The sequence below is a fragment of the Lagenorhynchus albirostris genome, chromosome 11, assembly GCF_949774975.1.
Source record: "Lagenorhynchus albirostris chromosome 11, mLagAlb1.1, whole genome shotgun sequence".
NCBI classification, from domain to species: Eukaryota; Metazoa; Chordata; class Mammalia; order Artiodactyla; family Delphinidae; genus Lagenorhynchus; species Lagenorhynchus albirostris.
In genome coordinates, this window is record NC_083105.1 from 29,406,511 (window position 1) to 29,478,599 (window position 72,089).

The window sequence follows — 72,089 nt, forward strand, 5'->3', positions numbered from 1 at the left end:
CCTCAAATGAGGTACAGATTCAACCAAATAGACACCAAATTCTCCCAAATCTATTGTTATTTTTTTGGTGTTTGTTTCTTGAGTGATGAACCTATGATTTGATCAGAATCAATAGCACAAATGGAAATATTTTCTTGGGTTATGAGAATAAAAAATTGCCACTTTCTCATTTGATTTTAACCTAAAAATATATAAGATATGGAGCAGATGTAGCCAACACCTTCATGTGGAAGACCACCAATTATGACATCAACCAAAAGGAAGTTCTCTGGAAAGAGAGGAACTTGTACTTTTCAGTTACTTGGGTCAATTACCTTTTTCCTTTTCCTTTTTATAATAGATTTATTTATTTATTTATTTTTGGCTGTGTTCTGTCTTCATTGCTGCTCGCAGGCTTTCTCTAGTTGAGGCGAGCAGGGGCTGCTCTGTGCTGTGGTGCGTGGGCTTCTCATTGCTGTGGCTTCTGTTGCAGAGCACAGCTCTAGATGCACAGGCTTCAGTAGTTGCGGCACGCAGGCTTAGTTGCTCCGTGGCATGTGGGATCTTCCCAGACCAGCACTTGAACCATGTTCCCTGCACTGGCAGGAGGATTCTTAACCACTGTGCCACCATGGAAGTCCCCAATTACCTTTTTTCTAAGTCAGTTTGATTTGGAGTTGTCTATACTTCTATCCAGCAGTCCTAAGTGGTATGGAACTCTCTCAGATTCTCATCAAAAGTCTGTACTATATATCTTCGTATGTAGAGACAGCAGACTGGAGATGTAATGCTGGGAAACTTAAACATAAGGCGGTGGTTCATTGTTGTGGTTAAGAACTTGGGCTTTGCTGCCAGATGGCTTCAGCTCTGATTTTGGCTCTGCCTCTTACTAGCTGAAGTCACTTAATCTCCCTGGACCTTGGTTACCTCTCCGATAAGTGAGGATGATAAAAAAATGCCAGGCTCACAGTGAGCATTCAAAATGGTAGTTATTATTAAAGTTACTTTTGTTTTTGTTGTAATTTTAGAGTGGAAACAGACGAAGTCACCCAAAGACTAGAACCTGAGGTACTCCAACATTTATAGGCCCGGTAGAGAAAGAGATGGCTGAGAAAGGAATTGAGAAGGTATAGCCAATGAGGTATGGAAACCAAGGTGGGCTGCCAGGACGGCAGTAAAGGCAAAGCCAGGAAATTACCCATACAGAACCCCAAACTGCAGTACAATGAAGAGTGAATGGGAACAGAGCAAGAAGAAATAGCAAATGCATACCATATTTTTTGAGAATTTTTTCTGTAAAAGGGGTCATAAAATGGGATAGTGGGAGGAGGAAAATGTGGAGTCTAAGAGCCATTATTTTTTAAAGATAAGACATAATATCTGAAGTTATCATTGAAGAATTTATAGGATGACTCAAGTCTGTAGATACATTTTTAGACTCTGGAGTGTTTTAAAATAATTTGATTTTGAATTTTATTTTAGAAATGGCATGTGTTCTCACAGCTACTACTGTACCCATTGTATTTTGTATTTTCATTCAGTTCACTTGTGTTACGTAGAATGCCTGACTGACTGTGCACAGACCATGTATGTACATAGAATTGACCTAGTAGGGAGGGGAGATACTGAGGGGGAGGAGATAATTAAAGAAGTGTAGGCCTTGAGAAGAGGAAAGGGAATTAGATCCTGGGCATCATTTGGGGAATTTACTTCTAAATTCTTGCACTGTCACAGAAGGGAAAACAAAGAAGACACATACAAGTGCAGGTGGATTTTATAGTGGAAAGTTAATTGAACACTTCTCTGATGACTTCTACCATCACTCTGTGGATGTTCCGTGAGGAGAAAAGGAATATAAGACTTTAAGGACAAGGAAAATCTTCTAATGTAGTCATCTTAGAGTGTTGGAAAGGGAATCAACATCAGAAACACAGCAGATCTGCTGGCTAGGGTTGATGCTTATCTTTGAGAATTTAAAGTAACACCAATTGTTGTACATGATTTTTACTAGGAATATACAGCTGCTCAGATGCAGGAGAGAAGAGAGTTGGGTGTTGTGTTCAACTGAAATTTAAGTCTTCATAAATGAGTATGATAAAAGGAAAAAAAGAAGGAAAGCAGAAAGTGCTTGAAAGGGAGTAATTATGATAATGGTCCATCAAAACTAAAGTTAAGGAAGGATTTGAAGATAGGAGATTTAATAAATAGTGAAAAAGAGATGGAGTCTGTGGAATGAAGTTCTCATGAGGTGAAAGGAAAAATGATTAACAATACCCCAGTAGTAGGGTTATATAATGCCCGGTGGTAATAAGCTGGAGGGTATGACAATAATAGTGGGTAACTTTACTACACATGAGGAGATAAGGCAACTCCTAGGCCACCACGGTACATGGATTATACACATGGAAGCACGTCACCGGACATGATGACCAGGCATCGGTAGAGAGTATGAGTGAGGCAGGAGCAAAAGTCATTGACAAGGAGAGGCTCGACTAGGAGGTCCAGCAGCTGGGGACGGGGAAGGGGTTGTAGATAATTAAACCAGATGTCATGAGTTTCAGAATGGATGGAGTTTTTTGAAAGAGTAAAAAGAAGAAATTGTTTGGAAGAGAAAATGTAGAGCAAGGAACAGTAATGTGTCCTTTGAGTTATGTGAGTGAAGAAGAAAACACAGCCACTACTTTAAAGGACTGCAGTGCAAAACCTTTGTCAGGAGATAGCCAGATACTTTTAAGATTAAGAAAAGCAAAGGGAGGGCTTCCCTGGTGGCGCAGTGGTTGAGAGTCCGCCTGCCGATGCAGGGGACACGGGTTCGTGCCCCGGTCCGGGAAGATCCCACATGCCACGGAGCGGCTGGGCCCGTGAGCCATGGCCGCTGAGCCTGCACGTCCGGAGCCTGTGCTCCGCAACGGAAGAGGCCACAGCAGTGAGAGGCCCACGAGGACAAAGGAGAGTTTTTGGGTTGCGGATCAGGCTTGAAAGTTTCTGGAAGAGGAGACTGGGTAAGATTAGGGAATACAAGCAGCACATTGTATATGAGTTTATGGTGATGCTGGAAGACCTGGAGCTTTGGAATTCTGCTGATAATTAGGTATCTGAGGCAACAAGGGAATTCTTCATAGTGGGGTAGCTAATCATTTCAGGCAACGGTTTTATTCCTTATAATCAGTGCAGTGGGATATCTATACCGTCCTGCAGGTCTTACTGATGTGGCCTTTGGGGGCTGGGGACAAGGGCAGAGAGCAGTGGACTGTCCTCAGAGCGACTGCTCACCACTGTTACAGAACAGAGAGAATGCAATCATTAACAGAAGACCATTCTGTTTAAAACGAATTCTGTCTCAGCAAGTAGGATGGTATTTAATTAATTTTGTAGAGAGTTGTAGCCGAAAGGATTTGTAAAATGTTTGGGGACTTAAAGGGATAAAGGCATAAGGCCTCTGTTACTAGGTAATACAACTTGTCATAATAACTGATCTCCCAAGGGTGTCTGATAACAAAGTTCAGGCTCTATTAAGAAAATTATCATGAAACTAGAAGATATTTACCAGGGATATGAAAGGCTAGAACTGGTAATTAATCCTCCCTCACTGTTCAATGGAGATTAGAGCCTCATGAGGTGGTTACAAATTTGAGCTCCCACAGTTCAAAACAGATTTTGAAATATTGGAGAGAGTCCAAATAAGAATAAGATAAATTATTTTTTAAATTGTCCATTTAAAAAAAATTTTTATGGGAGTATAGTTGATTTATAAAGTTGTGTTAGTTTCAGGTGTACAACAAAGTGAATCAGTTATACCTACACATATATCCAAACTTTTTTTTTTTTTAGATTCTTTTCCCATATAGGCCATTGCAGAGTAATGAGTAGCGTTCCCTGTGCTATACAGCAAGTTCCTATCAGTTATCTATTTTATATATAGTAGTGTGTATATGTCGGTCCCGATCTCTCAATTTATCCCTCCCCTTCCCCCTTAACCCCTGCTAACCGTAAGTTTGTTTTCTACATCTGTGACTCTACTTCTGTTTTGTAAATAAGTTTATTTGTACCCTTTTTGCTTTTTTAGATTCCACATATATGCGATATCATATGATATTTGTCTTTCTGTGTCTGACTTACTTCACTCAGTATGACAATCTCCATTTTTATAAGGAAAGAGAATTTGGAAGAAGAGAATACTGACAAATGATCATTTCTGCTTTCAATTCTATATTAAGACTTGTACTTGTCTTAATATAATGTTAATTCTGTATAAAGTATTACTTCTATATATAAGACATATATATGTATATATAAGACTATATATTTCCGGAAATAGTCTTACAAAGTCAGCCAGAGCCTTCCAGAAAGCAAGGAACTAGGTAGATCCCACCTCACCGTCACCTGACAATGTGTGCAGAGTACTAGACTAAAGAATGCAGGAAGAGGAAGAAATATTAGATATTTTCATGGATATTTTATTCATCTATTTTTATTCTAAAGCATTTGAAAGATCTGAAACACTAGTGACAGGTAAGCAGCTTTCGAATCTAAGTAACTGAGAGATATCTGCCTTTTGACGTTCACCGATATCCCTTAGATGGGCCTAGTAACATCTGGGAACTTGTCCCAATCGATTTTCTCTTTGTGTCACATGTGACACTGGATAATTTAACCTCTGTAAAGAGTGATGATCACTCTGATTGAGAATGTGTTAAAAGAATTAACAACATATAAAATCATCTAACACACAGTGTGGACATTGCTGCTTAACAGAGCCAGTGTAGGAATTCAGATTCAGGCCTCTTTCCAGAAATGCTTCGGAAAGCAGCCTCTACATGATGTGGTAAGACTGCCAGCATGCAGGACTGCCAGGAGGAAATCGCTGCCTCCAAGATGGCCTCTCTACTGCTTGAGAGGTCTTGGTAGATTTCATACTTTACCTTGTATCACTGCTTCCATTACAAGTAAAGCTGGTCCCAAGAAAAATAACTCACACTGAGAACAAATTATTTGGAAGCAGGTATAGATGATGAGAGTAATGACTGAGAGTGCCCTGAATAGACGGACAAAGCAGTCTGAGGGAGGAAAGATGGGAGGGAAGAAGAAAGGGGAAGAGAGTTCTGAAGACATGCCATCTCCTCCGTCAGTTTGTCCAGGACCAAACCTGTTTCTGAAGTCTAGTACATAAAGCTATTCACCTCTGGTCATGAGGAAAGATTCCTGATGCACAGGTGAGAGCTAGATTTACATAACACATACCAGAATACAAAATGCAAGTTTTATCTTTCTCTAGAACTTCTGCAGTGTGAGTGGAAATGAAGAACGGAGATTTAATACAAATATATTTTCTCTCCATACCTATAATAAATCTGAGTTTCACAAACCATGTCAGGTACCAAAAGCCTAAAACAAATCTTGTACTCTGGGAGAAAATTTTTTTTAATGTAATTTGATTTGTTTGGCTCTGATAGATAAAAGAGAAGAAAAGGAGCCTTCTTTTCAAAACACTCAGATCATATTTATGCATTATTTCTGGGCATCATTTTTCATAAATATTCATGCAAGAGGTTCATGGTTTGATTGCTCTCGAAGCTTTCCAAGCAATCAAAATATTTTTTTGGTTCTGTTTTGTTTTTTGCTTTTACTTACCCAACATTATACAGGTAAGGTTTTTGCAACATTTACTAAACTTCAGTTAACATTAGTGAAAATTGAAGAAAACAATTCAAGATATGCAAGGTTTGGGAAAATTACTTCTTATTAGAACATTTCTGAAATATCCATCTACAGTATCACTGTTTACATTAATGTCTTAATTGGTGAATTGGTTATAGATGAGATATGTTAAAACCAACTTTTTCCATTTAAAATTTTTAAGGTGACATATTTGCAATTATACCTCCTTTAACATAACTTCAAAAGCTTCATATACTCTGTAGTTTGAATTCTACTGCTTAATTTGAGTGATTATAAAATAATTTGGAGTTTTTAGAGACTGAGAAGCATTTCCCAAGGTTAGCTTTTCCAAACAGAAAATTGAGTATTATAAATTCCACCTCCCACAGACCAGAATTCACAACTATTGGTCAGGGGCAAACACCACTGGCTCTGCGTCCTCAGTCACTGTGTGCCATTTCACCAAGTAGGAGCCAAAGGTAAGTTTTTACACTTGCTTTCTTCTCAGGTTATACACTTTTTTCCCTACTATAATAACCTTTAAAAAAATAATTCAACTTGCTTTAATATTTTGTGGTGAACTTTGATTCAATCAGCTGGGTTTACTTTTGCTCTTTTTATATTTATATTATTCTTGGAAAATCCAAAATTCTGAATTAGCTTAGGAATTCATAACATACAGAAAAATAGTTGATCTTAAGAGCCAGGAGAATAAAATTAGATGCCAATAAAATTATAGTAGTTTCCAATATATTCCTTAAGTCAGGTGCCCTGACATGGAACACGTTCTTTGCCAGTATTGACAGGCACTATTGATTGTTATTGATTGAAATATTATGCAAAAGAAGAAAATGATAAGATTTCAGGTGTTTAAAATATACTGATTATATTACAATTTTCCATTTACAATGTGTTTTTAAGCTATATATTTTAAATTTTTATATAAGTATAAGCTATTAAAATGTCATTAAATGGTATAGAGCAGACAATATGTTTAAAGTTTCAACAAAGACATTACATTAAATACCAATGTAAGTATTCGAAGGAAGGAACATGCTTTTTTAAACTATACATGGATATGTGTTCTTCATATTTCTAAGGTTCACAGACTGCCTTATTGATGATAGCTTTAGGGGATATGTCAAATGCAAGTAAACTCTAATATGCAGATATATATAATCAAACATAGAGTATGAAGTGAGAAAAAGAATAAGCAAGTGCATAATTTTTTTGAACAATGAATGTTGCCAGAACTGCACAAGGAAATCTATATATTTTTTAGGTTAGTGGTGGCCACTGTTAATGCTTCCCATCTGAATATGGGAGAATGGTTTCTGAAAGATTTGCAAATCACACTGTTTTATTAAGTAGGACTTTGTTGATAATTGCATAAAACTGTTCCAAATCTGAGATCCTGCAAAGACCTCTGCAAAGGCAAGTAAAATAGAGGCTTAGTTTATCCAGTATGAATAAAAAACTTATTTGAAGAAAGCATAGGAAAGGATAAAAAGGAGCTCCTTGTACTACTTCCTATTCTCAGAGGAATTTCATATCCTTCTGCCTAAACCTGCTTCATAAAGACTTTCTTTCAAGTAACTGAAGGTCAATTTGTCTGCCAGTGCATTCAAGTTTGAAAGTAGTATTTATCATGAATTCCTTTTTGTATGTGTGCATAGGTACAAACACCACATGTACTGTTCTTAAAGTAAACCCAAGAAGTGTATCCAAAATACAAAACCTTTAAAATTAGATATGCTTGATCAAAATTTTACAAATACTTTGCTTCCTCAAAGAATGATCACTAGGTAACACTTTTCATAGGCCTAATTTAAATGTTTAAATTAAACATAAGAGTTTTTTTCTAAACTAAAATGTATGCAAAGGAGTACATACAGAATTAAAATAATTTAAATTATAAGATCTTGACTGAATCTCCCCAAAGCATGATGTTACCATGGAAACTAAGAATAGCATTTATTAAAGAATTACAAAACAAAAGTTTGCTCTAATCCCATGTGTGTGCAAATCCTCCTCTAAGGAAATCTTGCTAACTGGTGACTTTCAGACATGTATTCCTATTGATTCTGAGTTTAAACTTTAGATAGCCACTAAGGATTGAAATAAAACACTAAGGACTAAAAAGGAAAAGGACTAAGGAAAAAAATAATTTTCTTGTCTGCTCCATTTAGTTAAGACAAGCTTTGAAAATATTGCATGAAACATTAATTTTATGTGTGTAAATATTAAATTATGTATGCATTAAAGACACCCAGAGGCAACAAAGAAGTAAAAGAAAGAAAAAACAAACCTTCATTATTTTGTCTGGAAAAAGCCCTAGACTTAAATGTACAAGAAACAGTCCTAGCTGTATTACTAGCCAACTCTGTCTTGGTTTCCTCATTTGTAAAGTGGTGTGACAGTTATAGTGATTAGCATCATCATCCTCATCATCCCTACATCCCAGAGTTGATGAAAGAATCTTAATGCTTAGTAAGTGGTAAAACTCTTAGATAATGTGAAGGCCTTTGTGAATAAGTATACCACAGTCTTTCTGCATACCATTTTCTCCATGTTTCTCTATAAAATAAAATCAATTTCACCATAATTCCAATATCTACTGTAAAAATGTGGATAGGTTTGTGAATTCATTTGAGCATCTGGCATCAATAGTCCTCGGAAGCCACACAATTTCATGTGCTATGTTTATAAATTATCCATGGAAAGAAAGCTACCAGCTTGAGTTTCTCAGTATTGACAGTGATTTATCATTTCTATTTAGTGAAAACTATTCATAAGTTATTATCAATTAAATATGTATGTGTTTTAATATTTTATGATTAGGAAAGTTTGAAAAATGAAAACATTAGCAAGACTCGTTCTGGGACTTGTCATCTTGGATGCTGCTGTGACCGCCCCAACTCTAGAATCCATCAACTATGACTCAGAAACCTATGATGCCACCTTAGAAGACCTGGATAATCTATACAACTATGAAAACATACCAATGGGTCAAGCTGAGGTAACTGATTCCTCCCACTCCTGAGACTTTTTAAAGCATTGTATGAGGAATTATTAGGGTCTCTTCTCTTTAAATAGATTTTTGTTTACTTATAAGTGGAGATGTTCCATCAATAATTTCATATTAACTTTTTCTCCAGAACATGTTCAATGTGATGGAAGTTAACATTGGGAAACTCTTTTGCTTTCTTTATACTTCACTTTGTTTTCTTTATATTTCCTCATAAAATTGAAAAATAAAAGTTTCTATCAAGTTAGAACAGAGAAAATTAGGGGAAGAGGCAATCAATGAGGAAAAGGTGAATTCAAATAGTACACATAAAATGATAAGGAAGTTTGGGAAGTTTGAAGTAAAGAAAAAAGACATGAGATTAAAATGTAATAGAAGAAAACTAAAAGAATGCAGAAAAAGGACAATGATTTGAAACTTTACTGTATCCCAAGCGCAAATACGCTTCCCTAAATGACTGATTACCCTCAGCAGTAATGTAGGCATTGGCAAGGTTACAGACCATTACCTAAATCTGATATGACATGTTCCTAATTAAATGGTAGGCTTTTTACATAACTAAAGGATACAGACTAATTTTTCTGAATCAGAAAACAAGCAGATCTTGAAATGCTGGAGTCTAATGAATGTACAACATTGACAAAAACTAATTAAGTACAAATAAACCGAAAGGGAAATTACATCACCTTTACAAGATCAGAACATATTTGGGGCAGTCATTCAAGTGTAAATTTTCTTAGAATAACTACTTTTGACAACTAGGGAAATGAAATATTTAGACAAAAGCATGTATTTAAATTGCATGGGACTTAGATACATCTTTATTAAAATAGTAAACATTCTCACTATTGTTTATGTTGCCTTCTGAAATACAAGAATTAGATTTTCACAGTACAGTAGTTTTTATGTATTCTCCCCCTGCACTATTCTTTTCCTGTCTTTCTCTCTTTTGCCATCTGTCTCTCTCTCTCTGTCTATCTTTCTCTTCCCCACTTTTTAGTAAAGTTTCAGGCTTGACAGCAGGCCACTTTTCTTCTGAACATTTAGTTATGACTCTGTCTTTAAGTCTTTATCAACATTCAGTGCTTGATTCACTTCACTGTGTGGCTTCTATTATGTGAAGGGGATTTTCTGTTGAGAATTTATAGTCATTAATACCAATCTTGCTATATGTGATCTCTGTATCTCTAATCTAATGCATCAATGTAGAGTATAAGAAGAAAGTTTTTCAGTGCTTAACTCATCTGCCCTGTTCCTTTTTCCATTTTGCAGAAATACTAAAAAAAAAAAAACTCAGTGCATATCTGCAGTTATCTACCAAATTAAATATTTTAATTTAAACTTATTTGTCATTCTTCCAAAAAATATTTCATTGGATTGGTGAGTACCATAGTGAATTCTTTATTTTAAGTAGGGCTGGGGAATTTGGATTCAAGGGTTTATTTATTCACTTCAGAAGACCAAATGCATAATAGAGGGACTACCATTTGAGACCAAGCCTACCCTAGGCAAAACTGTGAAGGAAGTGAATTTTATCTGCAGACTGCTTTTAAGCTATTCCTTGCTGTCAGGATCCTTTCTGTTGCCCAGGAGGCCCTAGACATTCTCATGAGAGTCTGAAGTTCTTCCTGCCATCAAGGAAAATTAAGCTAATATATATATACATATTAGCTTAATTATATATATAATATATATAATTATATATATTATATATTAGCTTAATTTTATTTATATATATATGTATATATGTGTGTGTGTGTGTGTGTGTGTGTGTGTGTATATATATATATATATATATATAAAAAAAAGATGATTTATTATACAACCTTTCCTCAGTATTTGCTTATTCTGGAATAACCACCTTCCTGTATGGTACTGAATATGTGGCATTGTATCCTTACACACCCTAGCCCTTACTTCATGCAAACATTTCTAATTTTCTTACTGGCTAAGCCAGACTCAGAAACCCTAACAACTGAGGGTTCCAGAAAGCCACTGATAATCCCTTGTAGTTGACTGAAATATACAAGTCAGCCCTGATTTAACAATCCTTTGTGGTGAAGTCATCATCAGCAAACTGGTTTTAGGTAGATGATAGATATGGATACAGATATAGATATAGATATATACATGTGCTATAATAAAACTATAACACATTTGAAAATATCAAATATACATAATTTTTTAAAGATGTTTACAAAGTTGTTCCGACAGCAAAAATCAATCAACCAACGTACTCACCCACCACCTATTGGAAAAAAATCCCAAAACAAACAAAATCAATATGATAAAGAAAATAAGATGACCTAAGGAAAAAAATTCAGAAATTTAACTCAGATCTCAACAACTTATTACTATAAATTCCTTACAAACAAACAACTAGCATATAATTCCCTATGGGAAAATATGAAATAAAGCCAATACTTCCAGTCATGTGAATGGATTCTAGAATTTGGTTAACATGGCATGAATTTCTTGAATGCAGTCTTGTAAGTTCAGATTCTGGAAGGTCAAATAAACTTATTTATCACGTCTTTATAAATTAAAGGCAGTGGTTGCACATGTTCTTGATCTTATGTGACACTTTTTGAGTGAACACTGATAACACACCCATATAAGGTCCAGCTGATGAAAAAGTTCATAGTAAATGATAGACATAGGGAATGATGGGATCAGATTCTTCAGTTTTTTGTCCTTGATGCCAAGAGTATGGTTCTGCATAATTTAGCCTAGAATTTATTTCAACTGTACAAAAGACAACTTTATATTCTAAAGTTGTAAATTTATAGGATAACTGCTTCTAAATGCCAATTTCTTTCTTTTAAAGTCGAAGACTTGGCATCTTATGCCAATAGAGTAGACCCTTTGGTCTAAACTTGGAATGATTAATACTTAAGGCCTTTGATATATGTGGTAGGTAGAATTCTAAGATGTGCCCTAAGTGGCCCATCCCCTGATGTGTCCATGATCTTTGTAATTGTTACCATCATGAATATATTGGGATATCACTCCTGTAATAGGTTATGTTATATGGCACAGTTGAAATTTAAAAAGGGAGATTATCTTGGTCTGCCTGACCTAAAGTCATGAGCCCCTTAAATCAGTGTCTTGAGGTTAGGGACAAAATTTGAAGCATGAGAGAAATTCAATGCAAGGGAAACTGTTTCTGGCTTTAAAGATATCAATAGATGGGTCTATGTTCATAACAAGAATGCAGGAATTCTCTAGATGCTGAGGAGTAGCTGACAGTCAGCAAGCATATAAGGATACAAGAAACTCAGTCCTAAAGATACAAGAAACTTCAAGTACTTCAAGTACTACATGAGGTTACAGCCCTGGCCATCACTTTATTTTGGCCTTGTGAGACCCTAAGCAGAGAACCCAGTCAAGCCATCCTTGGACTTCTGATCCACAGAAACTATCCGTTTAAAAATGGGTATAGTTTTAAACTGCGAAGTTTATAGCAATTTGCAATGCAGCAACAGAAAACTACTACAATGTAATGATTTAAACTTTTTTTTCTGAAAGCCAAATTTGAATTACTATAAGGCTGCAAGGCTTCCATTTATGAGTCCAACAATTTATCTAGTCAGTGAACCAAACCACGCCTGATTCCCAGGGTTAGAATCTCAATAGAGCTTTATTGATTTCTATTGGTGGTAGTATATTCATTATCTCCTCAGTGGCTGGAAAAGGGTAATTGAAAGTATTTCTGTTTTGAAAATTATATGCAGCAATAGTATTTCAGACTCATGACTTATGTGATTTCTGATGATCTAGAATATCCAGGATCCACTGGATACTATGTTAGAAAAAGATTTTAGGCCCAACAATTCCATCATAATGTTCTATATTAGCCAGTGGATAACTTTGCTGGCATAACATAAAGTTGTTGCAATTTTTACTGAGCTTTCATTTTACTTTAATGATATGGATAGGAACTGGTCATAAGCCATAAGACCAAAATGCAGACATTTTGCTTACTGATGAATACTAGCTAACCCTGAGCACTTCTTATGTGTCAGTAGTGTTCTAGGAATATCACATGTATTATCTCATTTATTCCTCCCCAAAAAACAATGAAGTGTCATTATTATTCCCATTGAATATAGATGAGGAAGGATATTGAGACAAAGAGCAGTTAAGTAACTTGACTAAGATTACAGTTATTCATAATGTATAATCATAGTGATGTTCTCATATCAGAAAATAATTTCCAACAGACTAATGAAAGATTATATTATCCTCCCTCCATTTTTTACCACTTTCTAATTGTCCTTTTAACTTGAACTGCTTTTGGTTGAGCTGAATGCCAGGTACATTCTATACTGCACTCTTAGAAAGAAAAGCATTCTTCTATGGGTGAATAATGTGAACTAGAAGTAACATTTATAGACAACTGACTGTTATCTAATTACTGTAAGAAAAAAATGGCTTAGACTAACTACTTAGTCTATACTTGAAAGAATAATTGTGAATATGTATTTGCCAACATATATCTAAGTTATGAGTAATAACCTGAATATATGCATATATACACATATATATACATATATAGACATATATATACATATATAGATATATTTGGGAGTCTAGGATCCAGGGAAACATTTCCCTATTTTCCTTAAAGGGTTCACCAAAAAACTAAATAGTTCAAAATTCTGTATTCTTTGAGTGGCTTAAGTTGAGACTGCGTTTTTGACCAAGGCAGGTATTTGTTTCCATTTTCATGCTATAGTTTTTGGGTTATTGATTTTCCATTCCTCTTAGGTCTAAAAAAACATTGGTCCTGACCATGAGTAATTTATTTTGCCCAGAAAAGTACTCAGTGACTATATTAATATTTATGGAAGTTCTGCTGAAAGATATGAACTTCCATTCCTCCAGGAAATTCTCCTTGGCTCCAATCAGATAATTAGACTTCTCCTCACCTATATCACATTATTTAGTCTTACATAATTACCTCTACTTAAGTGAGCCTGCACTGTTCCTGCATCTTCAATAAATACCAGGAATGTTATACCCTGTGGTCCCATGAAGCACTTGATTGTATTTGCTGTAGGGTGGCGTGAGGGCATTTTCAACGCCACACAATGCTCTTTCATGAGAATGTGGAGGAACAGGTTGCAAGTTTTAAGGAATTTGTTTATTTTCTGGGCCATACACCTTGTAACTAAGTGTGCTTATCATTTTGCTTAGAAAAATGGCTCTTAATTGTTGCCTCATTCTTCCCTGGTGTCATATTATTTCCCACACCTTTATTTTCCTATCATCCTAATCTCCTCATGGAGATTTTTTTTGAAGTATTACCATACATGCTTTAAAAACTGTTGGTGGGAATGTAAATTGATACAGCCACTGTGGAGAACAGTATGGAGGTTCCTTAAAAAACTACAAATAGAACTACCATATGACCTAGCAATCCCACTACTGGGCATATACCCTGAGAAAACCATAATTCAAAAAGAGTCATGTACCAAAATGTTCATTGCAGCTCTATTTACAATAGCCCAGAGATGGAAACAACCCAAGTGTCCATCATCGGATGAATGGATAAAGAAGATGTGACACATATATACAATGGAATATTACTCAGCCATAAAAAGAAACGAAATTGAACTATTTGTAATGAGGTGGATAGACCTAGAGTCTGTCATACAGAGTGAAGTAAGTCAGAAAGAGAGAGACAAATACCGTATGCTAACACATATATATGGAATTTAAGAAAAAAAAAAAAAGAAGAGCCTAGGGGTAAGACAGGAATAAAGACCCAGACCTACTAGAGAATGGACTTGAGGATATGGGGAGGGGGAAGGGTAAGCTGTGACAAAGCAAGAGAGAGGCATGGACATATATACACTACCAAACATAAGGTAGATAGCTAGTGGGAAGCAGCCGCATAGCACAGGGAGATCAGCTTGGTGCTTTGTGACTGCCTGGAGGTGTGGGATAGGGAGGGTGGGAGGGAGGGAGACGCAAGAGGGAAGAGATATGGGAACATATGTATATATATAACTGATTCATTTTGTTGTAAAGCAGAAACTAACACACCATTGTAAAGCAATTATACTCCAATAAAGATGTTAAAAAAAAATGCCTTATATACTTTCTGGAATGAGATAAGGTATGCATTCATAAGTAAATAACAACTAATTTAAAAAAACCACATCAGTAACAATTGGCCAATAGGAAATTTCTTGAATGAGGAATGCTTTTCTTGCTACTACTCTCCATTGATCTTAAAATGAAGGCCATTTTTTCTCTTTCACAGAAAGAACAAGTGGCTAGATTGTTTAAAATTAACCCTATAAAGAAAACTCCCATTGATATAAACACATTCAGCTTCAAAAATAGCATTTATGGATGAAGAAGCTATAAGCTCATCAAAGGGATGAAAATTAAATTTAGTGAAGTTATAGGACTGGGAGAGAACTCAGTGAAGGCAGTTGTATCAAGTAACAATGGAGCAATGATTTCTTTTCTCTTGTCATAACAGGGTGTTATGCAACACATGTTATTATTCTTTTAGAATACATATTGATGGTCTGTAACACCTGAAATTACTTAAGTAGAATCAAACTAATTTAGGGCTACTTATAGAAATCAACATCCACTTTAGATAATGATATATAAGAAGGATCTTAAAATTAGGTTATCTAAGTATAATAAATTGGTATAGAACTTTGCTAATGCTAGAGGATAGTTTGTCTCAAAACTCATCTTTATATTTTCTGAGCAAAAAGTAATTAAATTACAGATATTTCTACAATTTATGTCCTCTGGTGAAAAAGGCTTGCAATACTTTTATTTTTATATTTGGAATTATGTCTCACTTTGGCCAATTTAAAGAATATGAGTTAAAGTTTCAAATATATGGTTGGCATATAAAATACCTCTTACTGGAAGAAGTAACTTGTTAAAGTGTCAGTCAGCCTGAAGTAAATATTCTTTTCAGGATACGGCAAAAAATAAAAGTTAACCTTTCTCTTTACCCTCCCTTTTCACTGAAGATGCTCTGGAGGATGAGAGGAAAGAATTTTGCTGATGATCTTTTAATACCGTTGTCTGACTGACTTTCCATAAGCTTCTTTCAAAAGCAGCATTAAACCATTTGATTCTTATGGTAAGCTATTTGAAAACCTTAAAAAAATGAAGCAACCAAAATGTACAATCATGCAGGCTCACAGGAAAAGAAAATTATTCATAGTATTTGCCAGTGATTTGTTTGTGTTTGTATCTGTATTATACATTATTTATGAGACCACAAATATAAGTTAATTATCATAACTGTCCCTTGAAATAAGACTTGTTATTACTATTATCATTATTATTAAAAACAACTAAGGATCAGAATGTTGCCCAAGGTTATTCAACTAGTAAGTTTCAGAGTAAAATTTAAACCAGGTTCTTTTAACGTCAAACTAGAGAGACCCTGGCACTAAAACCTCCATTATTTTCCTGTTCCTTCTCTTTCATCTTTACTTCTTTTAGCTGTGTCCAATATTGAGGTTTATTTTCTCTGAAATTAAGTAATTTGATTATTAGGAATCAGAAAAAAATTTTCAAGTGATTGCAATTAACACACTATCTAAGCATCTCTCTTAGCTGTCAAAGTATTTAAGGGAGAGACAGGACAGATGATCCTTCTGAACTGAAAGCAGCTTTGTCAAAAATATGGGGACTGAGCAATCTTTGCCAAACACATTTCTTCCTCATTCATTTTCAAGATAAAGTAGAAAATAAGATACAGCTTTCACTGCCAATGTTCATGGTCACATTCTTTTAGATAATTAACATGAATCATTTAAATCAGTTTGAGTACCAGACTTATGAATAGAGCAGAATTTCACTGCACTTAGCATACCTACACGCCAGCATGTGGAACCCACAAGAATATTCTTTAGTAACTCAGGCCGAATGGCCCAGGGCCTTTTAACATGTTCAGAAACCAATTTCTGATATAATGATAACAACATAGAACACTTTCAAGACTGAGTAGCAAGTGGTGGGATAATTTGGGAGAAAGATAAATTTAAAATTGTTTTGTTTTACAAATATCTTACTTAGTGTTAGAGTAAAAATCCAAATAGCATTCTGGATTTCGAAGACTAACAAAAAGGGAGATGGGCCTATAATTTAAATATTATGTGCTGAGGAACTGAGCTTATTGGTTAGGTATAGACTGGCAGGGTGGCGACCCTAAACTAAGCAAATAAACAGATGAGGACTTTTGCTTCTCACTCTGGCTTTGCCTGGGCACTTAAATCATTACCACACACACTACAAAGAATGGTGGGAGAAACCACTAGCTTTGAGTGTTGCTCATGTGCACACCCCATTCATCCTTGAGAGCCAGTTTTTCACAATATTGAGTGACATGGGCCATGGAGTCAGTCTTCTCATGTGTGAGTCCCAAGTCCGTCACACCAACTGTGTGGCCTTGGACAGTCATACAACTTCCTATTTATAAGATAACTCGTGAGAATTAAATTAAAAACTTAACGGTTTAACTTAGAACCTGGCACATAGCAAATATTCAATAAATGTTACTTTTACCATGGAATCAGTCATTGAATCAACAGCCACGGAAGCTTATGCACTGGTGATCAGAGAAGCCGTCAGGGAAGGGATGGGATTTGCGCTATTATGAAGACTAACTCTACTGGGCATGGGTTCACCTTGCATCCACTTCCCAATCTCTTGCTGAGAGCCAGGAACAGAAGCAGGTAAATCAGACCAAGTCCTTCCCTGTCCCTCAGTATCCCTCAGTCTAGTTATCTTATAAACACACAATTTCAACACAATAAAGGAAGTGAAAAAATAAGAATAAACAAGATCAGTAGTTATTGGGACATAAGGTTTCTATGAGTTCAGTCACAAAATATATACATATGCTGAGAAATTATGTCTCCAAACCTGCCATTATTTTACTTATATGTTTATCTACCACCTTTTTTGAACAGTATGTAAGTCTACTTACATGAATAAAAGCTATAATACAGAAATAGATATATAAATATATATAATAAATATAAATATAGATAAAAGATTAAATATAAGCTACATACAATATTATCTCATAAAATGGTTTATAATATATATATAATATAGAGTATATTATATTCTCCATATCACATCTTATATTGTATATTATTAATTATGTGTTATATTACATTATAGTATAAAAATATAAATTAGGAGAGTGAGGCAAAGAAAAAATAATAGTTGAGAAAATAATATGAAGCCAGGGGCCAAGTACATATTTGAAAATGCATACCATTTTGTATTATGATACATATAGAGACTTATAATATTGAAGTTTTCTGGGCAATAGTGTTAGGTTTTAAGAAACCTCATATGTGCTTCTGCTATGCCCTACCTAACTTTAGAATCAACTGAGGGACAGAAATGGGACTCAGACAAATAACATTCAAAATATCCCTTTTATTACTGATAAAGGCTAGGTTGTAATATATGACTTAGGTGTGAAGCAACTATGGGCTTCTTAATACAAAACTTCAGAAATAGACTAGGTCATCAGTCACAGGCCATGCTGGCCAACCACAGGCCTCAGAATACAGTAAACCTTCGTGCATGCACAGAGGGGCAAACCAGAACTTATGCTCCTGACAGGCAGGCGACTCCCCTAAAGAAGAAGATGAACCACTCAGGCCAAGCTCCTTCTCTCACTCGCCAATTACCCTCATCTTTCTTCCTCTCATAGGAGGAGTGAGTAAAGGGGCCACAGAGGATACACCCACTCCCCAACACGGTGGCCTCTCAAGCCATCAGCCTTGCCCGTTAGGTTCAGTTTAGCTTTCCATGTCGAGAGAGAAAAGCAGCCCATTTCTTAGGACAGTCACTGCTACCTTCATGAGGCCTGCCCTCATGCCAGCTGGCACTCTTAGATGTCCTCTGGAAGTCTGTAGATTTTGACCCCAGAAAACTCTGAAGTGGATCCAAGAACATCAGTGAATTTATCTCAAAGGCTTCTCTGCACCTAAGATTGAAATTTCACTCTCAGTTCTACGTTCTACCTCAAATTATATCAAGCCACATTATCTAATATCAGAGTTTATGAGAGTTTCTGCAATGAAATGAAATGCTAAGTAAATACACTCCAATAAGACAATTCCAGAAACAGGACACAGATTAGCATATAGCTCTCCTACCTCTATAAAGTTTTTGAGGAAAAATTAAAAACTGCACGTTAATGTCTCTTACATATTAAAGTCTAAACTTGTTTAAATCCAAAGATATTGCTGTACGAAGTCAGAATTATTTGCCTTGTGATTTAAAAGTCCAAAGAATATGCAGTCCCAAACTCCCCTTTCTCAATTTCTTTTGCTTCATCCCAGCTAGATGAATTCTTTTTGCTTGGGTCAAGCCGGCTTCTTTCAGTAACTACAACCTGAGTAGCCTCTACTAGATTCAGATGTAGTTCTTCAGAGGCACATAAATTGCTATTTGTTCATTACCAAGTCTCCCATGGCCTTGATATTTAAAGGGAATGAAGCATTAATTGCACATACAATATTATCACATTATTGACCTTAACCCCCATCAAATTTTTAAAAACCAGATAATCCTGAGTCCCTAAAATAGTTATTCTAGGCAAGAGTATATTCCCCAAACCAGTACATACTGTCCAGAGACCAAGAAGAGAGTTGATGGTACCTGAGAAGTTGGAACATGGAAGAAATCTTGGTTTGACCTCATCCAGATGTTGGTCAGCATATGTTCATTGTCTCTAGTCTGCATAGTTAGAGCTCAAGTACAATTGGGAGAAATCTCCCACCAGGAGTTAAATTATGGCACTGTTTTACCATTATTAGAGCAGCTGTTCTCAAAGCGTCAGCATCTCCTGGGAGCTGGTCAGGAATGCTAATTCTCAGGTCCCACTCCAAACCTAACGAATCAGAAACTCGAGAGGGGGGCCCAGTGATCAATGATCTAACAAACTCTCCATGTCATTCTGATGCACCTACGGTATGAGCAGCACAACATCCCCAAACACAAGCTCTTCTCTCAGAGTATTATTGGAGATATTCCTGTTTCTTAGCACAGTTTTTATACATCCTGTTATCCAGCACAGGTGATTGACGGCAGGCCCAATTACCAGGTCCATTTTAGGCTTCTCTTTTTTTCTGCATACTGCCTTTGAATTCCCACTTTCCTGCTAAGCCCTGGTATTCTGGTACCTGGTGTTGCATTGAGTATGTGTTCTGTCAAGTGACAGATTCTGTTGTAAGCAAGGATTTTCAGCCAGGGGTTTCTCTAGTCTGGAAGCTGTGTGCCCCAGGGCAGGGGCTTTTACTCTTGCTTCAGGCTGTGGAATTCAAGAAATCCGCCTCCCAGAGAGTTTCCACTTCTTCCCCATGTTTTTGTTTTGTTTTGTTTTGTTTTTCAGCTGGAGAATCAACCTCAGCAGATTCCTGAACTGAAACTGCTGTTGATGTTTCTGATGCCTGTGGTCCTTGGGAGGCTAGTAAAAAACAATCCTTCTACCATATTCTCATCAAGACCTTCCTTACTCAACATTTCAAAGTTCCAGGACTTAATTAGCATTTCTGTCTCCCATGTCCTATTCTGCGGAATTAATTTCCCCTCTAGTGTAGTGGTTCTTGACCTCGGCCATATGTTTGAATCATCTCTAGAGTTTTAAAACATTTCAATGCCTAGACCACACCCTAGACTATTAAAATCAGAATCTCTGGGGATAGGACCCAGGTGGGGTATTTGATGTCCCTCAGCTATTCTTTTAGTGTGTCAGGTACTATTTTTTTAACCAGTTTAATATGCTTTTCAATTTGGTCCCTTTACTTCTCTAGTACTGTGTGCTAAATGAGAGCCTTTTTCTCTTTTCTCTCTGGTCCAGATTTTTGTTTTACTGACATAGTCCTCCAGATTTTGTCTTGTGGCATCTTCCACAGAGACATTAAAAAATCAGTAAATTACAAATCTGCCAAAAGTAAATAACATTGTTCAAAAAATCTTTGGAAATCTTCACATTTCTGAGTTGGATAATCCTATCCTGGACATGTTCTCCTACCATACTAATTTCTAACCCCAGATGGGACCTGACCTCTTATTGCCCTACATAGCCTTTTTCTTAAATGCCTAATTTTCATTAGACCCTCCCTAATTCCACAAATTTCTCATTCTAACACTCCTAGGCCAAGTTATGGTAAACCTTGTCTTGAGTTTGCTAGGAACAGAGAGGCTTCCACTGTTAAGGTACATGCACACACACGCACTGAAATAATTCAAGAATTACTACTTGGCAATGTTGTCATCCATCAGGTTGTACAATTATTGGCTTGTGATGTCAGTGTACTCCACATAAGATGCAGATTGGCGGGCCCCAAAGGATAATCACAGTGACAGCATATCAATATCTTTGTTAACATTCAATACGGGCTTTAAAGAGGTAAATGGTATATATGCAAATATATTAAACACTCCATTTCTTAATTCATATAAGGAGAAAAGCAAATAAAATATATCTAAAAGATATTGAGGATTGATCAACTCTTTTTTAAGTGTGTTTTCTCTCGAGTTATGATATCAAAACTCTGATCAAAGACATAAACATGAAAGAAATCAAATACAGAACATTTAAGATAAAAATCCTTCACAATAACTATATTGAATCTGTAACATATATAGAATGGAAATTGAAGGGGATCCGTACATTTTTGTACTGAGATTAAAAAGGAAGATCAGGGCTTCCCTGGTGGCGCAGTGGTTGAGAGTCGGCCTGCCGATGCAGGGGACACGGGTTTGTGCCCCGGTCCGGGAGGATCTCACATGCTGCGGAGCGGCTAGGCCCGTGAGCCATGGCCGTTGAGCCTGCGCTCCACAACGGGAGAGGCCACAACAGTGAGAGGCCCACGTACAGCAAAAAAAAAAAAAAAAAGGAAGATCACAGAGTGAAATATTGCCAAAGCCAATTAACTGTTATTCAGCAGCCTTCTCCTATTGGCAGGAGGATATCTATCATGTTAGACTGCAGAAACTTAACGATAGTCAGCAAATCTAAGGATTTCGAACCCTTGAAAGACAGCCCTTCCTTTACATTATGCTATTATAGAGCTGATATACCCAGGTTCTGCTCCTACAAACTTCTGATTATAATCAGGCCCCCAAGTGAAGCTACAGAGACTACAGAGAACATATTGGTGGCAATAACAGGGTTCAGGTTAGCATCCTGGTTTAGTACAGTCTTTGGAATTTGTTTAAAGTAATTCTTCCCCTGAGAGATAAAGTCAGGTTTCTAAATTTGTAAAATTTTTCAAGCCTTTACCACTGAGACTGTACATGAGGAAAAAAAATAATGTAATAACTATCTATTTTGAAGGCAATTGGCTACTAGCTGCTCCTCCCTGGGACATCCTCCAAAATGCACGTTTTCTTATTCAAAATGTCTATAATTACGTCTGATAAATACATCATCAACATCATCATCAATGAATAGCAGTTGTATGCAGAGAAGTTCTACATATTAAAAGGCACAGCTTGTTACAGTTTGTGCCTCAATAAAGTCTGTGTTAGAAGGAACAATTTGCTTTGTGTTAGGATGGGAAAGATTGAAACTTAAAAAAAATACTAAATTACTTCACCATAAAATAAAGAGCTAGCATTTGAAAGGTTCTAAATATCTTGGTTTTCAGTCCAACTTCTTTGTTTTCAATTACTGTGATTGACTGTCTCTCCCTACCCCCATCCTCATGAGATTACTGATTTCAGCCTACACTAAATTGTCCTGGCATCCTTACTTGGGGAACAAGGGCAGTAAGGGGAAAGGGAACATGAACTGACTTTGCTATTAAATAGTGTTTCTACAGCCTTTGCCAAAGTTCCCTACCAATATTATTTGGAGACATTCAATTAGAACTAGATGATACATTTTGTGAGAACTAAGATGTTGGAAACCTATTAAGTTTCTGGAGTCTAAGGGGATGATGGTGAACAGAGTCCTGAATAAACTGGGATAAAACTGAAGTAAAAAATCTTTCTGGCAAGTAAAAATGAAATATTGCCATGTTCTGACAACAAGGAAAGGAAATGAGAAAATAAACATGTGAACAAAGAAACACATGCTGAGGTCCCAGAAGAGACACAGATTAGGGAGGGTATGATTAAACGGAAACTTTAAATCATCAGCTTTTGTTTCTTTTGCATTAAATTTTTCACTTAAACATTGCACTGCATACGAAGAAGCATTACCATTTAGAGTTATTTATGAAGAGTAACCATACGTTAGGATAGATTAAAAGAAAAGGAAGCATTTACATGTTTTTGTCAATACATACATATCTTAGCAAGTCAATATCAAATGTTATGATTATTATATGCTATTTTGATTAAACAAAAAGCCATTAACTAATTTTGATTTTGACTTGCAGATATTTATTCATTATATAGATTTATTAATTTTGACTTAATAAAATACTGAGATTTAAAAATAAATTGAAACAATGGTGAATTCACTAAAATTAAGTGATATAATATTTCAGTAAGTACTATACCAAATAACCAAGATCAAAGAACAGTTGTTTGTAAAAGAGAAATCAGGGAGGATAGAGAGACAAAAAAATGTGCATTTATTTTTTCTAATGTCAATGATATGTGCTAGATAGCTCAACCCCCAAAATATTAGAAACTGTTCCATCAGTTTAATTAGGAAACACATAAGAAAACAAAAATTGAAAAGGTCTATATTAGGGCAAGTTACATTAGCAGCTGTAACAAGCAATTCAAAATCCCAATGGCTTAACACAATAAAAATTTATATCTTGCTGACATGACTACCCAATGCAGGTCAATGAGTTTACTGTCTTCCAAGTAGTTATTCAGGGATTCGAACATCTTTCATGCTAGAACGTCACCATCCTCACCTTTGTCAGAGTGGATCTTCTGTTGACAGATTAAGGGAAGAGAAAGAATATGAAGAAAGTATGCTTATTCTTCACTGAATTTGACCAGATGCTGCACATGACCTTCTCTGCCCGTCAGTTGGCTAGAACTAGCCAAATGACCCAAGCTAGAGTCAAATAAATTGGAAAATTTATTTTAACTGAATACCCAGGAGGAAAACGAGATGATTTGGTGAATATATGAAATTGTCTTAGCCATCATGCTTAATCAGACTAGAGTTTCATTCTACGTAATACTTATTTCTCACAAAAGTGAGAGAAAATTATAATAAATGCGGCTGGAATTTTACACTCTACCTTCAGCCCTGTTATGTGATTTCTTTTTATACTTGTCAATTTCAGGGACTGACTGGCTGCCAAGTGCTACCACCGGGCAACATGGCCTTGGTAGGGTGTTCAGCCTTCAGGGTCAGCAACTGACTAACATGATCAGTCACCATCAGAGCTGATGGTAGGTTGATAAATGACACCAAGAAAAAAAAATCACGTGAGGCTTAAAATATGTACAAGGAAGTCCATTTATGAATTTATAATGTGAAGTCATTCCCAGCGATGACAATGCTCACTGTTCCTATCCAGAGCTCCTCTTCCTCAGAATGAAGATATTTAAGAAGTTAGATTATTCAGCATGATTTTTTTTTTTTTTTTTTTTTTTTTGGCTGAGTACAGAGTCAGTAAATGTTAAGGGCGTTGTGCAGTTCTGTGGCAACGATAATCAAGTTCACATCCTGGCCTTACTACATAGAAGCTATGTGACCTCAGGCAGTTTATTTAACCCTCCCTCCTTCCATCCTCAGTTTACAAATCTATTAAATGTGCACAATTATTGGTACAGATTTTTGTGCTGTATATGTGGCTATTTAACTAATATCTATTTCCCCATGAGGGTTAATGTTATATACCTTATTGTTGTTTTTTCATCATTATATTTGGTGGCTTAAAACAATCATTTATTTAGCTCACAATTCTGCAGTTCAGCAATTTGGGCTGTGCTATGCTTCTAGTTTGCACTGGGCTCACTCATATATCCCCAACCAGCTGTTGGGTTGGTTCAGGGATGGATGGACTAGGTGGGCCTCAGCTTACATGGCTTTCCTGTACTCCATATGCTCTGTCATTTTCCAACAGGCTGGAGCCAGCTCATTCATATGATGACTGGGCAGGGTTCCTAGAGATCAAATGAAAACATGAAATATTTCTGGAGAACTACCCTCAAAACTGACACAACAATACATTCTGTTGACTGAAGCAAATCAGAAGGCCAGTCTAAATTCAAAATTCAAGGGATGAGAAATGACCCTCTACTTCTTGATTGCAGGAGTTGAAAAGTCATGTTGCAAAGGATCTTAGAAAAGGAATAATTGCAACAATCCAAAAAAACCACACAAATCTACCATGAAATCAATGGTGGATGTGCCAAAAGAAGTACACAAAGCTCTGAGAGCCACTCATCAAACATGTTTGTCTAAGTCACAAAGATCATGAGATGTTTCCTTGAGGAAGTAAGACCTGAACTAGATATGAGGGGCAAATAAGCGATTACAAGGCAACTTTGGGAGGTGGTGGATATTATCTAATATCTTGATTGTGATGACGGCATCACAGATGTTTGCATATATCCAAACTCATCACACTGTACACATTAAATATGTGAAGTTCTTTGTATAGCAATTATACTTTCAATAAAGCTGTTAAAAATAAAATAAGGGAAAAAAAGCTGGGGAGTGGAGGGAGTTCCAAGCAGATGACTAGTGCATTCAAATGTCTATAGAAGAAGGAACATGGAGAGTATAAGAAACAAAAGATCGCCAGTGTAGCAAAAGAAAACAATTGGCAGGAATTGAAGGCAGAGGACACTTGAAGGGCAAACCATGCAGGACTCTGTGAATCAAAGAGTTTTAAATTTATTTTAATAATAATAGCAAACCTTTCCATGGCACTTACTATGTGTCTGACATTATTCTAAGTGTTTTATGTGTATTAACGATTTCATCCTAACACCGCTGTAATATTTATATCAGGATTTTACAAATAAAGAAACTGAACTTCAGGGAGGTAAAGTAACTGCCTAAACACCGAGGCTAGATTCAAACTCATCTAGTCTGGATCCTTCCTCATAATCAATATGTTGCAGTGCTTCTTCAAGGCCATTGTTCTGTTGGTTATCAAGAGCAATAAAAAGCCACTGAAGGCTTTCAAACAGGGGTGGACATGATCAATTTTGTATTTTTAAGAGTTTATTCTCACTGAAGGTTGAATATATAGTAGAGGAGATCCCAACTTCCTGTAAGTAGACTATGACTGTATTTCAAGCAAGAGAACAAAGTAACTTAGATTATGGTGATGGTAATAGGGAGAAAAAACAATGGTGTTTATAGATGTTTAGAAAATACTAATGATGGGTAAAATGGACAGTTGATCATCACTTAAGTGTAATGTTTGGCACAGACATTCAGTCTGGTTGATTAGACAATTATAAAGACGGGTGAACCTTCCATCATTTACAAATTCACTTATTCATTTAGTGATCCTTTCACTCATTCATAAAGATAGGAATCAAATCTGAGTAACAAATTCTTTCATAGCATTCTTTCCATCACACATATATTACATTTTCATTGAGTTCCTCATTGGAAACAGTGCAGATTAAACGCACAGATGAAAAAATATTAAAATATCAAAAAACAAAATACATTCGTTTTTATTAATTCAAACACAGTGCTTAACAGCACAAATGGTTTGTGACTGCTCTGAACACGTGTGAGCCGCATGCTCAACAAGAGGTCTCTACGGAAGGAATCAGTGGTGAATGAGCCAGTTAGGAAGAAGTGTGACTGCTGTTTCTGAACATACTAATTTTTCATATTTTTACTCTGAAATTAAGATAAATAAGAGGCTTAACGGTAGTAATATGGTTAATATGGATGTATGGATCACTTATATGTGCTTTTTGCTAAGGGACAAATGGAGATTTGATTGAAATTTGTTTTTTGTTTTTTTAAGTTAATTTTTATTGGAGCATAGTTGATTTACAATGTTGTGTTAGTTTCAGGTGTCCAGCAAAGTGAATCAGTTATACATATACATATATCTACTCTTTTTTAGATTCTTTTCCCATATAGGTCATTACAGAGTATTGAGTAGAGTTCCCTGTGCTATACAGTAGGTCCTTATTAGTTATCTGTTATATATAGTGTGTATATGTCAATCCCAATCTCCCAATTTATCCACCCCCCCCCTTTATGTTATTGTCACTTAAAATGTTGCTGAGCACTTTTATAGGAAGATTCTTCTATGGGCAACTTTGCTGACTATTGGAGAATAAAAGTCTCAAATCTTTTGCAGTATTATTAATAACAATATAAATATTGCCGGTAAAAGTCTGAGTACACATCATCTGGTACAAAAAACTGTAACTGACTCACTTTCTATTGAGATTCCTTATTTCTCCAGGAGCAGAAACTTCATCTAAGACACCTCGGGGTCATTTCAGCCCTGATTTTCCTGAGATTGCACTGAGGTGCTGGGTTGCTTCTGTGGAGTCAAGTCTGTGCTGGGTGTGGAGGCTGAGGCAGGGTGGAGGACTCCTCTTGGCACTATGATCTCTCCAGCCTGCCATCTGGTGAGACGTCACTCTACCCAGGTCACTGTCTATGCGCTATGCATTTGTCATCCCTGGTAGAGATACACCTCTCTCGTGGACACGGAAAGTGCTTCTAAACACAGTCCGCATGGCATCAGTCATCTAAAGGACAGTCAGTAAACAAGAGAATAGAATGAGACGAAAATCAACTCAAAGATGTACCCTGCTGGTACTGGGTCAAGAAGATAAGCAAGTGCAGTGATAGCTAAGCTCAAGGTCACATGTGGGAGTGACCCTGTATTGTGTTTTTAAACTTAAGGGAAATATAATGATTAGATCAAAAAGTCAATTCAGTAGGGAGCAAGTCTGAGTAAAATAAGGCGGCAAAACGAAAAAGAGTGGAGAAAAACTCCAAAAGAATGAATACTTATATCAGAGGCTCAGATGTTTGCATTTGAGTGTTTCCAATTGTAGCCTGAGAAAGGGGGGCAGGGATATTTTCTGGCCATTTGTGTTTATTCCCCAATTTAGGTTTCTGCAGCATAAGCATAAAAGTCTGCCACACGGAGAGCCAGGTGGTCACGTTTCCTTGGCCTCATTTCTCTGCGTGCATTGCCTCACAGCTTCACATCATGGTATGAAAATTGTTAAAGAGGAAAAGACGACAGAAGCCTAAATCACTTCTATTCAATGTGAGAATAAATGGTGTCTGCAATACAAAAGGCTCTCCAGACACAGTACTTTGAGGTTACAGTTCTGTAATTTTGCTGAACTGAAAAAAAATCCCTTTCCTTTGGTCTTAAAATTTATTCAACATTCACATTTTATTAGCAAGTAAGCATGAACAAAACAGCTTTTGATAAACACAAAAGTTATTTTGCCTCATTATATTGAATGACAAGTGAGACCTTACAGCTTCACGTCAAATCGGTGGAAAAATAATTATCTGTAAAAAGTATGTGCAAACATTTTTCTACAAAGCTAAAGATTCAAGGCAACGTGTCTGGAATGTGTTTCTCCCTTTAGGCTGCCTCCATTCCATGAAAGATCTGTCTCAATTTCCGCTCTTCCCAGAGCCCCTTTTGGTCTCTCTGCAAATCCATTCCTTCTGAATCTGCCTCCTTCCGACCCTGCAGATGGAAACCGTATGTTTCTCTGTTTAGGGAAGTGTGCCTAATCTTCTCAAGCAGAGATTTCTGGACACGTTTTATAATATCTTCATGTATGGCTTCCTAATGCACCAAATACACTGTAATGTGCTTTTGGTTTGCTTTCAACGCATTAATACATTCGTTGATTTTTTCTCAGCAAAATCTCTAAAATTAAGCATAGAGCTGTGAATTAGATTTATTTTGGACAAGTAAAATTTTTTTATTATTTTCAGTAAGTACTTGTTGATCACCTACTATGCTACAGCCTTGAGGTACAAAGATAAAAGACATAACTCAAAGCGTACCATCAAGTAGGCTTGGGTTGGCGGAAACCTGATGTAATCAATCCCATACAATGTAGGAAGGGCTGAAATGGAGAAACTACACAAGCATAGAAGGAGACACATCCAGAAAAGTAAACTGACAAAAAAAGTTTAGCATTCCTTAAAAGGATAATTTTCATTTGTGAAGGAATGTATTCAAGTGTATAAAAGTGACATTAAATCATAAGTCTATCTTAAAATTTTATGGTTAACGGAAACATCTATCTAAAATATTCAGAAAATATCTAGCCTAATTATGTACTTATCTTACACATGAAAGTAATAGCTTGCATATCATTTTGACATTAAATAAGTTAGAAAGCAATTTGTGTGTTTTGCTTTTTTTTTTTTTTTTTTTTGCGGTACGCGGGCCTCTCCTGTTGCAGAGCACAGGCTCCGGACGTGCAGGCTCGGCGGCCATGGCTCACGGGCCCAGCCGCTCTGCGGCATGTGGGATCTTCCCGGACTGGGGCACGAACCCGTGTCTCCTGCATCAGCAGGCGGACTCTCAACCACTGCGCCACTAGGGAAGCCCTGTTTTGCTTTTTTAATGAAACCAAATAAAGGATGGCAAGAATCAGGAGGCCATATCAAGGTGATAAAGCGAGAATTTGGAATTTCTGGGATGCCATGAAAAAACTAGGCCTCAAAGGGTGGTTCCTACATGTTGATAACTAATTGTCTTGAACAGATTTCCTGCCCAAAGTTACAAGGTCGGCAGGAATGTAGGGTAGGGAGGTAGGGATTTACTAAGGGATACAAAGGAACAGACTGAGATAAGGAAAGAAAGTTGAGAGTAATGGGTTGTTTTAAATGCAAACAGTGTTCTTAGAGGCAACAACTCACTACATAAAATACGCAAGTAAGAAGAGAAAAGCAAGTGTAATCTAAAACAGTAGCCATGAAAAAAACCTTTGAGAAGCTTTTCAAATTTTATAAAAGTGCCTCCTATTGTCAAAGCTCTCAAAAAGGTCAATTTTAATACCCAAATATTATTGGTAATATTTGTTATTCAAATAATAGTGAAAATATATGAGAAATAGCATTCCATAATCAAATCATGTAGTTTTCTTGTCTCCATATATTTTATTTTAGTACAAAGGATACTTTTCACTAAAAATGAAATTGAAGGAAGTGTAAGTCATTGTAAAGGAACAGCATATTTCAATCTAGAAAACCAAGGATTAAAAGGACTTGAAAATACACATCAATTTCTTATTGGTTATTGTCTACAAGAAGAGTAGAACTGGGGCTGCAGGATGAAGGGGACTTTGGATTTTACTCTGCACACTTCTGGATTAATTTGAATCTTTCACAACAATAATATATTCTTGCAATGGTAGGTATTTAGAAAACAATAAACGAGGTTATTTTTAATGTTGTAAAGAGCAGTAAGACCAAAATTAAAAAGGCATTGGAAACTATTACTAAGATTTGAGAAACAAAATTAATTAAAAACAATAACAGTAACTGGAACCGCATGGACCTTCCCAGGCAAGCAGGCGTCCCACCTTGTTCAACTTCAGAACACCAGCGACCTCTTGCGGCAAAGATGGATACATTTTAAATTTGTGTAACTGCCACAGAGGGTGATTGAGAAGGTTGCCTGATGAAATTCTGCTTCTTTTTCAGATTGAAATAGCGACAGCGATACCTTCGGGGAACAGAGAGCTCCTCACCCCGCCACTACAGCCAAAGGATGCTGAAGAGGAAGAGGAAGAGGAGTCCACCCCCAGACTGATTGACGGCTCTTCTCCACAGGAGCCTGAATTCCCTGGGGTTCTGGGCCCACACACCAATGAAGGTCAGGTCCATCAAAGCTGGATTGTAATGAAGTCCACTTGTACATTCCTCAAAACTGCCAAGCTCCAACTCTGCAGGGAGCCCCCATGACCCAAGGAGTAAACTTTGTTATAGGCTAGGTTTGAAGCAGGAGATATACATATATTTGGTATTAAAATATAAAGCTGTTTTAATACTTCTGCTTTGGCATGATGGAAATGATCAAATAACCAAAGATTTGGGGTCAAAATATTTTTCTGGCATCATTACTCAGAAAGCTTTGCGGTGGAATGCATTTCTAGAACAAACGATACACTATCAGCAAGATCAGAGTCCGTGTCTGAGAGATCAGGCCCCAGCAGTTCAAGGAGATCAAGTGATGATGGACGACGATGATGATAATGATGATGGTGATGATGGTAATATTATTTTACATTGATTGAGCACATGCTTTCTGTGGGCCATAATGCTCAGCACTTCACATTATCTTGTTTGACTATTGCAATCTCCTTGTGAAGGTATTAGTATTATTTTTTTCATTATTACCAAGGAAACTAGCTCAGAGAGCATAGGAACTTTCCAGAGATCACATAGCTATTAGGTTCACACACTGGGTTTGAAGCCTGTTCTGATTCTTGTCTGTGTACTTATTGGAAAACAGGCTTCTTTTCACTCAGTCCTGGGAAGCAGCAGGAAAAGGAAAAGAGAATAGTATTTCATAACATCGGACTCCATCTAGTAGGGCCTGAAGTTGATGTAAACCATGGCCTTTTATTTAGGTCATGAGAAGGAATTCCTGGTGCTGAGCCTGATTCTATGATTTGTTGGTATTTCATGTTAGAATTTGCCAGTGTCAACCTTGGGGGCTGTTCAAGTGGACTCACACCAGAACACTATTACACACATGGAGAATGGTGGTGTGAGGGGGTACAGAGTTCCCATTGCAAAGGTTTGGTTAGTATCAAGAGTCTCTGTACTAGAAATTCTGGAGATACAAGACTTGTCTTAAAATGACTACTGTTTTCACAGATATTTCTGTCTAGTACATAGAGACAGACATGTAAACCAACTTAGAGACAGTGATATGTTACAGGTAATATAAGAAAAGTTTGTACAGAACACACTGAGAACAGAAGAGAGGAAAGAGCATTCAAATCCCAGCTTTGAGACTTTGCTAGATATACAGTCTTGAGCAAAGCAGTCAGTATTTTTTTGCCTTTGTTTTCTCATCTAAAAAATGGGATAATAAATAATAGATCTTACCTCATAGAGTCGTTATAAGGATTAACTGAATGAAGTTAGTGCCTGGCCCACAGTAAACATCATAAATGTTAGTTATTCTCAATACTCTATTCTTGATAGAAGAGTATATCTTTTGTTTTTGTTTTTGTTTTTTTTTGCGGTATGCGGGCCTCTCACTGTTGTGGCCTCTCCCGTTGCGGAGCACAGGCTCCGGACACACAGGCTCAGCGGCCATGGCTCACGGGCCCAGCCGCTCCGCAGCATGTGGGATGTTCCCGGACTGGGACACGAACCCATGTCCCCTGCATCGGCAGGTGGACTCTCAACCACTGTGCCACCAGGGAAGCCCAAAGAGTATATCTTTTTTGTTTACTCTCAACAAACTTTTCAGTGTGCAATACAGCATTGTTAACTATAGGAACTGTGTTATAAGCAAATGTCTAGAACTTAATTCATCTTACATAACTGAAACTTTATACCTGTTGAACAGCTGTTTCTTTCCCCCTCCTTCCAGTCCCTGGTAACCACCAATCTACCCTCTGCTTCTGTGAGTTTTTAACTGTTCACCAATAAGTAGTGTAAAAATGTTGTCTTTTGTGAAATGCTGCCTAGACGCCAGCCACTAAAGTGTTTTATGTACATCAGCTCTTTGAAGAGATACAACAATACTAAGTACTAGTTACTGTTATCTTCGCTTTATAAATAGGGAAACTAAAATTCCAAAATACTATAAAAGTTGTCCAAGGTCATGGAAGTGGTACGTAGGGGCGCTGGCATGAAAACAGAGGCCACTAAGCCCTTTCTTTAATGAAGACACCATATTCTTTCCACATAGTCAACTTTCTATGAAGTAGCAGAACACGCTACAGACAGAACCAGGGATATACACACACAGTGAGAAGGAAATGTATATATCCAGCAGAAAGTCCTCAAAATAGGGAAATTAAATATCTCTAGAACATTACTTACTTTTAAGTAATTTCAGATCTTTCAAAAGTTGACTGATCTGGCATCATTACCTAATGAGCCAGGAACAATAGAAGAGCAGAATGGCCAATCTTTTTAAAAGCTTTAGTAAAACTTATGGCTCAATAATGTCAGTTTTGAAACAATATAAGAAAAATTATGACTTAAAAAAACTTTTTGTCTCTAAAGGAGTCTGAGAATAAGTAATGAAGTTAAAATTTTAATTCACATTTTACTTTCCAAAGAGGAAGCATCTCTCGAAATTCTAAACTTTAAAATTAAATTTAAATCTTATAAATTTATCAAAGGCAAATAGTTTGGAAATATTTAAAACATTAAAAGTCAAAATATTATTTGTTACTATTAATATCAATTTCTAGAAATAGTATTCTGAAGCCACATAAAGTAGGCTTGAGTTATGAGTGGAAAAAACTAGAATTAAATAATAACTGGTGTGACTATATATAATTACCCTAAGTGATTATTAAACTAGCATGACCATGAATATATAGAACAAAATGCTTTACTTTCTAAAAACTGTGATAAGTAGCAAATACTCATTTACAGTGATTAGAAAAATTAGCAAGTACTAAATAATGCATAGCTCTCCCTTAAAATTTTTTCCTAGATTTACATTCCTAAAATAGTTTTCATTCCTGAAGTTGTTATTATACGTGATTTTTCTATTTAACAACAGTAATAAGACCTTAGTAGGTGCATTACCAGTTCTTGATCTCAAACCACGAATGGCTCCTTCAACAAAGGCAACCAAATGTCCCGATTTGCCTGGGAGTGAAGGGATCCCAAGACCGGGGGCTTCCAGTGCTAAAACTAGCAAAGTCTCAGCTAAATGGGGATGAATTGACACTGAGCAATCCCAAGAAAGTCTTCCATCACTTTCTTCTTCTATCTCTCATGGCTAGTTCACTCTCCCCATCAATCTCATGTCTCACAACTTTTTTCTCCTCCTCCCTAAACCCCTCAAACTCATCAGAGAGCTTAGCCGCCTCCTTCACAAAGAAAATGCAGTCTTCTGGTCAGCAGTTCTTTGGTCTTTCTGTTTGCAGACATATAATTTACCTACATCTACATCCATGCATCTACTCCTATTACAACAGAGGAACTGTCTGTCCTCCCACATGTGGGATGTAAATTCTTCCGATTGTGTTTTTTTCCCCCTACTACACCTATGATTATCAGAATTTTGCATTCTTTTTCCAGTAACAGTGGTAGAATTACATTAATTCATAATTTTTCCAGGGTATGAGTAGTGACCAGAAGCAACTAGGAAAACTGACAAATTATAGAACAAACTTTCTCTCAATGAACTAAATGATACATACAGGGATTGAGCTAGGAACCTTGGTTTCACAGATGCGTCCTTCACACCACAGATTTTAAATTAAACTGAAATCTTCATTCTTCCCATTGTGTTTTGAGTCCCATTTCCTGCTGCCCTCTCAGTATCCTTTTTATATTCAGTCTCTCTTCCTCTGGATTCTTTTCTTCAAATCTCTCTCACTTTAGTCCATTTCCTCATCATACACACCACAAACACGTCTTCTTATAGTTATCACCATCTTTCTTTCCTTTTTCTTTACAGTTAAACATCTCAATAGCATGGTTTGTATGTGCTGTAACTATTTCCTCACCTCTAACTTCCTCCTTCGTGGCTGTAATCCAGCTTCCAACCTCATCACTCCACAGTGTTTACTGAAGTTTCCTATAATCCCCACAGTAACTAATCCAAGAGACATTTTTCAGTCCTTAACTGACATCTCAGGAGGCTTAGATTATTTTCTATTCCCTATTCCTTCAAACTAACTCTCCACTTGGCCTCCGTAACATCGTCCATCCTATTCTCCTTCTTTTCTCCCGGCCATTTCTTCTCTATCTCCCTTGAAGCTCACTGTCCTCTACATGACCAATAAACAGAGTGCAAAGGACGGGTAGGAGTGTGTATGTACGGGGGTGATAGAAAAAAATAGATTAATAAATGGAGATATAATCCAGCCTGACAACTCTTTTGGATCTGTTGTCTTTTCTATCACCATTACCCTAGCCAAGCAACCGTCATCTTTTACCTAGATAACTCATCTCCTCTCTGCCTACTGGCCCTCCATCAGCCTTCCAGCTTACCTTCAATCAGCGTGACATCTTAACATGCAAATCTTATCATGTAATACCCCTGCCCATCCTTAAGATAAGGAACAAAATCTGTAACACAGCATATAAGGCCCGTGTGTGTTATGTCTTAAACATTGCAATGCTCGCTGTACTGTAGCTACAGGGACCATCTTTTGGTTCCTCCAAAGTGAAGGGACTTGGCACCTGCTGCTTCCTCTGCCTGCATGCTCTTCCCTGTCACCTGCATAATCAATTCTTGTTCTTCCTGCAGATTTCAACTCAATTATCACCTCCTCAGAAAACGATGACTCTCAGACTGAATCAAATTCCTGTAGTTTATGCTCCTATGATATTTCTTGACATTTACCACAGTCATCATTTTATTTATTTGTGATTAACATTCATCTTACATAGCAGATTACAAAACAGAACTGTCTCTTTGGCTCACCACTGTTTCATCAGCTAGCACAGTGCCATCTACAAAGAAAAGATTTAATAAATGCACATTGAGTGAATTCATATTAATGATCATTGCCCTTTTTCTTGATTTTGTTTCAGTGGGTTGTTTAAATATTGAACGAAAGACCTAATAAAAATATTATATGTGATGTTTTAAATTTATAAAAACCACAATGTTAATATTTACATCTGAAAATAGAATTTCCAGTAAATATAAGAGCAACAACCATGCAATATTCACTCAGTAATTTAAAATAAAATTTTAAAGCATTACAAAGAATATACTAATTATTGGGGTAGCCTTAGTTGGTATATTTGACTTTAATATTCCATTTAAAGAAAACTATATGAGAAAATATTAAATATGCCAGAATAGTCTGAGACGCGAATCTTGTTTAATAAATATTCGTAATCACATAATTTGTTAGAAGTTGCTTTTGTTGCTTACATATATTGTTTGCCTCTTTTAGACTTTCCAACCTGCCTTCTGTGTACTTGTATAAGTACCACTGTATACTGTGATGACCATGAACTTGATGCTATTCCTCCGCTGCCCAAGAACACTGCTTATTTCTATTCCCGTTTTAACAGAATTAAAAAGATCAACAGAAATGATTTTGCAAGCCTAAGTAAGGATGATGGCACTAATACCCTTCTCTTTACAGACTTTTCCTAAAATGTTTGCACTGTGAAATGTTGGTACTGAAAATGAAACTTGAATATCAAAATATGACTCAAATCAATTATTTTTACTTTTGAAGGTTTGTTTTATGATAAGAAAAAATGGTTGTTATGAAAACTATAAAGGTTGTTATGAAACTATATAGTTGTTGATACTCTCAAACTATTTTCAAATAAAGAAAAATCACAAATAATTCTATTTTATAGGTTAAATCTCATTATCATGTTGTAACAATAAGAGTAGAAAGTCATGGTCATATATTTACTAGGATCTGGCTTGTTTGAATAGACTTCCAGTAAAGCACAATTGCTTTATGACTGATGAATGCAAACCTAAATTCTGACTTTATAATTGTTGTCAACTTTGAAGAATTTTGGTACTTGTCTTCATTAAGTGTTTTAATCATTCAAAAGTTTCTTTTTAATGCTTTTGTATTTTAATGCTAATGCATCTATTACTATTAGAAAATACAATAATCTGCCATCAATGAGAAAAATGTTTTAAATAGAAAATCCAGACAAAGTTTATGAAGAATATAGGGAAAAGACCAGTTAAATATAATGAGTCAGTTTCTTTGCTAAAGTTACACTTTCTTATAAGAGCATAAATATGAATAGTATTTGGGGGAAACAATTAAATTTTTATGAAGTTGTTAGAAATAATTGTTTCATTAGTTGTCCATTGCTAATTAAATTCATATTTATATTTGCTTGTATATGGGAAAGTTTATATTCCTATTTTTATGTGAGCAAAACATATTCAAGAATATTTAACTACTTCCCTCATTTTTTTCCAGATGATCTAAGGAAGATTGATCTGACCTCAAATTTAATATCTGAGATTGATGAAGATGCATTCAGAAAGCTACCTCGACTCCGAGAGCTTGTCCTGCGTGACAACAAGATAAGGCAGCTCCCAGAATTGCCAACCACTTTAACATTTATTGATATTAGCAACAATAGACTTGGAAGGAAAGGAATAAAGCAAGAAGCATTTAAAGTGAGTTTTGAGTTTGAATATGAAAGACTTTCATCTTCCCATTCCCTTTGCTATCAATGACTAGCCTTTTTATTTCCACAAAGAGATTCAATTAGATGAGAGTTTTAACTCCTAAAATAAACTTTACAACACTATGTATCATGCTTTGGGGAAATACTGTGTTCTGGTACATTCTGAGGCTGCTTAATCACCAAGAACAGAAAGCAGAGCTGGAATAAGAAGTGCGTGGCTATCTGGAGCACCACTCTATAAATTGCACCTGGAAATGCTGTAAGCTGGGTGAATTGTATTTACCAAAAATGCCACTTAACAAGAGTATCTTATGTGGTTGGAAGGACAACTACTTGTACAGAGTGTGGGTGGTGCCTTTGAGGGTAGAAACCTTCTAAATTATTTTGTAAGGAGAATGGATTCAGTTAATCTTATGCATTTTGTTTTTTAAGTGAAGGAAACAAGTTTGGGGTTAGAGTGACTTGCTTGGAATAACAGCATAGAATCTGAGAATAGTAACCAGATTGGCTTTCTTACCCACTCTTACTCCATTCAAGCTGCTCCTCTAAATATATGTTGAACAAATTTAAACTACTGTTTGAAGGGACATCACATTACTTCCATGGAGGCTACAGGGGGTTACATGGACCCGTTAGCACTGAGCAATGGTGGAAACCCTGTCTCTCCACTAGCTCTCCTGTGACACCACCCTGGTGGGCAAGGAAGTTAGGGCACCTCATTAGAGCCTGGCAAAGGTCAAAATCTAGTCTCTCCACTCAGATTTTGTTGGCATGGGTGGTAGTGAGTCACAGTTTGTCCTGTGATGTTTGGCTAGAGTAGACCTGTTATTATCTAAACTTACTCTGTCTTGCTAGGCTGCCCTTTACCTGGTACTTGGGCTGGAGCAAGATTTTGTTGGGGAGAACTTTTCATTTCTCCATTCCTGTAACATGAAGGAAATTCTTGCTATGTCTCACCAAAATCCTCAAAATCCTATTGCAGAGTGTCTTCTGTGGGAAGTCACTGCCTTGCTTAAATAGAGAAAGTTAGAGTGGGCAAAGAAAGCTTCTGCCTAGAGATTGAGAAACATGTTTCATTTGCATAGAGAGATATTTGCTTGCTATCAATTCTTCCAAAACTCATTTGAATTGTCCAGTAACACAGAAAACTAATTTGCCTCAATTTTACAAAACAAGACCTGAACAGGCATGTATTATTTCACAAATAGTTTCACAGACAGGGAATTAAAAATACAACTGTAGCACCACTAATTTTTATTAAGACCCTACATTTGGAATGTTTACAGGATATGTATGATCTCCATCATCTCTACCTCTCCGATAACAACTTGGAACACATCCCTCTGCCACTCCCAGAAAATCTACGGGCCCTTCACCTCCAGGTAGGCTTCTGCTAGTAAGTTATCCCCAACACCTCCATGGAAAACAGAAGCAAACAGGTGAAGGTGGGATGCAAAAGCTGTTTATAATGGCATGTTGATACACTGTGACAATTTTTCTTTTCTTTTCTCCTGTCTTTAATTCATTCTCTCAATCTGAGTACAAGGTAATTGTACATTCATGACTCTTATCTCTACTGATTTATTTCTGATGAGTTTAGTCTTTATTTTCATTCTTTGCCAAGTCATAATGCATCTTTTTGACATACAAAGCTTCTTTTAAAAAAATGAGAGCTTCATCTGCTGAAGAAATGTGTAAAGATTAGAAATGGAAGAGAAAAAGAGGGAAAGAAAAATCTGATTTGATTTCTAGCTTTCAGGGGGGGAAAAATGTCAGTTTTAGGTCTTGATTTTAGGTTCCAAGTACTGAGGAAAATTCAATCCTAGGACATTCCTATCTGCTGAGAGATGACAGACTTCCATCTCTCTGGATTAAGAAAATGCAGTTTTTTCTAAACAAACATATTTGAAAGCTTGCATTATTTTAAATCCCTTTAAGCTACATTTTATCTCTGAAATAATGAGTGAAAACACATTTTCAAAATGTTATGATCTAATATTTTCTAAATATATTAAAAATACGATCAATTAAAACAAATGTTTTTGGTTGTTGAAACAAAGAAAGATAAATTATTTCAGATATGAGTAACTTTTGTTCTACAGCTGTAATCAATGTAATAATTTCATCTGTGGAATAAATCTGTAGGGAACACAACCATTATGTGCTCAAAGACACGATATCATGGTGTAATATTACAATCTTTTAGCAAAAAATAAAGTATAGACCATCACAAGAAGTGATTTTGCTATGTGAGAGCAAGTTTGATTCTTTTTTTCTCTGTGGACCCTGTAATTATTTACCTCTGTGAATTTTCTTTTATTCCTATTTATATCTTTCCATACTTCTTTTTGGTGTCTTTTTGTGAATATCTGTCTATGAGTCTTGTCTGAGTCTGTCACTTTTGAGAGTTTTTCTGGCTGTGTTAACTTCCTTAATGTGTATTCCCTTTCTGGTGCTCGTCCTGTTTCTCTATGGCTCTCTCTTGGTCTCTCTTTTTCTGGGGGTGAATTTCTATAAATATGAGGATTTCTTGACTTGTTTAGGATTGGAAGAGGATTTTCAAGGGCATCCTCAGGGAAATTTTGGAATTTTTTTCCAATTCTGAATTAAATTTTATTATTATTGTCTTTGCTGATATTAACTTCTACAGAGTAACCAGGTCTCTGATGTTATATTTAAACTGAATGCGCTTGTATATACAATATAAGATTTTTTTTGAAGTAATTGGCTTTACAGTCCCTATTCTAAGGTTTAAAAAGGCATTAAGTGAACCTTTTAAAATATTTCTCTTTCACAATCACCTCAGCAATATCCAGTATAAAGCTGTTTTTAATTTAAATTATCTTCATTTTATATTCATTTTAATGCTCATATAAAAATCTCCTTTTTTGATTCATTTGAAAAATGTTTTTCAACATATGGTATAATAATTAAGAATGACAACTCTGGCAAAATCAGACTCCCTGGGCTGAAATTCTACTTGACACTATTTAATGATTAGACAAATATCTAAACCTCCCTGCGTCTCAGTTTTAGTTTATAAAGTGGGTACTGCATTTACTGATACATGAGAAGTATCACTTAAAGGTGAGGCATGATAATTATTAACAATGTGTATCTATTACCTAGCAAAGAAAATAGTACAGTGCATAGGCACTAAATCTGTATTATTCCTCATGGGCACTTTGTAATCATAGAGAGTCAATCCATCAGAAAGATGTAATGCTTATAAACACATGCACCTAACAACAGAGTCTCAGAATTTATAAAGACTACACTATCGGAATTAAACGGGGAAATAGACAATTCAACAATAATAATTGGATTCCTCAATACTCCACTTTTAATAGTGGATAGAACACCTAGCCATAAGATCAACTAAGAAACACAAGACTTGAGCAACATTATACACCAACTAGCCCTAACAGTCATCTATATAACATTCAACCCAACAACAGCAGATATACATTCTTCTCAAGTGACAAGGAACATCTCCAGGATATACAATATACGAAGCCACAAAACAGGTCTCAACAAACTGAAAACAATTGAAATCATACAAAGCATTTTTCTGATTACAATGAAATTAAAATAAAAATCAACAACAAAGAAAACAGGAAATTCACAAATATGTAGATATTAAACAACACCTTCATTAATAAGCCATGGATCAGAATAGAAATCTAATAAATTAGTTCAGCAATATGACAGTTTACAAAATCAATACATAAATACTAATGTATATGTATATACTAGAAATAAAAAATCTGAAAATAAAATTAAGAAAACAAGCTTATTTGTAATAAGAAAATATGTAAAATAAGAAAACAAACTTATTTATAATAGTCGCAAAATAATAAATTACCTAAGAATAATATTAATAAAAGAATGCAAAATTTGTATACTGAAAACTATGACATATTGTTGAAAGACTTCTGCACAGCAAAGGAAACAATTAACAGGGAGAAGAGATAACCTATGGAATGGGAGAAAATATTTGCAAATCATACATTTGAGAAGGGGTTAATATCCAAAATATATACAGAACTCAAACAACTCAATAGGAAAAAAACAAATAAGCTAATTAAAATATTGGCAAAGGAGTTGATTAGACATTTCTCTAAAGAAGACATACAAATGGCCAATAAGTATGTGAAAAGGAGCTCAACAAGACTAATCATCAGGGAAATGCAAATCAAAACCACAAAGAGATGTCACCTCACACCTGTTAGAAGGGCTATTATCAAAAAGACCAAAGTTAAGTGTTGGCAAGGATGTGGAGAAAAGGTAACCTTTGTACACTGTTGGTGGGAATATAAGGTGATACAGATATGGGAAACAGTATGATATTTCTTCAAAAAAAAATTAAAAACAGAACTACCATATGATTCAACAATCCCACTTCTGGGTATATGTCCAAGTGAAATGAAATAAGTATCTTGAAGTTATCTGCACTTCCATGTTCATGGTGTCACTTGTCACAATAGCCAAGATATGGAAACAACCTAAATGTCTGTCAATGGATGAATGGATAAAGAAATTGTGGTCTATGTATACAATGGAATATTATTAAGCCTGAGAAAAGAAGGAAATCCTGCCATTTGCAATAACATGGATGAACCTGGAGAAATAAGTGAAATAAGTCAGCTATAGAAAGAAAAATATTATATGATCTCTCCCATGTGTAAAATCTAAAAAAGTCAAGCTCAGAGAATGGTGGTTACCAGGGACTGGGGGGTGGGGGATATAGGGAGACATTGGTCAAAGGGTATAAAGTTTTAGTTATTCACAATAAACAAGTTCTGGAGGTGTAACATACAGCATGGTGACTGTAGTTAATAACACTATACCGTATACTTCAAATTTGTTGAGAGTAGATCTCTAGTGTTCTCACCAGACACATACACAAAAGGTAACTATGTAAGGTGATGGAAATGTTAATTAGCTTGATTGTGGTAACCATTTCACAATGTATACATAAATCAAAACATAATGCAGTACACCTTAAATATCTACAGTTTTATTTGTCAAAGGTACCTCAATAAACCTGGGGGGAAAGAGAGCTAAATAAAGGAAAGATATCCCCATATTCATGTTTGGAAGTCTTAATATTAAGATGGAAATACCCCCCAAATTGATCTACAAATATTTTAAGTAGAAACTCACAAGTAATTTATTAAATTATTTGAACTAATCAATGAGTTCAGCAATGTGGAAGGTTATAAAATCAACATAAAATATCAATTGTATTTCTATGCTAGCAATGAACTAAACCACAATGGGATACCACTTTACACCCACTTGGTTGGCTAAAATAAGAGACAGACAATTACAAGTTTTGCTTAGGATGCAGAGAAAAATGGAACCCTCATACATTACTGGTAGAGGTGTAAAAGAGTGCAGCTATTTTAAAAAGCAATTTAATACTTCCTCAGAATATTAAACACAGAGTTATCATATCACCCAGCAATTCAACTCCTACGTACATATGCAAAAGAACTGAAAACGTATGTCCACACAAAATTTGTACACAAATGTTCATAGAAGCATTATGCATGAGAGCCAAAAAGTGGAAACAATCCAAATTCCCATTTTCTGATAAATGGATAAACAAAAATGTGGCATATCCATAGAGAAGAATATTATTGAGCAATAAAAGAAAAAGTACTGATACATGCTGCAGCATGTGCGAATCTTGAAAATACAATCCTGAGAGGAAGAACCCAGTCACAAAAGATGATATATTGTTTGATTCCCTTTGTGAAATGTCTAGAATAGGAAAATCCATAGAAACAGAAAGTAGTTTAGAAGTTGTCAGGGGCTAGAGGTTGGGGAAAATGGGGAGTTACTTCTAATATCTATGGGGTTTCTTTGGAGGATGTTTAAAATGCCCTGAAATTAAACTGTTGTGATCCTTATACAAGTCTGTGACTATATTGAAAACCACTGAACTGTACCCTTAAAATGGGCGAATTTTATGGTATGTGAAATGTACTCAATAAAGCTATTTAAAAAAATCTAGGGCTTCCCTGGTGGCGCAGTGGTTGAGAGTCCGCCTGCCGACGCAGGGGACACGGGTTCGTGCCCCAGTCCGGGAAGATCCCACATGCCGCGGAGCGGCTGGGCCCGTGAGCCATGGCCACTGAGCCTGCGCGTCCGGAGCCAGTGCTCCGCAACAGGAGAGGCCACAACAGTGAGAGGCCCGCGTACAGAAAAAAAAAAAAAAATCTAGTTCTGGGCCCTGCCCAAACCTATATCTTCCTGACATTTGCTCACTCTCTCCCTCACTTCACTTCAGCCATGTTGACTTTTTTTCCCATTCTTAAACTTTCCATACTAATTACTCAGAACTGGAACTTGGTGTTCTCTCTGCCTGGGATATTCTTGCCTCAGCTCTTTCCATGCCCATGTCTCCTTGTCACTCCATGCTCAGCTCCACTGTTGCCTCTTAAGATAACTTGTCACAGTCACCATCCTTTCTTCTGAGTTCACATCGTTTTTGGAAATAACTTGTTTTCTTTAAATTTGTTTTTTCCCCTCCTTATTGTATATTCCCATTACTGAAGTACAAGCTCCGTACTTGTGTATTATGTTAATTGATTTATCCCCACTGCTTAGAAAGTACTTGATGTATAATAATCACATAACGTGCATTTTTGGATGAGAGAAGGAATGAAAGAGTAAAAACAGGGGTGAAGCAAAATGGACTATATTATTAATCAATACCAAGAATATGTTATATCATGTCTAATCATTTATTTTAATCTTTTTTAGAATAACAACATTCTGGAGATGCGTGAAGATACCTTCTGCAATGTTAAAAATTTGACTTATATTCGTAAGGCACTAGAGGATATTCGATTGGATGGAAACCCTATCAATCTCAGCAAAACTCCTCAAGCCTACATATGCCTACCTCGTTTGCCTATTGGGAATCTTGTCTAATTGCAGATAATGGTCAGCGTTATGATGCCTGCTACAACAAAACAATTCTTACTGCTCTCTTCCAAAAGAAAACTCAGCATGATACTTTCAAAATGTGTTCTGAAAGATAATTACATAAAATACAGCTAAAAGTTATAATATATGATAGCAATTTAGGAATCTAAGAAAACACGAGATGAATCAGGAATAAACTAAAAGATGTACAGAAAGTGCAAAACTAAAACATAGAAAATATTTCACAGATATTCTTATATGTCACATGTAATCTGCAAGTTTTAGGGATTCATATCCTCTATAATTTTAAATTAATCATATAATAAAAATTAACATTTTAGGTATATTGCCAAGATTTAAATGTTTTTAATTAAACTTTTCTCTCCTTTTTTTTCACTAAAACATGTTTCTTTTTTCAAATTCATGAAAGAAAATGAAGAAAAGAATAAAAATATTTGAAAATTATAATGGCTTTGTGGAAAAATATTCATTATAATCACAACATGCAAATAAGCATAATAATATACATAGCTTCAGTATTTGAAAAATATTTTATCATCTTAAAGACCTCCCAACTCATTTCAGACCTTTCCTAAACTGACACTGGCATATTTCTATGCCTGTGAAAAAAATAAAATATACAAAATAGAAAACATAAACAATGATATGAAAATCACAGTAGAGAAGAAGTTGAGGAGTACCTTCTAGAAAAAGTTGATCTTTCTGAAATGTATGATAATAATACAGGCACTTGCTTAAAAACTGAAAGATAACAAAAGAGTATACAATGAAATGTGAGTTTCCTTCCAGCAGCAAACCCTAAGCTCCACTCCTTAGAAATAGTCAATGGTTTCTTGCATACTTTTATTAAGTTTTCCATAAGAAACAAAAACTTGCACATAAATAATTTCCCTTTTTTTACAGAAAAGTGTATGCATTTGCTACATGTATATATATACCACCAATATGTATGTATCAGTACATGTAAACATGGATTTTTAAGCACAAAAGATAATCACTATTCTGCACCTTCCTTGTTCCACTTAAAAATATTTCTTGGTGATGTTTGTCATATTGGCACATACAGCTCTACTGATTCTGAACAACACATATCAGCCCATTACATGGATATACATTGTTATAATAGGAGCCAATTCTCAGACACAAAATACGTACCAGGCATCTACTGAGGTGTTCTGCATGTATTAATTCACAACATCTTAGGAGCTGGAGATAGTAATGGCTATTCCAAGTCACGGATCAGAGACAGAGCTTAAATAATTTGCCCTGGATTAAGGGCTGACTCCAAAGGTCTATCCTATTCCACTCCACTGTCCCGCCTCAAATACTATGAATGTAACTTTTCCCTGTTTTATAATACAAGAAAGTGGTGTACAGGCTGGACAGAGAAGTTGTTATGAACTGAATGTTTACCCCCAGAATTCATATGTTGAAACTCTAACCCTCAATGTGATGGTGTTTGGAGACAGGACCTTTGGAAGTTTAATTAGGGTTAGATGAGGTCATGAGATAGGGTCCTCATGATGGGATTTGTGCCCTTATAAGAAGAGAAAGAAAAAGAGATTACTCTGTGTGTGTGTTTGTGTGTGTGTGCGTGTTTATGTATGTGCACGTGCACTAAGGAAAAGCCATGTGAGGACATAATGAGAAGTCAGCCAGGTGCAAGCCAGAGAGAGAGCTCCCATTAGAAACCAAATCAGCTGAGACTTTGATCTTGGACATCCTAGCCTCCAAAACTCTAAAACTGATCCCTGATTAAATACAATCCTTTTTTTAATGACAACGTTTTTTTCTTTATGAATTTGCTACACACATTTACTTTTCTCTAAATATTACAGGTTATTTTCCAAAAGAGAGGACACTGCATTTTATTGCCCCGTATTACAGTGTACTTTAAAACTATTTATAAGCAAACATTTCCATTTAAAATTCCTAATTAATTCTTACTGAATACACAGGTTTTTCAGATGACAGGCCTAAAATGTGTTGTGTTAATCGTCTGAAAACCCTGAGTTATTATAGGGTTAGTAATATTTTCAAAGGACGATAGCAAATAATACCTACACATAGTACTATTATGAGTGTAAAATTCACATCCTTACTTCTCTTTAAATCTGTAGCAACACTGTCTTTGTAGTTATCTCATTACAAAGTTAATTTTCCCTTCCTAATTTACTTAAATAATATGAGAATTCATAAATGTTTTGAAAATACTGAAGTGGTATTCCCTGATTCACAACATGCCTCACCAATTTGCAAACTAACCCCACAACTTCCCAAATTATGAAGACAAAGCAATGAGTTATTTTAAATTCCTTTTTTCTCACTTTCAAAAAGTCAGAAAGGCTTAATACCTTGTATTTAGCCTCTGGAACTGCTAGATGGTTTCAAATTACATGATTATATTCACGGTGGAAAAAGGCACGTTTTTGAGAGTGCATAAAATGAGTTCTATTGACATTATTTTTCGTATAACATAGCAATGCATTGGTTACAAAGATAAATCTGAAATACTTGTTGTATTTCATTTCTCTGACCAAATGTATCAGGTATATCCAACTTTTCTCTAAAGAATTTTATTTACAAGTTTAATTAGCTGAGGTTTGAGTTCCAAAAGCCTGTCAAAAAATACTAAACTCTAATAAATATACCCAATGCCACCACACTAGAATAAATAATAATTAATATTGGCAACCTGGAGTAATTTAAATAAGGTATTCATGATCAAATATATTTATAAAGGGTCTAACTTCACGTAGTTTCTTTCATATAAGGACTTTCACTGACTGAATTTTGAACGAGTTACTACTGCCATCAAGTGTTAGGATTCATTCTTTTCAAGTCACCCAAATGCACAAAAATCAACACCAAGACTGCAGTGTTTTCAACTTAACAACATAATGCTCTGAATAACATAAAACATAGCAAAACCCATGCTGTCACATGGCACTTATCAGAATTTCAAAATGCAACAATATCATTAAAATCTCCCAAATAAAGTTGTAACTAGTTAATACGAAGGGCATATTTTACTGCATTGACTTGAAACGTGTGGCAAACAGACTCTAAGTTGATCCCCAATGATTTCCTGCCTCTTGGTGTTCATGCCTTTGTGTAATCCTGTCTCCTTGAGTGCTGGTAGGACCTGGGCCTTGTTTCTGACCAATAGGATATGGCAAAGGTGAGTGATGTCACAAAAGTCAAGCTCCATGATTATAATACGCGTGTGTGTGTGTGTGTGTGTGTCTGTGTGTGTTCATTGTGCTAGGAAGCACTAAGGAGATGCTCTTGGCTGGCTTGATGGGGTGACCAGCCATGTTGAGGAAGCCCATGGAAAGGAACTATGGGCAGCCGCTAGAACCACTGCTGTCCTCGAGGACCTGTAGTTTGCCTCGAAACCTGAAGGCTTCCTTCAGCCAACATACAGCTAAAGGGTATGGCCCTCAGCTATACAGCCACAGAAAACAAAAGAAAACAAATTCTGCCAAGAACATGAATAATCTTGGGAGCAGATTTTCCCTAATTGAGCAGCAGGATGAGAACCCAAATGGCCAAATGCTTTGATCACAGCCCTGGTAAGACCCTGAGCAGAGGGCACAACTAAGCTGTTCCAGGATCCTTGGAAACTCTGAGATAACAAATGTATGTTGTTTTAAGTAACTAAGTTTGTGGGAACTTTTTATGTAGCAATATAAATGAATACAATATATAAAAACACGGTGTGTTATATTTTAATGTTGAATCAAAATAATTCATTTTGCAGCATTTAAAGAGTATGGGTCAATTTTAAAAGTCTTTAAAATTTCTTAGCTGCATTTCTGACAGTGGTTTTTAACATGTTCTTGTGCTAATTTTCTTGGGTGATTTACCAGTACGTGTATTATAATGTCAATCTATTGAAAAAAACAATAATCATAAATTGTAATTTGCTGCTTCTCTTAAGAGTAGCACAAAACAATCCTGCATTAATTTTTTTAATAGGGAGGATGAATATGAAAGATATACATCTCACCATGAAAAAAGTGTATAAAGCCAGTATTATTGGTATAAAGTTCACATCAACTGTTCAAAAAAATGATGTCCTTAATTACCTGTGAGTTAATCTTTTTTTAAAAAAAAAGAAGAAACTGATGGGAATTCCACTAAGCAACATGTTCAATTTCTAAAGCTCTTAATTAAAACTCAATATCATATACCAAGTATATTCTTAGAAAAATAAATCTGGATTATCACCATTCCGTTTCAAGTTAAGCAGATCAGAGGCTGAGGCCAAGTGTATGAGTCTCCATCCAAAAAGAGACATTGGAGGCTAAAAATGTCAGCATTCTGCACTTTGAGTCAAGCAGGCTTGTCTCCTCAGCAAACCACAGAGCAAATGAACTTGAATGATGCCTGTGGAATCTATAGGTCCCACAGCAAAGGGTGGAGGGCTGAACCAGGAATCCATGTACTGTTCTCAATTTTCAAGCAGGAAGGCATAAATGACCTTTGTAAGCATCAGGGCTTCCCCTAATTTTGCTTCTCTATCATTCAATGGAAGCTTGTATGGACTCAGGTTCCCAGTGGGCAGTGTTCCATTTTTGCACAATTCCACTCAACACAGGAAGGTGATAAGGAGATATACTCAGTGGTTTTCTGTAGGATCAAGGCTGGTAGCACTTTCTTGATGTTTCTCAAAAGTGGGACAAGAAAAGGACCCAAGGATGGGGGTGTCTATTTTTGCATCAGGCACAGGGTTAGTTATCTTTACGTATACTGTATCAATTTCTTTACAAGTCCTAAAGCATGTAAATATGGTACTGATGATAGTTCACAGTTACTGAGTGCTCACAGGGTACCTGTGCTAAGTGCTTTAATCAATACCTTACTTAATCCTTAACATAACTCTGGAACAGGCACTATAACTATACTCATGGTATGGGTAAGGAACTGGAGGCTTCCAGAGGTTAATTGGTAAGTTGAAGTGGAAACACCTCTACTTTTAAATAGACCTTGTGTTTTAGAGCAGTTTTAGATTCACAGCAAAACTGAGAAGGTACAGCGATTCCTCATACACTCTCTCCCCCTACTTATACATAGCCTCCTCCATTATAAACATCCTCCACCAGAGTGGTACATTTGTTAATAATGAACCTACATTGACACATCATTATCACCAAAAGTCCATAGTTTACATTAGGGGTCACTCTTGATGTTGTACATTCTACAGATTTGGATAAATGTATAATGACTTGTATCCACCATATAGTATCATTCAGGGTAGGCTCTTGTCTATTTAAATCAAAGCCCATATTCTTAACCTTAATACTATAAAAGTTCCCAAGGTACCACACTGTCTGGTTAACAAAGGGAAAAATGTAATTGGCATACTAGCATTTTTAGGTACAAACCCATGGTATACATCCTGGTAATGTTTAATCAATGGACATATGTTTTGCATATGCTACAATTAGTAAACTGCTTGTCCATACAGATTCCTTGTACTCATCACCAGAGTCCTATTTAAGGTGCCTGGGCAGTGTAGTATAGTAATCTCATGGAGAATTTGGACTCTGAGGTCAAACAGGCTCAGGTTTACTAGCCCTGAAATTCATCAGTCCCACAGCCTTAGGTAGATTAATTTCGTTTCCTAATCTATGAGATGTGGTAACAATGCATAGATTGTTATCTTGCATAAGATAGGCATGAGGATTATGTGCCTGAGTAGGCATGAGGATTATGTGCCATGAGCCCACCTGTGCGCAGTAAGCACACGCAATAAACGTTTGCCGTCTTGTTTCAGGTACGTTGACACAGAGCTCTTAGGATTTAGAAGAGTGGGCACAGACCACAAGGTAAGGAGTGGGGCCCAGTTTTCTGACTCCGAGGGCTTTCTCTTTACCCCCTGGGCCGTCCCAAAGGTGTAGGATATTGTTTTTCGATACACAAATTCTTCCCCAACCCCCACCTCTGCGTTCAGCCGAAGGTCCATCTTCTACAACCTCGCACCTCAAGGTGGTTTAAGGGTTCAGATAAACTGCCTCAAGCGTTTCCTAACGTGGGCAGCACAAACCCAGCCTCCCGCCCCTCGCCACCTCCCTCAAAAACTGCGTCACAAGCCCCCTGCGAATGTTCACGGGCAACCTCGTTCTGGGCGGAACCCCAACTCCACGCCCAGGGACAACGACCTCAACCCCAATTGGCTGTCTCCCGGGGCAACCAAGGATGCGGTGGGCGCGCAGGGCCCCTGGCCGATATTTAAAGGCTGCCGCTGCCCACCCTGCCTCAGTCTAGCCAGGACGGCGGCGGTGAAGCACCTGGATTGAGGAGGAGCCGCAAGGTAACGCGCAACCCCTGCCCCTCCCGTCCCCAGCCCGAGCCTCCTGTGAGGCGGGGGTGTGTGGGACCCGGGAGCGGGTCTCACTGCGCGTCGCCCACCAACACCTTCTTTCCCCCCATCCTTACCCAGCCCCAGTCCCACCCAAACTCACCTGGACGAGACAACCCGGGTGCCAAGGGGCAGAGATTACGTGGAAGAACGATCGAGCGAGCAGAGAAGAGGGGTCCTTTTGGAGAGAAAGGCGTGATCCCAACAGCAGGCACGTGGTGCTGCGCAGAGAGAGAGACATGAGGCTCCTCAGACCGTCAGATCTGGCCAAACTTGACGGCAGCTTCTAGGACGCTTCCGTTTAGACCTCTCAGAGCTCCCTGAATCATGACCCAGCCCCTCGATAGAAAAGAGGATCCTCTTAACCTGGGCCACGGGGGGGCGTCCTCTGCGCCATTAAGCACCTGGTCTTCCTGCCATCGAAGGCTCAGGGGCGCTCCGGTTTACAGGCAGTGGCATCGCTATGGTCCCAAGGCCGAGTATGAGCCCCCAAGGAAACAGCCGAAGCAACAGCACGGCTCAGGACCTTGGTTCCAGCCACCCAGACGTCCCTCTTGGGCCGTGTATTCTAATTGGGGGCGCTGGGGAGGACCCTGGCACCCACCTGCGGAGGGATTCTGGAAGCCCCCTGGCCGGGTGCAAGTGATCCGGGTGTACGGCCTGCACCCATTCTGCCTTTGCTGCTGCTCCTGCTGGCGCAGCCCCTGGAACCCCGGCTGGGCGAGGCCCCCGGCCCGGAAGAAGCACTGGGGCCGCCGGGGCCGCGGCCTGCGCCGCGACCCTCGCCGCTCCTTCCAGAGGAGCCCTTCAGAGGATCTGAGCACGCTGCTGCGGCCGGTCAATCTGTGCGGGTGGCGGGAACCCGGCCTGCGGGCACCGCGGAACACCACCCAGTTCATCATGAACCAGATCTACGAGGATATGCGGCAGCAGGAGGCACTGCGGGCGCAGCAGGCCCAGGCGGGCGGCACCGCATCCGCGGCCGGCTCCTTCGGAAACGATGCGGCCTCCAGCGGTGGCGAGGAAGACGCGGAGCTGCGGGCAACTTTGTATAGCTTTGGGCAGAATCCCTCTCTAGCCTTCAGTCCGGACCCGGATGAGGAAAACCAGTCTCCAAGCCCACAGCCGGTAGAGGAAGAGGAGAGAAATGAGGAGGAGGAGGAGAAGTGTGGCGAGGAGGAGTGTGACTGCAAGGAGTTGGAGAGCGAGGAGGAGGACGCAGAGGGCGAGGATGAAGAGGAGGCCGAAGAACCTGACTCCGTGGAGGAGGGGGCGGAGGGGGAGGAGCATGAAGAGGAAGGGGAGGGGCTGGAGGAGGAAGAGCAGAGGGAGGAAGAGAACCGTTTGTCTCTGGAAATGCCTTTATCAACCTTAGTGGGGGCTGAAGAAGAGACAGAGAACTTTATAAACTGTACTTATTGAAACCCCAAACAGATAATTCCCAAAGTGCCACAGGAAGCTGACCTCATGGTACAGGACATTAACTGTTAGACATCAGGAAAGGGACTGGGGAATGAGATGGAACTGATGTGAGGCTAAAATGAATTTGCAACTTATTAAAAACTAATTAAAAATGAGTTCCATTAACAAATATATCTATGTAAACCCCTTCTTTGGCCATTAAAAATTGGTGTGCTTGTGTATGGCTATGACTGGGGGAGGGAGAGCTTTCAAATATAATTTAACTGGAAATAGTTAAAGGCCAAATAGTCATTACTACAGTTTGAATCTTTTCATTTGGTGTTTTCCCCTCTAGATGCTTGAGTTTTTCATTTTTTGTTTTTAAATTCTGGCAGTGCTGAAAATGTTTCTTTTTATAACAGATTTATACATTCCATACCTAAGAAGCATGTGCCGTGTCTACTGAATGTCCATCAGTGCTCTTAACATGATAGCTGAAACTTTTTTAAAACGCCTATTTTAATATTTTTTTCTTGTAGTTTTTCCACCTTCAGAGTTCATTTTTGAGGGTTGTATCTTGGTAACCCCATTTGCAGTCTCTTGTGGCATTGCTCATTTATATTCCTTGTTCCACAGTGCTACGGATCTTCCTCAGAAGAGCGTGAAGTTGCTTCTGTGGAACTGGTTATCTGCCATGGCCTCAACAATCCATAAATCCATGAATGTAGAGGATTCCCCATGGTCAGAAGTCAACTTGCACACCTAGTTAAAATCCAAGCAAACTGCAAACAGTGGAACATAGCTTAGATTTTGAAGCCTTGTTCCTGGATACATTCCTTGTCATAAGTTCACAGGAATAATAAAAATAGTTTTTGCAGAATGGATTTTTTTTTTTTTTAAAGACGATTGGCCTTGGGCTTCCCTGGTGGCGCAGTGGTTGAGAGTCCGCCTGCCGATGCAGGGGACACGGGTTCGTGCCCCGGTCTAGGAAGATCCCACATGCCGCGGAGCGGCTGGGCCCGTGAGCCATGGCTGCTGCGCCTGCGCGTCCGGAGCCTGTGCTCCGCAACGGGAGAGGCCGCGGCAGTGAGAGGCCCGCGTACCGGAAAAAAAAAAAAAAAAAAAAAAAAGATATTGCGGGCTTCCCTGGTTGCGCAGTGGTTGAGAGTCTGCCTGCCAATGCGGGGGACATGGGTTCATGCCCTGGTCTAGGAAGATCCCACATGCCGCGGAGCGGCTGGGCCTGTGAGCCATGGCCGCTGAGCCTGCGCGTCCGGAGCCTGTGCTCCGCAACAGGAGAAGCCACAACAGTGAGAGGCCCACATACCACAAAAAAAAAAAAAAAAAAGATGATTGGCCTTTTGGGGGTGGAGTATCTTTTTTTTTAATTTCTTTCCCAGTTGTCTTCCTTATAAAGGAGAGTAAAACAAATATGTTTAAGTGCAAGGCTGCGTGAGCTAGTTTCTAATGTGTAAACAATTACCTACGGAGAATTCATCACTCGGAATAACAGCTTTTATTCAAACATTTTTAGGAAGTAATACCGTTCTTCTTGGACCCTTAATACTCATAACTTAATAAAGGTTCTAGCCATAGCATATTTTCTTAGATGAAGAATCTGAGCCCCACTTCTCAAAAATTACGTCTTTTGACAAACTATACTTCTAAGTATAGTTTGAACCAGAATTCAGTATTTAGTGAAGAGAAGACTGTAGGGTGATATCTTGCCTGGATGCTGATCTTATTGCAGCTTTCAGGGGTGATAAGCTTAAACTGTTAAAAAATAAATAAGAAAAGTGTTGAATGAAACTACTCTGCATCTCACTTCTTATTTTTTTAAATATCAGACCTCTTATTCAGCAATACTTCAGTGGCCAACAGGATGAACATAAGAAGAAAAACTAACACAAACATTGTGGGATTTTTTAAATCACACCAAACCCTCCAAGCTACAGCAGTGAATAACCAAACATTTATTACACTCTTAAGAAGTCACTATTTTCTACAAGATGCAATTTTTGAGTGACCTATAAAAGTAGTATAAAACTGACCACCCATTATGCATTTCTAATGCACAGAAGAATCCTGCTGCTGATATTGATCAATAAATCCTTACAAGTCATAGTCCCAAAATACTTTACCCATGATCCTCAATCTCTAAGTTCTCATTAAAGAAACACTTTCATTTAGGACTGAATTTCTTCACAATCATATCAGGACAATCCTCAAGTTATTCTTATAAAAGATTCCACTTTTACATTACAAAATTCAGCACACATTAACTGTCTCCACATACGCAAGACATTACCCAGTAGTCATTGGAAGGGATGCAAATATGAGGAGTGCCTCGAGAGTTTCGTTCAGGAACCATTATGTAACAAATAATTAAGGAACTACTAGGGGCCAAGCACAGTGAATAGTGATAAGGATACAGTGGTGAGTAAGCAAAATCCCCACTCTAATGCTGCTTGTGGTTTAGTTGAAAGGACAGACACTAAATGAAGTTGGACAAATTAGTCACTGCAAGAATTCTAAAGGAAACACACTATTATGGAAGTATATATGACAAGGGAACCCAAGAGTGAAGCTGGGGATGTTTACTGTGGACAGAGGGAGCCTTGAGGCTAAAGGCCGCTGACAGCTGGGAGGAACTTGGTGCCTTTGAGGAACTGAGGACAGAAGGACAACAGTGTCCTGAAGGAGTGGCCAATGAGAAGTGACAGTGGTAGGCAGAAACCATATTACCTGCTCGTTTCTACACTATCCATATCTTCTGAATAGACACCAGCAAAAAATTAATGAAAGGAGAAAACAATTAGTCACTGATGATTCTCTACCTGAACTCATTTCTTTTTATTAGCCAGATACTGTGATGGTCCCTTTACTAACCCTGGAGGCTGATGTGAAGTGATTAAATCAAGTCGGGGGATGGGAGGGTTAGACATCCCAGTACACCTATTACACTTTTCAGAGACCTACCCTCCCACTACCATGTAATGACAGGGTCCTAGGCATTGCTGCTCAGCATGATTGGAGCTCCCTGGAGATGCTCCACACCACCTGATGATGATTCAGGAGTATCAGTGTTACTATGGCTCAGAATAAACCCCGTCTTTAGTTTTAGAGGTAAGTATGCTTGAAGAAAATTCACAATTTTTAAAAAATTCTCATTCTCAAAATCATTTCAACCTTGAGTGGACACAATGATAATGAGGTGCCACTTATCCATGTCTTTCAAGAATGAAAGTATTATTTCCTTTGTCAACTGTCAGAAAAATAACTTAATAAATCATAAATATATTTACAAGGCCTAGGTTTGCTGTCTCTTGTCAGGTGTTTTTACGTGAGAGATTCTGGTATTTTCCTTTCCAGTGACTGACAGCGTTTCTTGATTTATCTTCATTACTTTGTCTCCACAGTAACTTAAAGGGATTTTTTTTTCTGTGAAAATATTAGTCTTCTAAGGATGGTAAATACACTTGACATTTAGAGATCAACTCTGAATTCTGAGTATGGTTTCATAAAATTTTATAACATCTGCATACGAGGACAAGCGTTATTTCAACATATTTAGTTCCATGAAAATAAACACAAGAGGTTAAATAACCCAGCTATACCAAACCCACAGAGTCTGGGAAGAATATGATATGAATATCACCCGTTAGGTGGTCTTGGGGCAAGGGAGTGAGTAGGATGAGAAAATAGCTTCTTCAGTTTAATTTCGATTTTAACAGCATAATAAAATGATATACGTGGCTAAATTGTTTGTATTTTTACAGGTTCAAACTAACTAATCACAATTGAAAATTACTCTTAATATTAATGCTTCTGAATCATTTTGGCCTTGATTATCTGTGTATTTAAAGCAATATCAGAATGTGGCTGTATCTTAGCTGTTTCAGTATTAACATTTTTCTACATCTATTTAACTTTCAGCCAGTTAATGGAACATAGCTCGACCTCAGGGTCAGCTGATGGAAGAGAAGAGTTTGGGCACCTGTGTGTTGTCACTGCTGCCTGAGAGCGGTGGTGGTAGTCTTGGGTCTCTGTTTCCTCAGGCATAGCTGTCCTACCTTATTACCACTCACAACGATTGTGAAGACCAAATAACCAAATATTTAGGAACAACTTCATTATATACTGTTAAATCACTGTTATTGTCCACAAAATTACATTTTATAATCAAAGCCACCATCTCAATTTCTTTTATTTATGTATTTATTTTATTTTTTCCTTTTTTAAATCGTTTTATTTTATATTGGAGTATAGTTGATTAACAATGTTGTGTTAGTTTCAGTTGTACAGCAAAGTGATTCAGTTATACATATACATGTATCTATTCTTTTCCAAATTCTTTTCCCATTTAGGTTGTTACATAATATTGAGTAGAATTCCCTGTTCTATACAGTAGGCCCTTGTTGGTTGTCCATTTTAAATAGAGCAGTGTGTACATTTCAATCCCAAACTCCCTAACTATCTCTCACCCCCCCACCCTTCCCCCCCCCACCCCGGTAGCCATAAATTCGTTCTCTAAGTCTGTGAGTCTGTTTCTGTTTCGTAAATAAGTTCATTTGTATAGCTTTATTTTTCAGATTCCACATATAAGTGATATAAGATATTTCTCTTTCTCTGACTTACTTCACTTAGTATGACAATCTCTAGGTCCATCCATGTTGCTGCAAATGGCATTATTCACAGCAATATTTTTTTCGATCCATCTCCTGGAGTAATGGAAATAAAACTAAACAAATGGGACTCAAAAGCTTTTGTACAGCAAAGGAAACCATAAACAAAATGAAAAGACAACCCACAGAATGGGAGAAAATATTTGCTGGTGATGTGACCGACAAGGGATTAGTCTCCAAAATTTACATCATCTCAATTTCTGAACATTAGGTCAGTCTCGATCCATTAACAAGGCTCAGGAAACCTCATCTCATTGTAGTTTTGTTGGACTGAGATATCTAGGTATTATAGTTGTTACTAACTGAACTAAGCGTGAACCAGCTTGTCCTGGAAATTTGGTTTTGATTTCTGGTAAAAAAAAAAAAAAAAGTGTGCAAATGCAGTACCCTGGCACCTTGATATTGAAGCTGTGGTCCATGGACCAGCATTAGGGGCACCACCTGACAGCTTCTTAGAAATGCCGATCACTCAGACCTACTGAATTAGAATCTGCTTTGTATAAAGACGTCTAAGTGATGTGCATACACGTGAAAAACCTAGAAGCTCTGTGGGGTTTTGATCCATCGTAGAGCCCTCTTGGGAATTTAATGATTGAGACTGTGGCTTATGGGTTCAAAACTTCTGTTATTTACTACTTGTGTGACCTAAGGCATATTCTTGAAATTTCAGCTTCTCATTTTCCTCGTCTATAGTATCTACCTCATGGTGGTAAGTGAGATTATGATGATTAAATGGGTCAGTGCTTACCACACACTCAGAACAGTGATATATTCAATATCTACCAGTTATAATAATAAGTATTTAATTCATGCACAGATGATACCACTGACATCTGGTATCTAAAAGTCACCTGCTAGTAATTAGAGCAAGTATAAATGTAATATCTAACAAGATAACTAACAAAACAATTCACTAACTGTCTTGTTTTCTCTTGGATAACTGTAGTCAGTTACATTACTTTGAGCTGCATATATTCATTGTGCAGGACTGTGAAAACCACTTAAATCTCTAGAGCTGAACTCATTCCCCAAGTGCACTTTCTGTCCTTTATCTCCTCCCCTTACTACCAGGTCATGATATTTCCTTTCTTTTTATGGCTGACATTAATACTCTGATAGCTAGAGCTAAGAATTATCCACTCAAGTCAAGATCATTCCTTCCCATACAGGCAATGCATCTTTTCAAAATCAAAATGCATGTATCAAAATGCTTAAAGAGGAGGTTCTGTCTTATGCTATACCTGAAGATAGTGAAAATTTCAATAAATATTAAATACCTACTATAAGCCACTTATGCAGAACACAAAAGCTATTCAGAACAGAAATCTAAGAATTCAAAAAACATTTAAGCAAATGCAAGATTTTAACACGCATTATCATATACAACCACACTATGAACTAATGCTTTATTTTCCTTTTACAGATCAAGGACCTGCAATTTAAAGAAGTAAATTGTTTCGGGACTTAAAGGCCTCTATTCTGAGTTCAAAGTTGTGGGTCCACTGTACAGTATTATTGGAACATATCTCCCTGTTGTCTTATTTAAAACAACCTTTCTAGGAACAAAATTTCCTTTAATAAGCTTAACCTGAGTTCCAAAGAGGGTAGAAAAAAACATAGTCTCTTCAGTGTGTGCTCGGTAACAACGGTACCTAAGGAAGAAATACTGATATCTCCGTCTCAATTATAATTGTTAGTAGTAGTTTAATAGCTTATATAATTCATATAATGACCATCTAACAAATTGTTGATTAACAATTAAAGTATTAATTGTTGATTAATATTTTTATGTATATGTGTACCAACATACACATATTTAGTGGGAAAAAAATACCTGAGTGGAATAAATTAGCCTAAGATACTGTTGTGGTGCTGTTCATCTATAATTAAAGTAAAATCAAAATTTTACTGTAGGAAAATATTCATAAAATTTGTAGGTAATTTTATAAGTGTATAAGATAATTGGTTAATGTTCATAATATTACCGCATTATTGAAGGTTCTGCCTTGTGCTACACCTAAAGATAAACTACTGATATTAGCATCTTCTGATGTTTTCATATGGCATTTGAACTTTTATGATTGATACTCTGTTATCATGAAATATTTGAATATTCTCTCCTATGAATATATTTAGATTTTAGCATGTTACTTTTAGTTCTAGTAATTTAAGACTTTTAACTGATGTTAATTTATCAATTCTCACAAAAATCACTAGTAGATTTGATAATTCATATGGCATTTATCATTAAATAGCACTACCAAATGCAAATGGAATATAGAATGCTGCTATATATAACTGTATTTTTTGTGATTTTCTATTGATTGTAGCATTCCCTTGAACTGAGAGATTATAATATAAAATAACAAGCTGAGGTCAAGACTAAATGGCTGTACATTTTCCCTTGCTCCCAGTGGATTTTCCAAAGTCAAGCTTGATTTTTTTTATTTTTCCTTAAAATAGTTTATGTTTTTCTTTTTCTTAAAAAAAAGTTTTATGAATCCCACACTATTTCCTGCAATAAACCCATGACCTCAAAATATACACTAGCACAAATATTTAGATACAAAACAAAGTTAATAAAACTAACTTTCCTTTCTCTCATTTACTTTCTATTTTGCCTTCTTATGCAGAACATATGCTCACCAACTATTAATATTTAGGTGCCACCTAGTGGCAAAGGTATTGGATTGGCCGAAAAGTTCATTCGGGTTTTAGTAACATCTTACAGAAAAACCTGAACGAACGTTTTGGCCAACCTAATAAAACCTTTAAATAAAAATATTAATGGTCATGGTGTTCCTGTCGTATTTACAGATGCATTTTTGGTGACACATAATACATTGACACATATAAAAGGAGTATTGCAAATGTGTTGGCACAAAGGGTCATATTAAAATATTTATATTGTTTGTTTGAATGTGTTGCCATACGTTGTGTTGTTTAATAATAGTATCTTTTTGCCCAATGAGACTAAGCCACAAAAATAAACTATCAAAGTTTGTAAAGGAAAGAGGGAAAACATAGACCCACAAGAGGCCTTGGATTTCCATGGATTATTCTTTTTATACTTATAATAAATTTCACTGTTAATAAGAGTTTAAAGGCATTACTCCAAAACTATCTATTCTGGATTCCCTTTGACATTAACTCCACTAATTAACAGTAGCAATCTGCAATTATATCTGTCTTGCTTTTAATACTGACAACAGAGAAGACAATGAACAAATCTGGAATTTATATGTTTACATTTTAAATCCAAATTCCTAAACTAAATAAAGCTTAATATCTTAATCCTGATAAATAAAATGAGGGTATATGTCCCTTGGCCTAGTTTTAAATGCAAGACTTGTGAAAGTCAATTACCTCCTAGGACTTGAGCACCATTTAATTTATTAATGATCACAGCCACTTATTAGAGCACAATTTGTTAAGGAAAGAGACAAACCTGTTTATTTGTTGGTCTGGTATAATTTGTATTTGTATTACTGCCCTATTTCCAGCTCTTTCCAGCTGCTTAACCACTTCTATTGGAAGCATAAATCAGTGCTAAGGACTGGCTCTGCCTTAGACAGTTAGTTTCCACATTTACAACTTTCTTAAGAATGCATTCATCAACTGTCCCAGAGTAGGTACTCCTGCTTTGTACTTCCTTCACACTCACTCCGTTAATAATTCCATTATCCTTTTACAATTATAGTTGACTGTGGCTCTTTTCTGCCTAGAAAATCCTAGAGGGCAAGGAACTGATTTTCTACTTCCAGTGCAGAGTCTTGCATATAAGAAGCCCTCAATAAACATTTTTAATATTATGAAAAAATAGGTATAACTAAATCATACGCAATGAACTATGATTATCAGGTAGCTCTAACAGGGAAGCATAGTGACTTATTCATGATGTGTGTACTAAAACCACTTTCAGTAGGAAAGCATAAAGCAGGGTGAGCAAGGAAGGAGCCGTTAGAGTAGCAGGTACCCGACCACATCTCTTGCAGCCTGAATTCTCTGTTATACAACAGACTGGTCCTCATGGACAGACAGATCCTTATAGGAACAGAACACAAAATCCTTTGATGTAATAGGGAAGCTCTTGGCTCTGACTTGCTGGGCCACAGATTCATGAGTATGAACCTCCTTGATAATGCCCACAGCAACGATTCTCCTCTTAGGTGCACATTATAATAAACTTTAAATGTAGTCTACAGTTTAAAGTACCTGGCTTGGAAATTGAAAACAGCCAACACATTTTATTCCATGTTTAAACTAGCATTTGCTGAGCGCTTACCCTTTACCAGGGCCTGGGCTAAGCACATGTGCCTAGTTTACCAACGAGAAAGCTGATGCTAACAGCTACTGAGCAACTTACCTGAAGTCACACAGCTAATAGGTGACAGAGGCTGGAAGCCACACAGTCTGTTTCCTTATATCATTAACTCTGCTCTGTGAAATGGATGGAAGTATGATGAAATTTTAAATTCAGTTCAAAGTATTCAAGTATATAGTTCTGAGTCAATATTCCAAGTCAAATTTTTGCAGTCATACTGCATATTGTAATACAGTCCTGGAAAAATGCTGAGTCTCAGTAATTGATGTCCAAATGTTCTGTGATAAATTACTTATGAGATGAGAGATTTCAAAGAGAGAAAAGAAGCAGAGTGCAAAACTGCTGGAATATTCACATCATTAGAGAGGTTTCCTGGCCCCTTTCCTCTTTCTTCTAAGGTGAAAGTATAAAACTCACTCTTATTGCAGAATTCTTAATTCTCTAAATTAGGAATCAGCTGTCACTAATGGAAGTGGGTGGAAATGAAAAGTTGCTAGCTACTGGCAGGAGAAGAGCCTAAGGGCTGACACATGGCAGTCACAGTTAGGGGAAAAAATTAAATACAGTATAAAAAGTAAAAGCAGTCACCAATATCAGGAAGTCAGTTGAAAGCATCTGGGTCTAATGAAGAATCCAAGTGTAAAAGCTGAGAAAGTTTTGCCATAAGGAAAGTATCAGGAATTAGAGTAAGAATCTAAATAGGAGATGTGGATGAAACATAAAAAGAAATAAGAATTTATCTAGGAATAATGTCATGTAAGTTATTACAAGTCCTACATCCCTAAGATTACCAACAGACCCAGCCATAAGTATAGGCAAAAGACAGAGTGTTTACATCTCATTGTACTTTAAAACTCTATTTTCTTTAAAATAGTTTCTACTGGTCACTGGCATATTCATATTCTCTCTAGCTTAAACATCTCACCTTAAGCGTCGCCACTCCTTTAGCTTAAGACAAATTTTATCCTTATAAGTCAATTATTAGATTCTGTATATATCAGGAGAGAGTTGGCAATTAATAACTCCTGGTGAATATATTAGTATATTAGTATGGATTTGTTTATTCAGTTTGGTAAAGTTGTTGCTTTGAGGGAAAGAGAGACCGTAGGGAGTAGAAGAGAATAAGATCTGATGGGGATTCAAATGTGGTGATGCATTGTTGAAGGATAGGAGGAGAAAGCTGATTGGTCTAGATTACATACACGAGACAGAGCCACAGGATTTGGATAAAATCTTGGAAGTCAAGTATGTTTTAGAATGCAGAATTTTTCAGCATTTAGGGTGTTCATTACTATTAGCCATTTTTACAAAAAAAAATATAGCACAATAAAGTTTAGACTCATAACACATCTACTCTGCAGACAGAAGTTAATCAGTACTAGATGGATTTAACATATCTTAGGGGTGTTACATGTGAACTACCAAGTAATTTAAATAATTTTACTAGGCAGTGATCAAATGTCAAGTTTAGTTATCTAGGTAGATAAATTTATAATCCATCTTAATATATTTAAGAATCTTTTCTATTCTATTACCAAAGTTACTACTAAGATTATATTTATTTGTGTATATATATATAATTATGTGATTATTTATATATATACATATCATTATATGATTATACATGTTTACATATAAATACAATTTTGTGTGATAAAATAGTTCCCTTTGGTGACCATTATCTTTTGATTACCTATAAAGATGCTTAGTCTAGTGATAACCTAAAAAAGGATGAGAATAATTTATATTTGCCTTTGCCTTTACAAATGTTAATTATGCCTTCTACAGTAGACTAACTTCTTAATTATGTTCTTCTATTTTTTGTGGGAAAGTGGTACATTCGGTAAACATACACAAAGCAGTGGGTAGGTCCAGTTTTGGAGGCCATTCACTTACCCATTATGCTCTGTATACCTCCTAAATGTCAGGCACTATATACATTCTAAGTGGTATAGATACATGTATGGGTTATATTCAAAATATTCAACCACTGGTATTTACTATGGGTACCAATTAATCAGAACAGACACGGGCTCAATACCACCCTGGAAATGACTGCATACAAAACAGAGTCTCTGCCTCCAAGGATCTTACCATTTAATGGGGAAGATGGAGGAGTTAATAGCCAGTCACTAAACAGTATGACAACTGACCTAATGAGGGTAAACACAGGACAGTAAAACTTCTTCAAATAATCCATAAAGTTGTTTTCTCCCTGTTTATACTTTCGCCTATTCGATAATACTTGATGCATTAAAAATTCACAATCCTGAGGCATCTAATTAACAAAAAATTATCTTCATAACATGTGATTTAATTCAAAATTACTTTTAAGAGGGTTTTTTTTGAGAGAGTTAACTTTTGAAGGTAACAGTTTTTTTTTTTTCTTTAAACAGGACATAAATTTCTCACGGCTGCTAAATCATCCATTCAAAACTACCTTGAAGATTTTTTGCTTTCAAATTCCGTTATTTGAATATAAAGATTATAAAGATTATAAAGATTATAAAGATTACCACATGGATCATATTTCATGTTGAATTGCTTTCAGAAAATGAAGTGGTTCAAAAACAGAAATTGAAGCAAAGAAAAATAGCCTATATTTACCTGAATCAACCAACTAAATTATCTCTCACTCTACTTGTTCTGATTTGGGACTTAGGCAGAAATGCTCAGAAGCAAATGAGTTTAAGGAGAAAATGTTTTTGTTAATTTCTAAGACTAAATTGACATAGAAATCTTTGACATGTTAGGCTCAAACATTTTCAGGGTCCTAATTAAAATTCCTCCTCATTTTTAATTTTAAGTTGAAGAATTTGCCCCCAATGTAATTAAATGTTAGGATACCTATTTTCTAAAAGTATTTCTAGATATTGAGGAAAAAATTAGAAGTCAAGCCCTAATGCATAAGCAAACCTATATGCGGTTCTATTGTTACTTACAAATAAACATAAAATTAGACACAAACAAATATTCTAGGGCCACCAGTTAGTATGGGTTTTGTAGGTGGTTCACCTCATTTACTGAAATATGAGAACATTTTACATGTTTTTATTCTTAAGTATGTCACCAGGTATTATGCAGCATGTGTGGTGCATTGCAGATGTTGCTTTGACTTATAATTTCCCCTAGGTGGCGATCTTTTCAAAGAAGCGTTGCCTGCACCTGCACCTAAAAGAACTGAGCTGGTATCAGCACCTAATATTTATACCCGAATCTAGTTGCTATTTTCATCTCCACCGGGAGAAAAAGAAGATACAATTTGGGAACACAATATGATTTTGAATTTTGTCTCCAAAATCTCAATAGATTGAAGAGATGAATGTTACCTACTTTAAATTTTAAATGCATGTTTGAGAAAAGATGTTTCAAAAACATTAGTTTGAATTAAGCTGGGGTTTTAATTAACTAAGGTGGTGACTGAAGCATTTTACTCAAATTTTAGTTTCTGAACTGTCTAAAACTCCTTTTCTAAAATCCTGACATTATTATTTAATGAAATGTTCATCGATCTCTTTAGATTGGTAAATTTATTTTTTTCTTTTACACTGTCCACAGTTGCTCTTTTGTGGATATACCATTGGTGAGTGAGAGAAGGTGAGTAAGTAGGGCTAAGCCCCCTTGCATTTTAGACTCTTCCATACTATATTGAAAAAGAGAGAGAGAGAGAATAACACAGAAAAAGAGAGACTACTTAGATGTAAGAACATGATATGGAGTGAAAAATATTCTAAAATTCACAAAGATACAACCCTTTTTTTCTCTTCCCACATTCTTTTTACCCTGATATATATCTTCTAGAACAGTCACTCATTCACAATTGACATTCATATATATATAAACTTAGTTTTCATCTGATTTGGAACTTACCTTTTGTTTTTGCTTGGTTTGTGTTTAAATTTTTCATTTCGTCATCGAGAGGTTTAACCTTCAAGAGACATAGGGCTGGCAATGATGAAGCATGACTCCAGCATCTCTCTCCTAAATGCTGTTACAGAGTAATTTGAAGTATCCCATACTCCTTCAAAAGAAAAAGAAAAGAATATAGAATTAAAGTACCGATTAATATTTATGTAGCTGTTTGCAAGGCAATTTCACATTTATTAAATACTTTAATGCTTAAACAATCCTGAGCAGTCAGAAAGCAGGAATTATCACTATCCCCATTTTACAGATAAACTTCAAAGAAATTAAGGTCTGTAATCAGAGTTAAAAATTGGGTTTTTTTTTAGCACTCAAAGCCTGTTCTTTTTTCCTCTGTAAGCTCAGTGGTTTGGGTTGTATCCAGCTCTTTACAATGAGACCCAAATTCTGTCCCCACTGCCTCTACCTGCCCACTGGCCTCTACCTGCCCACACATACCATGAGTTTACTGTTATATTCCACGAGAGGAGCTGTTTCCAATATGAAGTGCAGTTTCTCTAGCTAAATGACCCCTGGGAAAGGATTTATTGAACGAGCTTGTAAGAACCTCTCAACTTTCTGTTTGGTACCCTGAGCGGAAGCCATCAGCAATAAAGCTGAGCATTAGAGTTCAGTCCACTTACACTAGACTTGTCCTAGAGTTCCATTTAGATCTGTGACAGGGTAGCTTCCATATCTTTCTGTTCCTCAGCCACTGCTCAAAATACAATGTCCACCATCCCCTGTTGTCTCAGCTTATCAATCCATCCTCCTCCTCTCCTAAGGTCTCACTGATGCCTCTTCTCACCAATCCCTCTCTACTCACTATTGCTCTCCTATCATCTTTCCCGTTACCTTTGGAAACCTCCAGTCAGGACTTGCTACATAATTTGCAGGACCCAGTGCAAATGAAAATGTAGGTCTCCTTGTGCAAAAAAACAAGGGGAAAAAACCTATTTTTTCCTTTCTTTTGTGATCTCTCTCTAAACCCATTCTGGTGGGTTTTATTATTATCATTCTGTGTCAAGCTCCCTCAGGCAAGGGGTGAGTATAGACTTGCCCAGGAGCCTGGCACAAGTCTGAGTGTGGGGCTTGCATTGCTAATCCCCATCCCTCCACAAGCCCCTTGCTAGGTCCCCTGGAGGTGGCAGCATCACTGGGCAATGGGGTGGGAGCCGGGGGAGCAGGTGGCTGAGGTCTTGCCCAGGGAGGCAAGATAACAGGTGAGCTGAGGTTCTAAGCCCCCTATGCATTCTCCATCATCCCACCAGATCAGATTTCACTTGGAAAACACAAATTCAGGAATAGAATTGAGAAGAATTTCAAGGTGGTATCTAGAATGCAGAGTCCCTTTTGAGAGCGAGATCCTGTTTGTGGGCCCTAGGAGCACACATAGGAAGCCCAGTGGACCCCGCCATGGTGAGCAGCTTTCCCAGCATTCCCAGCGTTTTCTCAGACAGAGCCTTCTGTCCTCCTGAAATCTGGTGCTCCCTTGAGGAACTTGGCATCTTTTGAAGCTGCCTGAGCACTCACTGCTTACTCTCACATGCCCATGGGAACTGGGGTTGGGGTGGGAGACACAGCTCCCAGCTCCATGATGCTGCCTCACTCAGAAACCATTACTCTTCCAACCTAATGTAAACGAGGTGCACAGCATGATGGTAGCCACCATACACTTTCTCTTCATCCATCAACCTCCTGTGTGCTGTCCATCTTCCATTGATCATTTACTGCCTCTAGATCACAATCTTCCTTTCCACCCCAAACCCTGCCATCTTCCTAGCCAGGTTAGAAACCATGCACCAGTCCCTATTTCATGGGCTCTTGGCCTCAACCCCATTGTCCTTCAACCCCACCTAGTCACTTAATTTGTTGTCATATCCTCAGACTTGCCGTAATTGAGAGCCACCAGGCCAATGAAATCTTAAATTTTAACCTCCTGTACTTTGGCAACTTTCTTCTCTTATTCTGTTCTCTCACCCCTTATGCTCATAAAGAGTGAGAGGAACCGATTCTTTGGATGCAGTCAAAATGAGCTTTTGATTTTGTCTTGAGGGTTTTAAATTGTCCCATATCAAATTATCCTGTGTCATATATTTCACAACTTTTGTAGTTGATATCATGTACTTTTGATAATGTCATCACATTTCAAACTATTATAGACACACACACACACACACACACACACACACACACACACACACACACACACACAATTTCCATTCCAGAAATTAGAGAAAAGGGAACACACTTTCTTCTCCACTCTCCATCCTGCCAACTCTCCATGTAGGCTCACTACACATTTTTCTTTGACTTCTTTGAGACTCTCAGACCCTCCAACGCTCATTTTTCTTTCACTCTGCCAAGTCTTTTCTGGCTTCACGTTAATCAGTAATATGTCTAAATTTCACGATCTATTACTTGAACTGCTTTCTTGAAAATATCCTCAAATCCTTTGCTTTTCCATTGAACCAGCCCAGAAAACTGGTTGAACCCTAGGTTAACAATGATCAAAAATAGTACAAAACATCACATGCTTTACATGTATTGTCTTGATTTTGTCTAATTTAATCTTCACAATGATTGAATGAGGTGAATATAATTATCCCCAATTTACAGATAAAGAAACTAAGGATAAGTGAGGCTCAGTAACTTATTCATGTTATTTCTAAAGTTAGAATTTGTGGTTCTCAAACTTCAGTATATGAAAATATCATCCGGAGTTCTTGTTAAGTAGGGTTTCTGGGTCCTGCCATGGAAATTCTCACTTGGGAAAGTCTGCACGTGGTATGGGATTTCTGCATGTTTCATAAGCTCCCCCAGTGACTCTGACTGTGACACTCACTTTGGACTTCCATAACTATCTTTCCTGTAGGTGTTTGTTTGGACACTTTTGGTGAAGGGGAGACTTATCCAGAGGGGGATGGCAGCTTGGGGAGCCCTCATTTTTACTTTTGGACCATGGCTGTCCTATTACTATTGCCCTCTTGAGAGCAAAGTGAGATTAGAATGATCTGTGTCCAAAACCAAATTGACTTTGAAAAATAAATCATGCAATGAATACCATAAAATATCAACTCTCACTACCAATCATATGAAAAATAATTTTATTTAAATTATTGACTCAACTTGAAATTGCAGTATTATTTATTAGTAAGTATAATGTTTTTTTCCTTTGTTTAAAACTGTTTTTCTCTATTGTGAGTTTAAAAAATTTTTCAACAGTATCCATAAACTGTTGCAGCACTTCTTGTTCTGACCATGAGAAAGTAAAACACATGGAGATATGCACTGACTTCTCTGTATAATTATTTGCATAGTGCTATGAGTTAGAGAAACGTTATAAATACTATCATAATGAAGTTTTACATAAACATCCTACAGATAAACATGTCGTGATTTTAAATACATCAATAGCAGAAACATCCAGCATTTTGTTTTTGTTTAATAACCTGTGATTTTTTGTTGTTGTTGTTAATAATGTATGTGTAATAAACAGTATTGGCTTTGAAAGTCTGGGATTCTATGTGCATTATAGGGAGTTTCACTCTTCCACAATCCCTACACTTGCATGTCAACCTGATTTAACTGCATTCACTTTGTTCAAAAGTCTGCAGTGTATCTGAAGAACCCTTGAAATGTTATATTCCATTCCTTTTTTTCCCCTTATGTCAGTGGCTGCTTTATTAGATGTAGACAGCTGGGATAGCATATGTTTCTTTAAAAGAAACCTTTAAAATTAAAATTTGGAGAGCACACTTTTAAAAACCACCAAAAGTAGGGTGAATTTTCCTTCTTATGAGACATGAGATGTCTGGAAGGATTCAAACATCAACATGTAAGAAGCTTCACTCTACACTTGAAGGTACATTGTAATAGAAGTTAAGTCCAGAGATATTTTAACTTTTGCTGCAGTTTCATATAAAAAATTTAGATTAATGGTATTATATGTCTTCACTTATAAATTAAAGATAATAATGTTTGCCATGTTACCTTAGAGTACATTTTTAAAGACCGAATGAAGTGATGAAAGTAAAAGCCCATGGATAAAGATAGGATACAAGAGAGGGGAGAAGAAATAGTGTTTATTAGGTGTCCATTGTGTTCTAATCATTATGCCAAGCACATCACATATATTTTTTCCACTTAATTCTCACAATCTGCTCACTGGAGTAGACATATTGGCCCATATTTTAAGGAAAGAATGCTAAGGCTCTAAGAAATCAAGTAGTTTGCTTAAGGCCAAATAGTAAGTTGTGGAGCCTTGATTAGCAAATTCTTTTAGTTCCACCTTCCAAATGTATCAAGAATCCAACCACCTCTCACCACCTTCACTGTTACCACCGTAGTCCAAGCTATCACCAATTCTCTTCTGGACGACTGCAATAGCTTAACTCTTATCCTATTTTTGTCTCTGTCTCCCTGCAGTCTGTTCTTAACACATAAGAGGGAGCCTTTTACATTTTGTCAGATCATTCACACCTCTGCTCAAAACCCTCAGCTAACTTCCAAACTCATTCAGAATAAATGCCAAAGTCCTTAATGAGTCACAGAGCTCCTGCATTATGTGGGCTCCAATATCCTATTATTTCTTTGGCTTTGATCTCTTACCATTCTGTTCTTTGCAGGCTGTGACTCGGCCACACTGGCCAGCTCCACGCCCTCCCCTCACCTGGCAATTCTTCAAACATTGCAGTCATGCCCCTACTTGGGGCTTTTGCACAGGACTGTTTTCTCCAACATAAATTCTCTTTCCCCAGCTGTCCTCATGTATCTCCTCCTCGTCTCTTTCCAACCTTTGCTCAAATGTCTCAAAATCTTAATGAAGCTTTACGTAAATTGCCTCATACCCAACTTTCCCCCTTGAACTCCCTCTCCCTTGCTTTACTTTTTTTTCTTACGGCATATCACCATCTGCCATAGGGAAAAAAATTATTACGTTGACAGTTTCTCCCATTTATCCACTAAATAAGCACCATGAGGGTAGGTAGTCTTACGTATCTTTACACTGTTTGTATCCCAGGCCTCATCCATAAAAGGGATTATAATAGTACCTTTCTCAGAGAATTTTTGTTAGGATTAAATGAGATAAAGCATGTAAACCCCATCCTGGTCCCTGGAACATTTTAAGTTCTTAGTAGATACTATAAAAATAATTATTACTGTTACTATTTATGCAACAGATGTAGTCAACTTTCTAAATCAAGAGTCTTTCTTCCCATAGCTTGGTTCAGATCTATTACCAGGTGAGAATATTAAGAAGGAAATAAATGGAGACACTTTTCTTCATCTTCCTTAGGAAAATACGTGTGAGAGTGAAAGTGAGAAATATGAAAATAGTCATGATGGACACAGGTTAAATAGATTAAATAAAACTATAGTCACAGATTTCTAGATCTGAAAAATAATGTAATATACCAGTAAGTATTATAATTCTGTTATAGTGGTTAAAAGGGCAATGAGTCCAGCCCACTGTTCCTAGGCTGGACTTAGTTAAGTCATTCAAAGCGGTTTGTCATCTAAATGATTCTAATAGATAGGTATGAAAGAATATTTCAAGATCTTTTGCTGAAGTTTGTTCCAGTGTTTAATCACTGGATCATCAGATTCTCCTTCAAATAACTTTTCATCTACTTCTAGAATTTTAATCTCTTTTACCCAGTTTTGGCTAGTGTACTAATGCAGGACCACTGGTATCTGTCCTTTGAGCCTCAACTTGAGTACTTCAATTAATCAATGAGCTATTTACTGAGCCTTGTGCCAAGTATGGGGCTGAGCTTAACAACAAGTTCTAATTCATGATCCTCTTTGCTGTTCTCTGACCTCCTTGGAGTCCCCAGAGGCCCTTTCATCTTTTCTAATGGTCTCATTTTCATTTTTGTTGATCTTCTTTGAATGAGCTCCAATTTCTCTACAACTCTCATAAATACTTCAGGAAAGCCTTGATTATTGCCAAATATGGGAGAAAGACTACTACTTGAGATAAGCTTGACATACTCCTATTAAAATATATTCCAGCATAATGTTAGCTTTTTAAATAATTGCTTTATGCTGCTGAGTCATCAACTTGTATTATATGACGAGGATTAAGCCATCCCCCCACCTCCACAGTACTTGAGCACACGAAGTCTTTCTTAAACCAATTGAGTTTGGTTTTTTTGTTCCTCACTGTACTATCTTTCACTCAAACTGATTAAATTCAGTCCTATTTTTTAAAGTTGTTTTTCTACATATTCAAGTTACATTCTCATCGTTTTTAAAATTAGCTCTTCTTCCCACACCCTTCCTAGTTCAGTTCAATGCAATGCAATATTTGGCACGTATTATGTTCCAGGCATTGTGCTAGATATTAAGGCTACAAAATGGGTAAATGTAAGCCTTATTAAGAAGTTCTCAATATAGAGGAGACAGAAAATGTATTAAATTCCATGCGCCAAGATAGAGGAATGCATACTTTCAGGAGATCACTTAGTAGGCTTCCTGGTGGAGCTATACTAACTTGAGCTGTTAGGATTAAATGGGAATTAAGTAATGAAGAAGATAGTACAGCATTGCAGGCAGAGGGAACTATATAATTAAAAGTTTAGAGGCTTAAAACAGTGAATATGTGTGGCAACTATAAACTTCTCCTTACCTTTAGTATAAAATGTGAGCTGAGGAACTGTGAGAAACTTAATAAACATCATTTCAACTTCAGTAAGAACTAAAAAAAGATTATATAATCTTTGGCTGCCTGGTGGTTGAATTGTCCTTAGTACAAATGAACCTCATAATTTTCAGATTCCATATTTGTGAATTCCTCTACATGCTAAAATTTATCTGAAACTCCCATATCAACACCTTTTACCTAGACACGTGCAGAGTGATGACAAGTTTAAGTCACCCAACCTGCACATTCCCAGCTGAGGTCAAACAAGGCAACTCCTCCGTCTTCTTCTTTCAGCTCTCATACCGTAAACAAGTATCCTGTTCGAGGTCTACTTAGTGCCATGTGCTTTGTGTTAGTGGTTTCGCTACTTAAAATGGCCCCAAAGCATAGTGCTGAAGTGCTATCTGGAGTTTCTAAAGTGAAGGAAGGATGTGATGTGCTTTATGGTGAAGATATGTGTGTTTGATAAGCTTCACAGTTAATAAGACTTAATTAACAAGAAGTGAGCTCCATCTCCCAACAAAATCATGGCAGTGCCTAAACGTCTGCATTTTATCAATGTGAAGAGTAGCCGTAGCTATCTCATTTCATTATTTAAATGCATTGACATTGTCACCAAAACTTGCTTAACTTTGACCATCACCACCAATGAAATCAGGGAGTAAAATCTGCATTGGGCCTGTGCTGACAGCACTCAGTTCTACCAAACTGGGCATGCCTTGAAATTGCAGACATTCCATGGTTCTTTCTTGATAATGAATATACTGGTGGTGATGTTGATAACCAAAAGCAGAAAGGTGCCTGAGAAAATCTTTCACATTCACCTAAAATGGAACAGCTGTACCCCCATTAGGAAAATACATGCTTTGAG

The 72,089-nt window shown here is 36.9% G+C and overlaps 2 protein-coding genes across 2 annotated transcripts; both read left to right on the forward strand.

Annotated features, from left to right (window-relative positions):
* The first annotated feature begins 8,491 nt into the window (after positions 1 to 8,491).
* EPYC (epiphycan) lies at positions 8,492 to 43,874 on the forward strand. The gene is made up of 6 exons (XM_060165422.1): positions 8,492 to 8,656; positions 30,294 to 30,465; positions 35,708 to 35,866; positions 36,716 to 36,918; positions 38,216 to 38,311; positions 43,704 to 43,874. Exons 1-6 carry the CDS (start codon positions 8,492 to 8,494, stop codon positions 43,872 to 43,874), a joined length of 966 nt encoding a protein of 321 aa, XP_060021405.1.
* A 6,709-nt stretch (positions 43,875 to 50,583) lies between these two features.
* CCER1 (coiled-coil glutamate rich protein 1) lies at positions 50,584 to 51,678 on the forward strand. Its single transcript, XM_060166762.1, has one exon. It carries the CDS (start codon positions 50,584 to 50,586, stop codon positions 51,676 to 51,678), a length of 1,095 nt encoding a protein of 364 aa, XP_060022745.1.
* The last annotated feature ends 20,411 nt before the right edge of the window (positions 51,679 to 72,089 follow it).

Excerpts from the sequence above, each read along its gene's own strand:
- EPYC (XM_060165422.1), top strand. The coding sequence starts at position 8,492 with ATGAAAACATTAGCAAGACTCGTTCTGGGACTTGTCATCTTGGATGCT. Across the intron at positions 8,657-30,293 it reads TACCAATGGGTCAAGCTGAG|ATTGAAATAGCGACAGCGAT; the intron begins GTAACTGATTCC and ends CTTCTTTTTCAG. Across the intron at positions 38,312-43,703 it reads TACGGGCCCTTCACCTCCAG|AATAACAACATTCTGGAGAT; the intron begins GTAGGCTTCTGC and ends AATCTTTTTTAG.
- CCER1 (XM_060166762.1), top strand. The coding sequence starts at position 50,584 with ATGACCCAGCCCCTCGATAGAAAAGAGGATCCTCTTAACCTGGGCCAC.